This window comes from Nelumbo lutea, chromosome 1 (assembly GCF_056320005.1).
Source record: "Nelumbo lutea isolate HS-2025 chromosome 1, American lotus-T2T, whole genome shotgun sequence".
NCBI classification, from domain to species: Eukaryota; Viridiplantae; Streptophyta; class Magnoliopsida; order Proteales; family Nelumbonaceae; genus Nelumbo; species Nelumbo lutea.
Window position 1 is genome coordinate 112,745,853 of NC_142684.1, and position 72,089 is coordinate 112,817,941.

Sequence of the window (72,089 nt, forward strand, 5' to 3'; positions counted from 1 at the left end):
CTCTTTACTAGGTTGGGCCAAATCACCCTTCATCAATTGCCCCCCACTCCCCGAGCCAGGGGTCCCAACCCGGTGTAGGGAGTTCATGACGAGACAAGTGGATTTGGCCCAAGGTCTGAGCGGCTTGTCGGACGAATCACTGGTCGGACCTATTCGGCTATTCGGCTCAACCAGGAATAACCCAGGTTGCGTCTGGTTTACACGCGGACGTCACGCGATCTACAAACTCCGCGAACGTCAAAAAATGCGCTAAACCAATTTCAACATCGGGGGTCACATAACCGATTTTCCTATGAGCCATTGGATTGCTTCGATCTCGACCGTTGATTTTCGGACATACCGGTTATAAATAGGGGGCCTGAGACTCATTTGCTTCGCGACAAATTCGCAAATCTTCGTTTTGAGGTCACGTTCAAGCTCCTTAGCTCGGTTTCTCCAGTCCGGTGTCTTCTTTCAGTTTGGTCTTTCTTTGGTGAGTCTTCCCTAGCTCTCCTTTTCTGATTTGTCTTTTCTTCGCTATGTCTAGTTTTAGTTTTGATAGTCTTTTAGATGAGAGCGGTAAATCCGTTGGGCCCGAGGTGGGTACCTCGGCTTAGGTCGTAGGTCGCCTTACCGAAGAAGCTACTTCGGATCAAGAAGCGGTCTGCGGTCCTCCTGAGGTGGAATCACCTCGGGAGGCGCGAGAGGCCTCCGGTGGTCTGGCATCCACCTCGCACCGAGGTCAGCAGCCATATAACTTTGGTCCATCGACGATGACAGTGGACAGGCTCCAGGCCTTAGTAGCTCGGTATAGGCTTCCGAATGATCTTGTCTATAGTCTTCCGATAGGTAGCTTTCCCTAGGAGCACGGTCACGACGAGATTGTGATTTTCGAGGAGCAACTCGCATCTGGTCTTCGTCTTCCACTTCACCCCTTAATCGTCGAAATCATTAAACTTTTCAACATTACCATAGATCAGTTGCACCCGAACTCCATCCGTGCATAATAGGAATCATCTCGCTCTTCCACGACTATAACTTGCCCCTTGATCTTGACATTTTTTCTTCAATCCTTTCAATAAAGAAGAATTCCTCCTGTGTTCTACCTGAGCACAAGAAAACTTACTACTTGTCCCTACATCCAGGCAACAAGCTATTACACGAACTCCCAAACAGGGTCTCGGCCTGGAAAAGGGGCTACTTTTTGGTCCGTAACACTGAGAGGTGGCCTTTCCCGACCCACTAGAGGGTGGCCATCCAAGATCTCAGTGTCAGGCTGAACTTGAAGACAAGGAAAGTGCTCCAGTCCTGGGCGGAGCTCGGTCTCAAGTTCGCAGACTATGTGACCGAAGACAAGCTCGTGTAGGTCGGTCTGAGTCCTGGTAGGTCATTACTTTTGTGCTACCTTTGTTTTATTTTGATATTGTTTCTGACGTTTTGCTTTTGTTACAACAACCATGAAGCTTCCTATGAATGAGCTCCTTGGAAGGATGAAGGGGAAGAAGAAGCGAGCTGTCAAAAGACCTCGTGTTGAGTCTCTGCAGGCTGCCATCCCTGAGCTCGAGCAGCCCTCCACTACGCAACCTCCAATGATCGATCTGGTTGAGGAGGAACCAAGAAAGGTCTCCCCACCCCAGAGGCAACATCTTCGGAGCCTGCCCTTGCAGCTGCCACTTCTTCGAGTAGCGAGGGGGTAGTTCAGAGCATCCGAACTCTGAAGTACAGCATTCTCAAGAGCAAGAGTGTGGTATACGCCGAGGAGGTTGCCAACTGGGTCGAGCTATCAGTCGCTCAGCTCGGAGCTCAAATGACTACTCATTGTATGGTGGTAAGTTGTATTTACTTATTAAATTCTGTACTTGAGAACTTTTCTTGTACTAACTATTGTTCTTCTCTTGGCAGATGAACTCCGCTGTGCACGCTCTGATGTACCAGTCCGAACTGCACTTGAAGCAACCTATTGCAGCTGAGTCCTCATCTCGCGAGGCTCACGCCGAGTTAAACCTGGCCCGCAGCGAGAATAACCAACTGAAGAAGGATGCACAGGCTCAGGAAGAGCTGATCACATTGTTGATGCCTGAGAAGGAGGAGCTCAGGAGGCAGAAGGCTGTGTTACAGCAGGAGGTAGAGAACCTCAAAGCCCTCGTGAAGGAGCGGGCTGTGATACTCCTTCAGGCAGTTGAGGAGACCAAGACTAAGGTTGTCAATGAGTATAAGACCTTGAAGGAGTTCCACAGAGAGCTAATCTAGGTGGGAACGGAAGGATGCAGCTCGATCTAAGCGCCATCACCACCTCAAGAGTCATAGATGAAATGACTGTCGAAGCTGCCAAGGACCCGGACTCCGAGGTGGAGAGTGACGACGAGATGCTCGATGACATCGAAGAGGTCGGTGCTGACGAAAGGGTTGACCCTCCTACTGAAGCCTCGGGCAAGGGCGAAGAGCACCCATATGAGTAGATCTTCCATATTGTATACCCTGGGCCTGTGAACTCGGTTTATAGTAGAAAATCTTTTTTTTTTTTTGTAGCGAACTCCTCATATTAATGAAATACACTTGTCTTTTTGTCAAAAATGTTCCAAGTGCAAATAAATCCCTAACTGGCGAACTAACCAAATAGGAGTAGATATAGGTTACCCCGAACTGTCGAGCTACTGAGCTGGACAACAAGTAAGGGTAACCGAATATAGAATCTTCTCAAGTGGTTACCCCGAACAGTCGAGCTACCGAGCTGGACTACTAATAGGGGTAACTTCATATAATGTACACCGAGGTGAGCAGACATTGTAGGGTATATACCCAACCTGTTTGTGCACGGGCTACTCAGATGTCGATTGTCCCTTAGAGCTAGTGGGTTCAACCTGTTATTATATGCCGAACAAGGCTAGACGTTGTAGGGTTTATACCCGAACTGTCTATGCCTTAGGCGTGGGGGATGATTTGCCTATGCTGAAGAGGCGACTAGGACTTGTCTATCCATGTCGAGGAGGCGACTGGGACTTATATGCCCATGCCGAGGAGGAAACTGGGACTTATTGTAGTGGCGGTGTCTTTTATCAGCTCAGCACTTTAGTCCTTGGACTTTTGGGAGTGACTCGTAGTCCTCTCTAGTTCAGTGATCACAGGTAGTATCATCTTAGGTTGCTGATGTTCCACGCTCGAGGTACTTGTTTCCCTTCCAAAGTCTCAAGCTCGTACGTACCTTCCCCAAGTACCCGTCTTACTCGGTACAAACCTTCCCAGTTCGGTCCGAGCTTACCGACAACAGGCTCAGGTACCATAACTTTCCTGAGAAACAGGTCACCGACACGGAAGTGTCATTTCTTGACTCGAGTGTTATAGTAACGAGCCACCCTTTACTGGTAGGCTGCAGTCTGAATGTATGCTAGGTCTCGTACTTCTTCCACCAGGTCGAGGTTGGTATGGAGCTCGTCGTCATTCGTTTCCTCGTTGTAAGCCTCTAGGCGTAGTGTTGGCACCTCGATCTATGCTGCGATCACCGCTTCTGTGTCGTAGGTAAGGCTGAAGGGGGTCTCACCCATGGCAGTCTTAACGGTAGTTCGATAGGCCCATAACACAATAGGCAGCTCGTCTACCCACATTCCTTTATCTCAGGCTAGGTGAGCCTTCAATCCATGGAGTATGGCTCTGTTCGTGATATTTGCTTGCCCGTTTGCCTGAGGGTGTGCCACCGAGGTGAAGTTCTGTATTATCCCCATCTTGGCACACCAATTCTAAAACTTGATGTCCTCGAACTGCTTTCCGTTGTCGGAGATAAGTAACCGAGGTAGCCCGAAGCGACATACTATATTCCTCCAAAAGAATTTTTGTATGTTGCAGGATGTGATCATTGTTAGGGGTTCCACCTCCACCCACTTCGTAAAGTAATCCACTGCTACCACCAGGAATCTCCTCAGTCCTATCGCTGGCAGGAATGGGCCAAGAATGTCGATTCCCCACTATGCAAAGGGCCACGAGCTAGTGAGATATTTGAGGTCGGTAGTAGGTCGGTGGTGGATGTTGGCATGCCTTTGACACTTATCGCACTTCCTGATGAGCTCGAGTGCGTATGCTTTCATTGTAGGCTAATAGTACCCCTGTTGCAGTGCTTTCTGGGTGAGAGCCCTTCCCCACAAGTGTCCACCACACAAACCTTCATGAGTGTCGCGGAGGACGAGCTCGACCTCTGAGGGTCGCAAGTAGCGCAAGTAGGAGAGCGTGAAAGATCTCTGGTACAACTGTCTGTCTATAATGACATACTTTGCTGACTAGCGTGAAAGACCTCTGGTACAGTTGTCTCTCCTGCCCCCCCCCCCGAGAATGATAGGCTGAGGCAGGTCCTCTATGTACACGGTCCTCATTATGTTACTGCTTGTGCTGGCTAACCGAGACAAGGTGTTGGCCTTAGCATTCTCGGATCTCGGGATCTGCCTGATGAAGTAAGATAAGAAATCGCATAGGACTTCTCTGACCTTGGCTAAATAAGTAGTCACGGTGGGGTCGCGAGCTTCATACTCGTCGTTGATCTGGTTGATCATGAGCTGGGAGTCGCTGCAGATGATGAGATGTTTGGCCTTTACTTCTTTCATTAAGGTAAGCCCAGCTATTAACGCATCGTACTTTGCTTCGTTGTTGGAGCTACAAATCTGAATCAGAGTGCGTATTCCAATTTCACCCCACTTGGTCCATACAAAATTATGCCCGCTCCACTTCCTTGTTGATTAGATGAGCCGTCGACGTGGAGGATCCAGGGCTCCTCGTCCTAGGTCAGACTTGCTCGAAGCAGGATTGGTGCCACGCTGGTTGAAGCTTCCTCCATGTGCCCGATCTCAGCTAGTTCAGGGGTTGTAGTGCCGAATGTGCATTCTGCCATGAAATCGGCTAAGGCTTGGGCCTTAATCGCCGTCCGAGGTTCATAACGGGTGTCATACTCATTGAGTTCGATGGTCCATTTCGTTAGTCTACCGAACACCTCGGGCTTGAGTAGTATTTGCCTCAAAGGTTTATTGGTGAGGACGACGACGGTGTGGGCTTGGAAGTAGGGACGAAGCTTCCGAGCTACTATGACTAGCGCGTACGCCAACTTCTCGATCTCTGGATACCTTGTTTCAATGTCCTACAAAACCTTGCTGATATAGTAGATGGGTCGTGGACCCGATCTACCTCTTTTATTAGTACTGAGCTGACTACCTCGTCGCTCACGAAGAGGTACAGCTTTAAAACATCTCCCTCCTAGGGCCGGGTCAGAACCATGATGCTAACTAGGTATTTTTTCAGCTCGTCGAAAGCGAGCTAACATTCTGCAGTCCATTTGAAGTCCATGCTTTTTCTTTATGGCCTTAAAGAAAGGCAGGCAATGATCTGCCGACTTGGACATGAAGCGGCTATCCTGCCATTCAGTCTCTAAGCCTCCTTTAGTTTGCGAGGTGGTCTCATATCTAAGATGGCCCTTATTTTCTCGAGGTTGGCTTCGACGCCTCGTCGGTTGACTATGTAGTCCAGGAATTTACCCAAGGTGACACCAAAGATGCACTTGTTGGAATTCAGTTTCATATTATATTTACACAAAATTTCAAAAACACTTTGCAAATCATTCAATTCAGTTTCATATTTGAAAGGTCACCCCGACGTTTTTTAGTCCAAAGGGAAAAACCTTATAACAATACAAGGCGAGCTCAATTATGAAGGTCATTTTTTCTTCATTGACAGGATCCATCTTAATCTAGTTGTATCCCGAGTATGCGCCCAGAAAGCTCAGCAACTTATGCCCTGAGGTCGCGTCCACTAGGCGGTCGATCTTAGGCAGTGGGAAACAATACTTTGGGCAGCCTCGATTCAGGTCGGTATAATCGATGCACATGCTCCATTCACTGTTGGCCTTTTTTACCAGAACTGGGTTAACTACCCAGCTCGGGTAATAGACCTCCCTGATGAGATCGGCCGCTAAGAGTTTCCTAACCTCCTCGTCGACTATCCTCTAGTGCTCCGGAGCGTGGTTGTGTTTTTTCTATCTAATGGGCCTGACTAAACAATCAATATTTAACTTGTGAGTTAGGATTTTGGAATCTATGCCGGGCATTTCTGTCATGGGCCATGCAAATACCTCTAAATTTTTAAATAAAAAAACTTACCAGCGGAGATTGGAGTGGTTCCTTGATCAAAGCGCCGATATGGAAAGTCTTAGTTGGATCTTCTGTTGAGACCGGGATGTGAATCATCTCTTCTGTTGCTGTAGCTCGCTCCTCGGGATACTTCACAGGTCGCTCAAGCTCGATAATAGCCGCTAGCTTGGCTTTCCCCTTGAGGGCGGCAACGTAGCATTTGCAAGACTCGAGTTGGTTGCCTCACGATACCCCTACTCCGCAGTCCGTAGGGAACTTCTGCCAAGTAGTAAGTGGATACTAATGCACGTAGGGCATCATAATGGGCCGACCTACTATGGCGTTGTACGGGGATGGAATCGCGACCACTAGGAAAGTGTGCTCGAACCTTACAATGTTAGGCCATGTGCCGACCTCTACAAGTACTGAGACTCGCCCTAAAGGTCTGACCTCTTCGCTGCTGAAGCCTACCAAGGGTGTATCTGTCGGCTAAAGATTGCTTTCTTGGAGCAGGAGCTTGTTGTAGGCATTCTTGAACAGAATATCGACCGAACTGCCCAAATCCACTAGGGCGCGCTTGACTTCAAAGTCGTTTATCCTCAACTTTATTACCAGTGCATCGTCGTAGGGGTATTGGATCTCGCGCTCATCTTCTATGAAGTAAATGGGATCTTTGAGCCTGTGTCGCTTTGGTGGGTTCCGCTCTTCACGTTCCAGTTCATGAACTGAGGCTTTACCCACTACTGAGGTGCAGCCTGCGATGATGGACCCGCCAGTAATCATGTTGATTACTCCGTGGATCGGTCTTTCTTCTGGTAACTGCCTTTGCGGTTGCTCACCCTACTTGTTGCTAGATTCAGGAGCATTTCTCCTTTGCTCCCTCTACCGGTCTGTTTGGCGGTTAGCCTGATCTCTGTCTTCTTTCTATATGAAATTTTTTAGATAACCGCAATGGATTGCCTCTTCAATCTCATCGCAGAGATTTCTACAATTTTCGGTGCTATGATCGTGGTCTTTATGAAAATGACAACTGAGGTGGCCACTTCACATAGGAGTCTTTGATCGCCATAAGGATCTCTCCTCACTTCGCGTTGAGGGGCGTGTATCTCGTCCTTTCAACCGACAGCGTTCTGGAACGCCGGCCTGACTTATGAGATCGTGAAGGAGATCAGCTCTTGGATTTGTTTCCTCCCCTAGTCGGGGACTTGCTCTTTCTTCGTTTGCTGCCACTATTACTCGCGTTGTCACCTTCTCTTTTCCACTTTTTCGCTAGATTTTCATTCTTCTAGTTCATCTCTTCTTCAGTCCCGATGAACTGATCGGCGAGCTTGAGGAATTCGGTGATGTCCTTGGGCTTTTTGGCCACTACATGCCACTTGAATTCCCTGTGGGTAATATCTTTCTTCGCTGCTGTGAGCCTCACATCTGGATCTAGATTGGGGATCTGTAAGCAGGTGTCGTTGAAGCATTTAATATAGCTTCTGATAGGCTCCCATTTTTTTGGACTACGTTGAAGAGGATTTCTTGGAACCTCGGACACTTCTTGCTAGTGACGAAGTGTGAGGTAAACATCTCTATGAACTGCACCCAGCTTTTGACTATCCCTGGCATGTGATTCTTGTAACATGTGCGAGCTACTCCTTTGAACATTGTGGAGAAGGCCGCACACATGCAGAACTCATCAGCCCCAGCAAGGTGCATCTGGGACTGGAAGGAGTCCACATGATTGTTTGGATCAAAAGATCCATCGTACTTGTCCACCGGAGGCATTTTAAAGTCCTTCGACATCGAGGTCACCAGGAGCTCAGAGGACAGAGGGGATGACCCGGAGAGGAGAGGAGCGATCTTTGTGGCTACTGAGCATGCCTTCTCTTTACCTTTTACCTGCTCTGGCTAGCTGGGCCCGCGAGCTGGCTATGAGTTGTAGTTCGGTGTGCCTTGTGATGCCTTCGTTGCTGCTTCTTAATTGGCTCCACATTGGTGTTGCTGACCTCTGTTTGGTTGGGTACCGTTCTGGCGTGGAGTGGCTCTAGATGCTGAAGCTGACTGCCATGAACGAAAGGGCCTTGCCTCCAGTCTGCAGCCAGAACCCCGAACTGGTTCCCTGCAAGCAAACCTTCATGATGCGAGGGACAGGGTAAAATGACTCTGGCGGGCTGAGTATCTCCTTACCTGTTCGCAATGTTGCCTTGTGAAGCGGGTGGGGTGACTTGTTTGTCCCTCCTGCCACGGGATGAGACCCAATTCCCAAGAGGAAGTGGAACTTGGGAGGTCTCGCCTCAGCGGGGAGAGCAAGTGTTCTGCCGGCAAGATTGATTTTGTACCTCGGGTGCCGGTATGGAACCGGTGGCTGATTTTGCTGTAGAGGAGGGAATTGCTACTGACATTGTTGCTGGTAGAAGTGATGGAGGACTTGTTGTTGATAGTGTTGGTGTTGTTCGACCTGTTGCATTTGGACCCGAATGGCCCAAACGCAGTGTACCAGGTCGTCAACCTAGGATTGCTCGACTCCAAGGGGAACCATAGATGGTTCAACGAAGGTTGCGCTAACTACTGGAGGGAGCGACACATTTACCTGAGTCGTCGCTTGAGGCATGGATTTGATTCTGTGATTGATGGTGGAAAAAATCTTTTTTGTAGCGTTTCCTATAGAAGGCACCAAATGATGTAGCACGATCTAGCTGCTCCCTGCTAGAAGTGATTTGGCTTCTAGGCGGACGACGGACTAAGTTGATCTGCAAGAAAAGGATCAGAGAACCCGGGGTTGCTAGCCCAGTGAAGTCGCTCTGATGCTTAAGTTAGTATACTGTTGCGGGTAGAAAGCTTTAGAATGCAGAGAGCTAGAGAGCAGAATAATCATGTGTACCTTGAACCTCCAGGGGTGGAGCCTTTATATAGTCGAGTCCTCGCGGGTTTTGCGGATCAGTTCCGGGATCTTCGTCACAATAGGATCCAATTCCGCGTTAGTTGGAAGTTAATGTTGCCAATCAATAAGGCTCATCAATTATGCCCGAATCGATTGGGGAGATAATGCTAGTTATTATGCGGCGTGATCCCGTGAGGCCCAGGATCCGTTGGAGGGGTTTTCGGGATCACCACGTAGTGGCATGTCAGTATCCCCGAGCTGATGTCTTTAAGTCCCGAACTGGGTTGAGTGCCGAAGTGCCTTGGCATCAAGGTGTTCTTGTTGCGATCTGGTATCGAGGCGATCTTGTCCCGAGGTCACTTTAGCCCGAGGTGGTTGGGTATCCGAGATCGATATGTTGCGGACTGGTCATGATAAGCTGAGTTGTCATCTCTTGGTCAGGTCGTGTCCACGTGTCCCCTCTTTACTAGGTCGGGCCAAATCACCCTTCATCAGTATATATTATCATGGTTTTCAATATCGGGTCAGATTGGATGGTCAAAGGATCAGAAAAACTGGGAATTGTTCCTTTTTACCCTAAAACCATTTTTTAGCCAATAGTTGTTGATTTGGTCAGTGAACCATTGATTTGGGTGGTCGAACCATAGATTCAAATAAGGTTTTTGACCTTTTTTATATTTTTATTTTTCTATCGGAGCAGACTATTAGTTCAGCCCGGATGGTCGGACCATTTGACCCGGGAACCGGACCCAGAATGGATCCCTATCTGGTCCGGTTTTAAAAACCTGTTCATTATCTGTTGAGCAAGTATATATGAATCCAGTTATTTATGGAAAAATAACAAAAAAAAACTTTTCTCATGAATTTCTTTAATAAAGTTTGGGGACTAAAATTTGTGAAATTCAGACTTCTGAGCCAAAATCTTCAATTCCAACCATTTAATTCTTACGGTCTAAGGGTTGCCCATCTACAACTAAAGAATTAAATGGCATGAGTGATGAGTCTCTTATGTGATTGAAGAATTGGGATGCATGTCCATGGTCCATAGAATTGGGACCATGCATAGTACACGGTCCATGGAATATTGCATGAGTCTCACGTTGGTGTGTGCGGGAGTGCTCTTCCATTCAAGTTTTCACACGTCTCACTTCACATGTCACCCCGCATCACATGTGCGGGACTTATTATACGGTCATAAGTTTTTTTCTGTTATTTATATTATTTTTTAACTTAATAATTAAAAGAAAAAATGGAAAAGAAATGTCATATTGAGTGTCCAATATGAGAAAAAAGCAGGATAGACAAAACCAAACCCTATGCTGCCGCTGCCATTTTTACAGGCCAAAGATGATTGTCTGAAGGGTCTCATTGTTTCTTTTTCTTAGAGAGTTATTTTGATTCTAACGTGTAGCCACATATTAAAGACAAGGAAAATAACACAAGTATTGATTGGTTTTTAGTAATATAGACGTTTTCCGTCGGAACTTTTAGTCTTCATGAGATTAAAGGACCCCCAAACTTTGTCAAAGAAGATCGGGAGATGATCCTAATACATGGCGGGGATGCGCTGTGGGGCGTTGAGGGGCGGCCCCTTGTGGGGAGGAGATGTGATCTCGCACATGTGAGCCAAGATGCATGAGAAGTGAGACATGTCTAAATATGACTTGTAGTGCACTCCAACACACACCAAGATGAGTGCTCCAAATAAGCGGCCTTCAAATTCTTACGTAGAAGGGTAGAACCAAATATAATTATTCAAGACGAGAATGGGTGGAGTCGTCACCACAAAGAAATTCTATATCTGGTAAGAAGTAGGAAGACTAAGAGGGAGGTCATCACCAAACTATGCAAGATTTCTTCTTCAACAATTTTCAAACCATTTCTCGGCAATACTGAGAGAGAATCTGATATAACGTATGTACCAATGAAGCCAGAAATGATTCTGTGTACGTGCTTTCCTTCTCTCTTGTTATTTCAGACCTAATTGGTATGTTCTCACATATAAGTTCTGTTTGAGCTTCATCTTAGCATTTACTTCCTTAATTCCTCTTCATTAATTTAATTACGTACCGGCCACCAACCAAACAAGCAAGACTAAAATTAAAGTGATTCCTACCAATTGTCAACAGTGTCGATCAATAGTTCCAAACTCCAAACTCTGACATCTACATTATTGGTTCCTAACTAATTAAAAGTACGCGAAAAAAAGAAAAAAAAAATCCTAGCGTCGTAAACAAAGTCAAGGTGCAACCACCGAATTGAACCAACCATTTTAGCATTAGAAAATCTGTATTTATCAATTCCCTTCTATCTCTCTATGTTCTTCACCACTTTAATTTGTATGGAGTAAGCGACCCCTTAATCATATAAATATTACTTTGATGCATCTATTAATTAATTATCTAATTATTCTTTTTCTCTTTAATTATTTGAATGCTAAAAATGCATATCATTCATTAATTAACAATCCATTTCCTGATCGATATTCAAATTGAATTCATCAACCGGAATCTCACTAAATCGCATGGCCGGCCGGCTGTTTTTCGTGTTGAACTACGCGCACGCGGTATTGGGTTTTTGCACCAACGTTAACGTTACCCTCAACCCCTTTACTCTTATCAGTCTATTTATACCGACACTCGCACCTCCAATTCTTCCATCAAACTCTCTTGTGATTGTGATTGTGATTGTGATTGGCACCTACTGCACCACTTTTGCCTCTTCACTTCTCTCCTTCGTCCTCAGTATTCCTCAGAGTCAGAGGTCGTATATATGTCTGCAACCATGCATGCATATATTCGTCTCTCAGTAACACTTATTGACTCTGTTAATTAATGCACATTTCCGCCAACTAGCATTTTATTGATTCATCGTTTACCAATCAATTTTAATGCGTAGTGACCATTCATTTTGCTGTAGCCTGCAGACACATCTGGTAATTAGGAGTATATATCTGACTGACGATGGCTAGACTGTTACTAGCTCCCATATTGCTACTCATTGCGATATGCGGCCGAGCTGTCTCACGACCTCCGCCTCCGACAACCGATGCTGCCCTAACTCAAGTGGCCGCTTCTCTGCAAATGTTCGTCGACCAACTCCCTGTGATGCCCAGGCTGTATGGCTATTCTAACGAAGGCAACAACAAGCCTAAGCCTGGCAATCTCGTCGTTGGCATGTTTGAAAAGAAATGGGTATGCCGCGTTAGCTTCGTTCGTTCTATGGCTCTAACCTTTCACCATGTTTGCAGGTGTTTACTGTTTTATATGATATTTGTCTCTGCAGAAATTTCACCGTGATTTGCCAGAAACAACGGTCTTCGCGTTCGGCACAAGCCCAGAAGAAGCAACCGTGCCCGGTCCAACAATTGAGGCCATCCAAGGCGTACCCATGTCGGTGACGTGGCAAAATCACCTCCCTGAAAGCCACATTCTCCCGTGGGACCCCACCGTCCCCACCGCCATTCCCAAGAACGGTGGTGTCCCAACTGTCGTCCATCTCCATGGTGGGACCCACGAACCACAAAACGATGGCCACCCTGATGCCTGGTTCACTTCCAACTTCAGGGAGACCGGGCCCACCTGGACCAAATCCACCTACACCTACCCTAACGTCCACCACTCAGGAAGCTTTTGGTACCATGATCATGCAAAAGGACTGACACGTGAAAACTTGTTAGCTGGACTGATTGGCGCCTACGTCATCCGCAATCCCGCCCTGGACGCTGCCCTTAACCTTCCCTCTGGACCCGAGTTCGACCGGCACCTGATGATCTTCGACCGGAGCTTCAGTCGGGACGGCTCCTTCTACATGAACTACACCGGCAATGTCCCTTCCATTCATCCCCAGTGGCAACCGGAGTACTTCGGCCATGCCATCGTCGTTAACGGCAAGGCTTGGCCTTACCTGAAGGTTCAGAGACGGAAATACCGGTTCAGGATCATCAACGCTTCCAATGCTCGATATTTGTCGCTGTCGTTAAGCAACGGCCTGCCGTTTGTCCAAGTCGCCTCCGACGGTTCCTATCTTCCGGCACCGGTACAGACGCAGAGCGTTGTCCTAGCACCCGCCGAGATAGCTGATGTGATCATTGACTTCTCAACTTCGGGCACCACCGAGGCTGTACTGAACAATGATGCACCCTATCCGTACCCGGGCGGTAGTTCTGTGGATCAGCTCAACTCCAAGGTAATGAAGTTCATAATTGCACCGGAGAAGCCGAAAGTTCCCGACACCTCGAAGATCCCGAGCAGTCTAGTGAGTTACCGGGCGACGGCGACGGTAGACGGTAAGGCGAAGACAAGGTACATCGTGTTCTATGAATACAGGACCTCGTCCGGGGATACCACGCACTTCTTGATAAACGGTAAAAAGTTCTCCGACCCGGTGACTGAGACACCAAAGTCCGGTAGCACAGAGGTGTGGGAAGTGATCAACTTGACCAACGACGATCACCCGTTACACATGCACTTGGCAACATTTCAGGCAATCAAAGTGCAGGCTCTGGTGAATGAAGCCCAGTTCAACAGTTGCATGATTGCCAAGAACGACGCGATCGCATGCAATGTGGGATCCTATGTAACAGGGAAGGTAACCGATATACCCCCTACTGAAAGGACATGGAAGAACATAGTGAAGATAACCCCGGGAAACCAAACAACCGTCGTCGTCAAATTCAATCTGGTCGACACCAATTCCCCTTATCCGTTCGATGCTACGGCAGAACCGGGATACGTCTACCATTGTCATGTAAGCACTCAATCCTCCATGATACCAGAGAGAGAGAGGAGAGAGATTGAAATTCTGTCTGTTTCGGGTTTTTTTTTTTTTTTTTGGTTCTGGATTATATTAAAATCCTGTTTCTGTGTTTAATTTGCAGATTCTGGACCACGAGGACAACGTGATGATACGACCATTGAAGCTGGTTTCAGGAAGTTGGTCTGAATCTGATGATAAAGGAAAAGGGGAGACAGAGACAGAAAGAAACGGCTGAAGCTAGTTTCAGCAGGGTGCATAGATGAGATCTCCTTTGCTGCTTCTGTTACAAGACATCAGAGTTTAATTTGCTTTCAGTTGTAGCTAGAAATTGAATTGAGTCAGCCCATTTGAATGCTCAGGAAGCTGCGTAGCAGAGCTATCAGAATAGCTATTGCTGTTCCATGGCTTTCCTTTTGTTCATGCTCATGCTCATTCTGTTCTTGTATCCAGGAAGTTTGTCCATCTGTGTTTGATATCAATAGAATTCCTGGATCTTCTTGTCAAAGAAGAAAATTATAAGATGGCAGGATGGTGGCAGTGGAACAATTAATGGTTAATTAATTGATGATATATATAATTGGGTGCTTTAGAAAAGTACCCTCTTGGATTAAATATATCATTAAAATGTGGAAAATTAATCAAATCACAGTAATCTAGTGGAATTTAACTCAATTGATATTATTGAGAATAATGAGGGAAATTATAAAAACAAGCTCAGCAAAAAAAATGTTCATAGTAAAAAAAACAAAAAACAAAAAATTGAATGAATGAGCACATCACACTATTGGGCTTAAGCAAGCCATATACGCATACGGCCTGAAACCATTTTTAGTTAAATGGGCTGCCAGTGTTTTGGCCTATGAGCTGTGGCTGGTGGCACTGGGTTTACCTAAGCCCAGCATATCCCCTCCCTCACTCCCTACCTTTTACCGTCTTGCTTGTGCGGCCCAACCCAATGAGCAACAATGATAATGCTGGACATTGACATGTTCCTAACTTCCTTTGTTGTTAATTAATGTTCATTGGGTTAGGCTGTGTTTACAAAACTATGGCAGTACAAATGATTTGACTGTAAATTCTGACTTATTTTTATTTCAAATTTTATCTTATTTTGTTTGATTGCAATAGAATAAAGTAAATTAAGACATGAAACAGAATAAAATAAAATCCAATACAAAATTAAACAATAATCTGCATGTATTTTTTACATTTGCACTTTCGTGCATTTGTACTAATGCAAATAAATTTGCAGCCTTAATTACCCACATGGAGCACTCGGATCTGCTTTGACCCGTATACCCTGTCATTATTTTAAATTTTTAATACCTCTTTTCTTCCACAAAGAAGTTAAGGTTGGCATCTCTACTCCATCCATTGTGTTTTCTAATTTAAGAATAAAAAATATTATTAATTTAGAACCAGGACTCACCATTGGATGGTCCCCAACCAAAACCAGCATAAATAAAGCTTTAATCATAGTATCCAGTGTTTTTAACCCGATCAAACCAGCTGATCGGACCGATGACCCGTCACCCAAACTGATTTTTGGGTTCGTTTCACCTCCGAGCAGAAAAATCGTTGAGTTAGCTTAGCCAACAACCCAGTGGCCCGTCTGAGTGAAACCACTTGACCCAGCCAATCGGGTTAAAAATTTTTTCTGTTGCCATTTATTTCTATCATTAATAATAATAATTTTTATTTACAAATTATGAGAAATGTCAAAATTTTCAACAGTTTTTTGTTATTTTTTTACTGATTCTTTATTTACTATATGACATCACATGTTGATGCATTTATGATTGACCACTGACCCGCCACCCGTATTTCATTTCCAGCCGTCCAGGTATGGGCTTAGGGAGACCCCCTCCACCTGCAGCGTAGTCCCGTGAAAAAAATGTAAAGAAAAAGGAGTAAGAATTTAGCACCATGTGACAATGGACGTTCTGTATTTGGGTGGGAGTTGGGACCTTAATAGTTGTGAGTTTTTGCTTTGTTAGTAGATAATTTATTATCACTTGTCCAAAAAATAAAAAAGGCAATGGGCCCAGACTTGAAGACGGAAAATCAAGAAGTTAGGGCCAAATACCCATTAACCATGCATGGGTCTTGTTTTCCAGACCAAGATTATTTAGCCCACCTGGATATAAAATTCTCTTACAACACTAAACAAAAATACACACCTCTGGTATGCAATACCAATATGCAAAATAAGCTACCTACTCTGCAGATGTTTCAAAGAACGGTAGAGCCTGTTCACATACATAGTTTGTGACAGTACATCCCCGCCGTGTATTGAGAACATCTCTCAATGATAATATCAGAAATAATGGGACATCATCGGGAGATGTTTCCAATACACGGTGGGGATGTGTTGTAAGACATTGTGGGAAACTATCTTGTGGAGGGCTGATTTCAACTCGTAACCTCTTAGCCTGAGTCTAACAAGGACTTCAATGTGGACGAACTAAGGACCACCACATGCCCAAACCAAGCAGTGACACATGGTTAAAGCGACGAAGAATCTGCACCTGTTGAGAGTTTATGACGTGTCACCTTTGGAGCTCGTGTGTGAGATCAACAAGTCATCACTGAGGAAATGACACCTGTCCCTGTGGTGAAATGTCGGACTAACAACTGAGTCCAGATCACTTGCCAACAAAATATGTTCCAACATCCTAACAATGTCATCCGACACCGCACATCTCATTCAGGGTAGGTCTCGCTTTTATGGTGGGCCCCAATTTTATAGTGAGATGGTGGTGTCGGATCAAGTTGGTAGGGTGTTGAAATGTGTGTTTTGTTGGTAGGAGATCCCAATTCCTAACAACCGAAGTTGGTGGATTGGACTCCGTCCAAACCAAAATCAATTTGGACAGACCAACAGGACAAATTGAATTGGACCAGTCCAGACTTAAATGATCCAAAGAATTTATTGGATTGGATTGGACTTGGTCCATGTGTAATGAATTTATATTGGATTGTTTTGGATTTTGACCAATATCTGGTCCATTGATAATAAGAATAAAGGTGTCAATGGACCAGGTTTGGGTTTGAATCAATTTAAAAAGAATGAATTTGAACAGATTGGACGATCCAGACATTGAATTGGACTGATCCAAAATATTCACTGAATTAGATTAAACCTGACCCACATTGGATTAGATCGGATTGAACCAAACCCAGTCCAATTGACACCCCTGATATTGTGACAGTTAAAGGCTATCTAAGACCCCATTTGGCAACATTCCGTGGGAACGTTTCTCCTGTTCCTGACGTTCCTAAAGAACGTAAATAGGTTTGGGAAGAAAAAATGTAAGAAATAGCCTGAACAGGAATAGGAACAAGGCTCCAAAATGGTGTTCTTAATTCTCAATGAGAACGCTGTTCCTGTTCGTTGGTTTTAAAATAACGAACACGTATGCAACTCTTTCACGTGTTGATGAGATGGGCATTAGAGTAATTTTGTATCAAAATAGAAATTGGGATGTTTTCAAGCACCAACCAAACTCAACAAACATCTTCCTACTCCTCCATCAGACAGACTGTTGTTCTCACCCCTTTGTCGTGCTTCATCTCAAACGACGAAGAGCTAAGTAACACCATCATTCATTCACAATTGTTCGTCAAGCTCCTTTTTCTGCCCTTCCCTATTTTTTAGCCCCAACTAAACTCGACATTGACGTCTTCCTACTCTTCAATCGACAGACTGTCATTCTCACCCCATTTGTCGTGCTTCTTCTCTGGTGACGAAGATCCAAGTAACACCATCATTCATGGTCATTCGTCAAGCTCCTTCTTCTTCCGCCCTTACGTGTGTTCAAGCCCTAACCAAATTCGGCATCAACATTTTCCTACTCCTCAATCGACAAACGACCATGCTTCTTCTCCAGCGACGAAGAGCCAAGTAACACCATCATTCATCATCGTTCATCAAGCTCCTTCCGTCCTTCTCTGTGTTTTTCTACTTAAGCAAAAAAAGAATTTGTTCCTGAGCAATAAATTGCCAAACATTTCAGTTATTCCCAAGAATTAGAAACGGAAACAAGGACGAACAATGCCAAACAGGGCCTAAAATGTCCCACGAATGGTTCTCGTGCCTGTGTGACGGCACACTGCCCAAGTTAACAACTTAACACTCTAGCAACCTAAAGCATTCTACCCGTACCCACTAACTCTTCAGCTCTACGGCTAGCTCAACTCTTCAACACAGTTCGGCTTGGAGAATCTCTCTCTCTCTCTCTCGTCTTCATCCCCAGATAATATTGACCTCAGTGCCTCAAACTATTCCTGCTTGCAGGTCCCCAAATCCAACTCAACTTGTCCGGTTCACTATAGCCTCCTCAACATGTCCAGCCCAATTCGGACAGCATCATATATAATATGTGAGTTTGCTTATTAAATGCATTGAAGAATATGCCACTGTAAGAAAAAATTCTATAAATCTGCTCAATCACTTGGCGATACTTCCCCACTTTCAACAAGATTTATTTCATACGTGCACAATGAGTTATGAGAAGAATAAGAGCTGCTCTAAATCAAGAAAATCCACCCTTTAAAAGATAAATAAACATGTATTCTCAATACTATTTGCCAAAAATACATTTATAGGCACATTTCATTACTTAAAAAATAAAAATTTAAGGCTCTGTTTGTTTGCGTGCAAATCTGAACCAGATTGTTTGTATCTGGTTTAGTTTTGCAGTCATTTGTTTGTAACGAAGATTTGCAGTTCTACCTGATACAAAATTTGTGTTTTTGGTCCTCACTTATTGGCAATACAATTATTGAATTAAAAAAAAAAAAATAGATGCAAAATTAGTACCACCTCCTTCCTACCTCATTTTTTTTGGTTGAGCTCTACCTCAATTCCCTCTCATATAAAATGGGGACTATATCATCTTGCTTCCTACTTCACTCTCAAACAAATAACCTTCTTCTTATCTCCATTCTCTAGGGAATACTAGAACAAGCTACAGCCCTGGTGTGGCCTGAATTAGCTAACCAATCAACTACAAAATTGGCTTCCCTAAGAACATGCATATAAGACATATCAGACAGTCAAACTAAATCCTTGACAAAGTGATCTCCGTTTTAGACAGTCAAATCTAAAACAAAAGTAAACCAGAATCATACTCAGCCGACTTGCACTTCCATGCATTTACACTAGTGTAAATGAAACTGTACTGCAAACAAACTAAGCCTAAGGAATTCGACACTAAGGGTAATCATGGGCCAGGCCAGGCTTAGCACCTGTGGTAAGGGCTACAACCTGAGACTGGGCCCAGCCCATCCCCAATTCCAGGCCTGAAATATAAACCCAGGCCCCGGCTATTCCAGGCCTTTGTCTTTTGTGTAAATTTTTAAATATGTATAGTATTTTGTATTATATGTCATAATATGTATATAAAATTTAATTTATATATATTATCAATTATAGGAGTTATATTATAATATTTATATATGAAATATATAATACACCATACAATAACACATAAATATGCACAAATAATAACAACAATAACGTATGGGATGGACCTAAAATATTGGGCCCAGGCCCAGGCGCAGTCTGAAAATTGGTGGGCCTGATGCAGCCTTAACACAAAACATAGGCCCAAGCCCGGAACTTCCGGGCCGGGATGAAAATGACCACCCTGCTTGAGTCAATTGTAAGGCTTCATTTATAATCACTTGTTTACAGTACTGGCTACCAAATACAAAACAGAAAACAGTTACAGTTACATTTTTCCTTATTGATATATGCTTAAGATATTTAACAAGCTGAAAACCACATTGGGAAAGGAGACCTGGTATAAAGGAGCACCAGACAAAGTATCTATTGATCTTTATGTGTATAAATACAACCAAACTGATGATCAGATTACACAAAAGACGGTTCATCTTAGAATCATGCTTTTCAAGTAATAGGTTAAGAATGAAAATCCGGGATTCACAAAAGACCAAGTGTCTTCAACTGCTGAACATGCTCAGGTGGGAGGGGTGGAGGGGACCAGTTGGAATCTGTCATCTCACCATCAACATCTTCCACAACGTACTCCTAATTACAACAGCGAAAAGGCAACGCAACCATTGTAAGAATGCAGCAAGAGGTTAAATTATTAGCACTCCTACAGTTGTGCAAATAAAACAAAAAATCATGTATATGACTGAGAGCAAATATTCTGGCTGTTGAGTTGCACACAGGAAAACAAAACAGAAGCCATGAATAGTAGTAATATAATAGATACACACACTCATAAGTTGCTCGAATGTTTCAGTAAGATTTTTTTTTTTTTTTTTTGTAAGATAAACATTGATCAAAAGGTAGGAGAAAACAACACAACAATGGGAACATCCTGTATGGCCAAAAGATACACTGTTCTGACTAAATGCTTAGAATCACAATCCTATAAAAATCCTTTTATCCAGCACCTAACTCACTGAACTCCACACCACCAATGCAGATACATTGACCTTTGCCCCGGTGCATGGTGAGGATCAAGCACCAATGAATAAACATAAACAAATATGTGAGGTTGGCATGCTCAATCCTCACCATGTATCACAGGTAAAGACTGAATTGTCTTTCATCATTGGGGTAATTTCAGATGGGATCTTAGAGAGTTCACAGAATCCGGACTCTGCAGAGTTGCCACAGGCATCCATTACCTTATATAAAAAAGGAGTTCCCCTCCTCCTTTAATTGATTATCTCTCCCTTCCTCTCCTGTGTGAAGTATCAGTATCAGAAACATTTTAGATACTGACATTCTTTGTATTATTGAGGGGCACTTCTAAGTAACATTTTCCTTTTTCTCCTAATCTAGTTGACATAAATGAGCTGCCAACGTACAAAATGAATGTCATTTTTCCTACAAGACATTCAACAACTAAAACAACATTCTTTTACCATTTTATAGATATATAATGTTAAATCCAAAATAGAAAACATGAAATGTTTTAGTATTATAAACTTTTTTCTATAAACATGTTCATGCGTCCATTTGTTTTTTTTTTTCATATTTTCTAGTCAGAATCTTGGTCATGCATCAGATTCCGACTCCCATGTCCATGTTCATGCAATAATTTATGCAAATGCATTATAAACTTTTTTCTATAAACATGTTCATGCGTCCATTTGTGTTTTTTTTTTCATATTTTCTAGTCAGAATCTTGGTCATGCATCAGATTCTGACTCCCATGTCCATGTTCATGCAATAATTTATGCAAATGCACATACCATGCAGCTAATACAAGAAGAAGAGCATAACAAACTCTTGGTAGAGTAGAAAAGAAAATGTGGATAGAACAAATCATGACTCACTTTTGTTAGCATCCTTTTTGCGAGTATGTGATAATGACGCTGCCAAATCCGTTGCCCTACCATTGTAGCCACTAGAACACTGTAGAATATGCCAATTACAGTAAATAGTCCCAGCACAATCAAACCCACAATAAATAATAATGGCAACCCTGCTTCGCCAGCACCTCCTAAGCAACCACCACATTCACCTGCTGCACTTCCACAACTTTCAAGACATGTTGTACAGTCAGTCCACATGCAAAGAGTGCCAGGTAAATGGCAGTCTGCACACATTCTGCAAAGTAAAAAAGAAACATTGAATCAACTTGATTAAGAATAGCACAAGCATCAAAAACTTGAGCAACTGCAGAAACATAGAAAAATACACTCTATACACCTTCCCAATAACTTCAATATTTTCCTTCATTCAATTCTACATGTCATGAAAATATTCATGCAATTCAGATGTCAAACCATTCCTCCAGTGTTTACTGGTACCTAGCTTTTCTTACTGAGTTCTCAATTTCATATTGACTGTGTAAAAACACCTAAATATGTCCTGATGTCATGCATTACTAAAGAAGGGATTATTGTAATTCTTCAATGTTTTAAACACACAAGTATATAGACTTGGCGAGCCAACCACTAAGGTCAACTCATACTCTATTCCTTTCAATCATATCTTTCTTTCTCATCTCCATTTTTCCCTCTTCTCTCTTCTCTCTTATTTTCTCATCTGATTTTTTTTTTTTGATAAATGAAGAATTTATTAATGGAATAAACCAAGAGGCACTATTACAGAATACACTTGGAGAGGCACAAGTTGCAACCTCTCCAACCCATCAAGAACTAAAAAAGATTACAACTAAGCCCAATACAGATGTTCCCTATTTGTCCCTTGCTTGGCAAAACAATCAGCCATAGCATTGGCAGATCTCCCTATCCATTGAATTCTAATAACCAAATTCCTCGTCAAGCATTTGAATCTTTTAAGTTCATTTTTTAAGCACCAAACTGTAGTCTCTGGTTTTTGTAGCCACCCCACAACCACCTGAGAATCACCTTCTATTAGTAGCTGCCCCACTCCTAGCTGCACAGCAAACTGTACCCCTTGTAGTGCAGCTAATAATTCCACCCTCATGGAGTCCCCCTCGCCTAAAGGACCTGAAGATAGAAAAGCTACATAACCACTTACATTCCTTATAACCCCTCCCATCCCAGAAAGACGTGGATTGCCCAGACTACTATCATTAAAATTTAACTTCATGAAACCTTCAGGTGAGGGTACCCAGCTCATGTGCATCTTTGTCTTCAGAGAGGAACTGCTTGCCACTTCTGCCCAATGTCTCCACAGGTCATTAAAAGAGAACTGCCGAAATAAATCCCGAGACTTTTCTTTTTACTTATCAAAAAAACAAAAGAATGGCAAACGCTTAACTGTTTTTTAAAGGGTAATGTATTGACAAGCATATTTAGTAAACTGATTAATGAAACCTTACCCGGGATGACAACAACAAAGACACAATTCTCGACAAGGCTGAGCCAAATCATTACGAACTCTTCGATCATAGCAAGTAATGAAGCAGCCTGACAATCCTAGTAAGGCAAAAAATAGTAATGCTCCTGTATTCAAAAGCCACACTAACAACTATATTAGCATCACAAAATGCAACAATATAATGGAAGACAATCATGGGCTTTAACCTGGAGATTTCACAACCACAAGTACATAATTTTTATGAAGTTTCAAATAAACTTAACAACTGAAATGCACAGAATTTGAGGCCCAGAAATCTTTCAGACAATAATAATTCATAATACCTTCTAAGGACATTAAAGCATTTTAATAAAGCAAACCAGGGAAGACCAAAATTAGGCCAAGTCAAATAATAAGAGTAATGTCAGGTAAAGATAGGAAGTTATATAAGATAAAGATACCGAGTACAATCAGCCATGCATAAGGTGTAAACTAGCTGCTTATGCAAAAAAAATAAATAAATAAAATAAAATCTAATCCTAAAGATATCCTCCCAGCAGTTATGTCATACCAGGTACTATACTGATGATAAAATTGAGGAATTAAGTCCTGCAGGAAGTTCTTGCAGGACATTGACAGACCATGAGAAACAAGGTATTAAAACTATAAAAATTAAGCACAAGGGACAAAAAACTAGGATGAACTGGCAATTAATAATTTACCACATATATAGTAGAAACTAAGTTCATTTTCAAACCCCCAAGCCAAGCGAAGCCAAAATTGTTGGCAGCTATCAATTAGATACACCAAATATGACAATGAAGCAATTACCTGCACATAAAGAAAATTAATGAAAACATTTATTCTTAAGCCTACAGCATAAAAATGCAAAATGTAAAATTCAACAAAAAAAATGCAAATAGAGGAATCCTACAAGTTGAACAGCCACAAAGATAAATAATATATCTCTAGTCACAAAGAAGCGAAACTTCAAGGTTCGCCATTTTCTATCTGCAACAACATGCACTCTCAGGTGGTAAGGGGCCTTGCAGGTCGTGCAATGAGCAAATGCAAAACCTTCCTGCAGAAATTAAGAGAATATTATCACAGAGAGATATTAAACGGGGTGGAAAACAGAATTATTTCATATCAACTAGACATGAACCCAAAGACATTTGTTGTATCAATTTCTGATATTATATGACTAAAGTATCCAGAGCTAAAAAATTGCAAAAAGACTAGCAAAGGACAACATATGTGAGCACTTAGTCATGTGCGCATAACAATATATATCACTTCAAATTCACAAGGAAACTTTTTCATCTAATATAATTCTAAGCATTATCTATATCATGTGGTTACTACTTAAAAATATGATTTTGCATTAAAAGAAAATCTATTTTTTGCCTAATTTTGTTTATGCACAATAGGTTTTCAGTAATGACTTCATCCTGCAACAATTCTATAGATGTACATGATATGTGTTTGCACTTTAATGTTTATATGTGAGCGTGTCTAGCAGCTGTGGTTAAAAACCATTACTGATCTTGAAAAGGAGGTCTTGAAAAAGAAAAAGGGTTCCAAATAGGTATATAAAACTAATTAAGGATACATATGAGGGTGCAACAACTGAACAGCCAATGTAAGAACAACACCTGTGGCAGAGAGAACAAATTCTACAGTTATGATGGGTCTTCACCAAGGTTCAGCATTTAACCCTTATATATTCAAGAGGAGGTCCCATGGTGCATGTTTTTTGTTGATGACATTGTTTTAATTGAGGAAACTAATGAAGAATTAAGCTTATAGACAAATACCTTAGAAACAAGAAGTTTTAAAATTAGTATGACTGAAACAGAATATATGATATGTAAATTTAATAATAAAATGAGTGCAAATCAGGGTACTCTCCTGGTTCAAAGTATCAATACAATACAACCTATATTAAACATATCGTATCATATCTTGAGCTCCCCAGAAAGCTAAATACAGTGGGTTAGAAAATCTGGCCATTTTTAAAGGGCAATACACTTTACTGTAGATGTCTTGACAGTGTGTCGGCCATCCAAAACATGCAACATGCAATCTTTACATAACACAACATGCAATCTTTACATAACATACGTATCAATACTTTGAACTTCGGGTATACTTAGGATTGGAGACAAGAGATAACTTAATGTGACATTTTCCAGTACCTTGGTTCAATAACTCATAACAAGGGAGAGATTGAGGAGGATGTCACCCATAGAGGGGCACATCCAGAGTTTTATGTGATAGGCAAATACCATTTAAATTAAAAGGAAAATTTTATAAAACAGTTGTAACACCAGCTATGTTGTATAGAGCAGAGTGTTGGGAAGTCAAGAAATATGTCCAAAAAATTGAGTGTGACGGAAATGTGTATGCTGATATGAATAAGTGGGAAAAAACTATAAAGGGATAGGATCATAAATTAAGTAATTTGAAGGAACCTAAGAGTAGCTCCTATAGGTGATAAAATGACAGAAAGTAGACTAAGATGGTTTGGTCACATGCATAGAAGACCATCAACAGCACCTGTGAGAAGAAGTGATCTATTGCAAGTTGAAGTGACTAAAAGGGCTAGGGTAGATCAAAGACAGCATGGCTCTAAGTAGTAAAAAATGATTTAAGTGCCCATTATTTAACAATGGATATGGCATTAAATACAATGGAATGGTGAAACAGGATTCTTGTAGGTGACCCCATAAAATTAGGATAAGGCTTGGATGATGATGATGATGACCAATACCGAAATTGTAAATATTAAGTCCCCATCAAGAGGCATAGTGCATGGTTAGCAATGCTAATCACTTAGACGAACAAAGGGTTACTAAAAGAAATCATGTCAATTTCTGTCGTAAATGCATGTTTAGCCTGTGGCTTAAAATAACATAAAACTATAAAAGCATGGGTTTTACATGTAAGCACGAGGATGAGTGAAACATTAAAAAGACAAATTTGCATATGCACAGAGACAAAATGACAAGTGATATAGGGAAAATTCATAGAAACACTAAGATCTCAGCCCAAATTTGGGTGACAACACTTGCACATTTAACTTGAATTTGGTGTCACCAGAAAAAGTATTCAATCATATTCATCAAGTGCAAGATTATTATAATTAATGAGATTAAAGAAATTTCATTTCGTAAGAAAGATGAACAAGGGTATATAATAGCCCAGTTGCAAGAAGCCTCTCGACAGAAAAGAACAACCAGAAATAAACACATCAAAATACATCCACATATTGCATTACCTGGGATCATGGCTCCCCAGCACAGATCCTCTTTCCACTCCTCTAGATAAGCTGTCCACTAGAAGTTTGGGATAACCATAAGCAAGATGTTTAGAATGGACATTAGAGCTTTGGCCTCTCTAAATTAATTTCATATCACCAATGTGATAAGTTCAACCCCTTGTCTTTGGGTGGTAAAGGGGATTACAAAAGAAAAAAAGGGCTAAAACAAAGTCACCAAATTGTACCCCATCCCCAAATATCCATGAACCATCTATAGCAGTTTGACATGCTGTTCAGTTTAAAGACATTGACATGGGAGCCTATGTTTTACCTTCTATTTCACTGGGTGAAGCACAGTCAATAGTCAAATCAGAATCACCCACAATGTTAATACTTATTAACTCCTCTCTTTTAGGAGTGAGGCAGAAAAAGTAGTTTTTCTATGGCCATGGATATAATAAACATATCAGTTATTTGGTTTTGAACGCATTCGCATGGGAGCCCATGTATTACCTTCTACAACATTGTGGTGAAGCACAATTAAATCAGAATTTCCCAATAAAGTGTTTTGTTAGCCTAAGAAATAGATGGTACACACATCTGGAATTTCTTGATCCAAAAAGTTTGCTTTTAATTGATAGCTATTTGTTCCTTGCAGAAATATCTGAAAATGCAAGAAAATCAAACTATAAAGTGCATAATGGGTGGATGGCCCCTACTGACTACGACTTTCAAATTAAAAGGAAAAAAAAAAGAAAAAAAAAAAAACTTCTTGTCAATCAAACACCTTTATTTCTTTACTTTTTTAATTTCTTTTAGGTTTTTTTCGCTTTATTATACTCTCTTGGCAATGGAAGTGAGCCATAAAGATTCCCTGGCTGTCAGAGATTATGAGCTACAATAAAGTGGCAAATAGCGAGTCCACATGCACTATGGCAGCACTGGATATTGCAAAGCATGGTATAGTCTACTTTACTAGATTAAAATGAGACGTTAGAAGGCCGTTACCCTCACGGCTCGCCAATGATCCAAACATTCACGATGAACGTACTTTGAAGTTCCTTTGCACTTGCAAGGAGCAATAAAATCCCTGCCTGCTAGAGAGTTAAAGAAATACAAAATAGCTGGTTAGTTTAGATATTCAACTCAGATTTAAATAGATTTATAAAATTTTGATAAAATAACAAGTACATAAGCTGGCAGAAACAATACTGAGATTGCAAGAATGGTACCAGAGATTCATAAAATCAGCATTTAAGACAGTTTTCAAGAAAATTAATGGGAAAATAAAAATGATCTGGTCAGCAATTAGTCACGGGTCAGCGAAAACCTAGGCGTAACTTAACGAAATAAAGGAATTGAATTGGGAGTCAAATACCGTCTGTTTCAAGACAGATTCTGCATTGAATTTGTTCTCCTGGTCCTGCTTCAAGATCGATCTCGCCTGGTTCGGTGATCGGAGAAGGAGCAATGAGAGGAGAGGACTCCTTATGATCAGCCATGGACTTTAGGTTGGAGTCAAATTTACAGAGACGAGAGTGATAATAAGGAATTCATGACTAGATTCCCTAATTGATCCCTCTTCTCTCTCTCTCTCTCTCTCTCTCTCTCTTTTCCTAGTCCCTTGTATAGTCTCTTCCTCCTTTCTCGATGGCTTCGAGTTGCCCAGTCCTATGAGGCCTGGAGTCTGAGCTCTGACGACGAAGGGAAGTCTCTGAATAACAAAATTTCACGGGAAACCCTGTATTTTGATTATTTCGAGTTGACGGCAAGTATATTCAACCAAAAAGAAAACAAAAAATTAAAAATAAGATGCATGTGTCTGAGCCTGGGTTCGAACAGGGGACCTGTGTAAGACTAACGTGATAACCAACTGCACCACCCAGACAAGGTTGTCTTTTAATCCTCTTTAAATCCTAATGTATACTCTCCCAGTAATAAGAAAGCAGATGTCCAAACCACGCATATACAAGTTTTACAGTGTCACTATGCGCATCTTTTCACCAACCAAGCTAACTCCTATCTCACAAACTAGGTTTGATATACGGTATCCCAGAGTGAGAGGCAAAGCCTCAACACTCAAAAAAACAAAAGTTTTATAATACTTTACTGATTCTATTTTGATTGGCTTGAATGCTTGAAAAATATTGTAAATTGTACAATATAGAGGATCAAAGGGGTGGATAGAGCAAATGCTTGTGAAGTTTAGTTGTGTGGGTTTTGATCCTATGTCTTTGATGAGGGGTGATTTGGCCCGACCTACTAGATAGCGGATGCGTGGATGTGATCTAATGATTGGACATTGACTCAGCATTTCTTGTCACCTCAGTAGGATAGGTTATCTTGGCCAGGACTGAGGTCCGAGCAACTTGTAGTGCCCCAAACTACCGAAGTGACATGCAGGCAACACTTAAAAGATAGTCAGCTGTCTCCGAACTTTACGGGATCACGTCGCGCGCCTTTAGGTCTTACCCTCCTCCCACCCGGATCGGATGGACTTGATAAGCCTTATCGGTTAGCACGAAATCCATCTCCCAGTGCGCAACAGATTACTAATAGCGCGGGTCGAGGATTTCAGAGGTGTTTCATGAGACCCCATGACAGATCACTTATATAAGGGCGTCTACCCCAATAGTATAAGGTACACACGATTTACTGCTTACTAGTTATTACTCTCAAAAGCTTACAACTCACATACATTAGCTACTAATTTAAGCATCGGAGCGACCACGCCAAGTAAACCACCCCGAATCCTTTGCTCCTTGTTTTCTTGCTGTTTGACGAACCAATCAGGTGTCCGATGTCAGAGCTGCCCTCTTGGCTACTGATTACTAAAAGGATTTTGACCAATCAAAACCCTTCCATGAATTTTGATGAATGTCAACTTATTGGCTATCACTTCTATTATATCAATTCATTGATTATAAGTTTTGCCGGCATCATAGTCGAACCCTATTGGCCAATTCAAAGTTATTGGACTTAGAGTATGTACATAGGTGGAACCCTTTATTATTGACTTAGATTTGCTGAATGTAATGGCTGTTTAGCAAGCTATGGAATCAATGATACTTAGGTTGTAATCGGATCAAAATCATCAAAAATTGGATCCGATTGATTTATTAAAAACTTGCATTCAAATCTGATCTGAAATTCAATCAAATTTGAAGAATGGTTCAAATTCAAATCCTAACAGACTCTGATTAGATTCGGATTTAATCCAATTAGACTTTATTTTTTAATTACAAAATAAAATTAAAAAATTAATTATTTTTCAATTTTTATATATAATAAATCAAATCAGATATTGGATCGTACTGTAGATTTTAGATATCATCGACAGGCCTAATAATAATGCCCCATGCTAATCATAAAATGCATAAGGGCCACAATGAGAGGTTGAATAGTCGTGACCCCATTATTTTATTTGGGGTGCAAAGCATCATCATTGTTCACTTAATCCTATCTCCTCTATTAAATTTAGAACAATGCAGAGAAAATTGGCATGACAACTATTGGGAACATTGGAGATCAGCGTTTAGAAGATCAGCTGAGCCACAAATCTGCTTGCGTAGGACCCAAACCAGGGCCCAAGAAGAAGATAGTGAATGATTCAACACTACCTATAGAGCCCAGGTAGTCCAGGAGTACCAGCGAGAGCATCTATCTATGGCCCGCTTCAGCCTTTAGTTGAAGCTAACCACTGCATTCACATATTTGGATATCAAATTCATTGCTTTGTTTTGTTATTCTCGTGGGTGTTTGGCACTGGTGTGTTTTACAAGTAAGCCCCGATCTGAAAAACACACACAAAAAAAAAAAAAAATGGGATGCAAGTTGATTGGGCATTTAAAGTGATTTAACTTAATATCATAATATATTTATAATGACAATTGTGTGACATATCAGAAAAGTAGTCAATTTTTTCAAATTTCAATATGCCATGTCATTAGAATGGTTCAGGATCACCAAGGCGAATCAAGAAAGGTCAATTTGACATTTCAAGAAGCCCTTCCTTTTTCGAATTCCAAAGCTAATCATTCCAAAAACATTTTTTTAGAAATAGATTGCCAAATATAATATTCTTGCCAATTCCGTTTATTTGCTGACATGGCATGCATGACACAACAGAAGAAACGAAACACTTGTAAAACGCACCGGTGCCAATCACCTATTAACTATTTAACTTGTAAATGGCAAGTAGAGAAAATAGATCACCAGAGTAATGCTATCGTAAAGTAAATACAGTTCCCCTGTTCTATTTCTTGTGTTGATCTGCAAAAAGAGGAAACTGGTCCGCCAAACAGCCCAATGCAAAGAAAAGAAAATAGCTCACAATCCATTTCCCCACTAAGATGATATAAAGGCTCAGTTTGGAAAGAGTACAAATATAAATATATTCGATACAAATACATACAAAATGCAAGGCTTTGCCCTCTACATGTTTGTATTTGTATTCCTTCCACATTGACTCACAGCCAAAATAACATCGTTTATTAGAACAGTGAGCTTGATCCGTGCTAGAGAGGGAGTTCGAGGTAGGGCTCACAAACATATTAGGTGGTGATCCGATACATTCATAATGGGATCAAATGTGGATCCACCACTATCTAACCTGATATAATTTGATTTGGGATTAACAAAACGCATTGAAAAGTACTTGTATGAACTTGGACCCATGATAGGTTGGTAAAAACACAACTTTGAGCAGCATTAAAGTCATTTATATTATTCAATGTTCGGTTTCAATTCAATATATGATTTAATTTAAGTCTAAATATAAATGAAACAAAGTTGGGTCTATTACTTATATACATGAATATTCGGGCTTGGGCTTCAGATCAGATCAGCTAAGCCCAAACCCAGCCCATGAACAGGTATACCCGGTGGGTCTATTTACACTTCTAAGCTCTAGTTCAAGGTTTCTATTTGGGCTCAACTCAGGTCAGGTTCGTTATACATAGCCCAAAAGTGTGTGCGCCCTCACATGTCACATCCAAGTGGAGTTCATGTATAAGGGTTTCAGTGTCAATTGTTAATATAGTAAATATGATTTCCAATTAGCTTACTGCCTACTGGTACTGGATCCTGCTGAATGCAATAAAAATGAAACGAAAGAGGCTTTAACATAAGTTCTAAAACTTGTATTGACATTTTTAAAAGGATCCGAATTGAAGCGGCCAGAGCAAAATGTCACGTGTGCTCTCAATCAGCTCAAAGTTGAAAAGTTTCTCTCTAAACACATGATGACAGGAATTAAAGAAAAAAAAAAAAAAGATGACAATTACCTAAACAAAGTAAACCTTCGACCTAAAACAACGCCTTCTGGATTAAAAGCTAAACAACATGGTAAAGGTTAGATAGCCAGACAGAAACTAACAAGGGCGCGGCTACATTGATGGCACTGAAACCCTAGTTTCTTTGTTTCACTTCTTCCTCTTCTTTGGGGGTTGGAGGGCCTCTTCTTCCTCGTCTTCCTCTTCCTCCTCGTTCTCTGGTTCCTCCTCCTCCACGACTTCGTCTTCATCTCCTTCCCCACCATCATCATCTTCGTCGTCGTCATCATCATCTTCATCGTCATGGTCCTCCCCATCTTCTTCCTCTTCCTCATCTTCTTCCTCTCCATTCTCTTCAGCTCCACCTGCACCTCCTTCAGACCCCTTCTTGGAGTTGCTGCTATTGCCATTGGGGTTTTCATCATAACCTCCTCCATCTTCTGAAGAGAGTTCCTCTTCACCTTCTCCAAAGCCATCATCGCCATCATCGCCATCGTCGTCGTCGTCATCATCATCTTCATCTCCTTCTGCATCCATTGGCTCGGACTGGCTTTGCTTGAGACTGTCTCCTTTGCTTTGAGGTTTGTTGGTTACTAAAAACCCACAGAGAACCTGAAACTATTTGATAAAGTTGAATACTTTAATCAAAAGGAGATGCCAAGCAAACTGAAAATATGGGCAAGACAGTTGATAATCCATGGTGAGAGGTGTTGAAAATTCATGGAGGTAATGCATCAAGGTTAGAAGCAAGTGATAAGTGATAACACACATAGATCCAGGTGATGTGCCATATGCTGATAAGTGATAACCCATGGTGAGAGTGTCATTAACAGACAGTTTACAATAATTCCAAAATAAATTTAGCATTTAATATCGACAACATACAAACAACTATGAATTTTTTTCTGGAAATGTGGATAAAAGGGAAATGAGACTGTCTGGTCACTAGCCTAAAAAAAGACCATCCACCAAGAGCAACCAAACACTGCTGAGGTAATAAAGAAGGAAATCTTATAGTAATATAATGTAGTTCATACACCCATTGTCAGTTCCATGTTGACCTGAGTTTAAGCTTCCAATAATATTAAGCTTGAATATTAACTACTTTTTGGTAAGATATTAAACATATCTTTCACCTCCTATATATAGTGGCAGAAAGCAATGTATATCTAATATTTGTGGCTGGAAAGGCAAGTTATCTTAGCTTGATACACAGCGAAAACAGCCCAACACCTGGTCATGTATAACCAGTTCATTTCTGAGCCAAACTAACCTCACAGCAGGGATAAATATGTGCACATGTAAAACTCATTTACTGATTGCATTGTGCACATGGTCATAATTCCTTGTTGTAAATCCTTTACAATAATGCTTTAGTCCAGTCCTTAGTACAGTAATGAACTCCCATTACACCACCAGGTGATTCAGATTTCTCAATGGCGGGATACTAATTTTACATGTGTGTAGCCTAACAGCAGTGAAACAGACCCTAAAATCAAGACACCTACCCTGATTAGAAAGAGGTTAGAGAAAGCAGTGCCTGATGTCAGAGCGTTCTAATTTCTTTCTAACCATGCAATTTAATAGACCCAAGAATTAGCTAATGTTGCAGAAATTCAGAAACCCCAAAACCATAAACAAAACTGCATTTACACTGTTCTTCCTCAGGAGACCCCTACATGTGGCATAAAAGTAAAATAGACCTGTTCATGGGGTGGACTTTGGGCTCGTGTTTCGGGCTGGCCCATTCAAATTCTGGCAAAAGCTAACCAATTAGCCAAATCAGAGATCAACAACTATCCTCTTTCATTTCTTTAATCTCACCCCCCAGCCCCCAATACCTTCCATCCTCTTCTCCTCTTCTTCATCTACTTTGCCCGGACCCAGACCCGCATCAGCATCACAATCTCAAGCCTCAACGGGTCGGGTTAGATTAGTTTTGGAGGTCTGTCGCCATTCACACGTCCCACCTCACCAAAAATGGTCCCACACCGCCAAGCAGTGGAGGACAGCACAGCAGTCGGCAGATCGTCGTTATGGCCTACCAACCATCCATTCATGGATCACAATTCACATCCATTAACTTTTCCTTTATATGAAAGAAAAAGAAACACACGAATATTCGCATAACTTCTAAATTCTTTTTCCTTTTCTCATCTGAAACACTTTGACCTTTCCAATTCCGAGAAAAAGAAGAGAAAATAGAACATTTCCAGAGATCTTCCCATCAGACCAGACCAGACCAGACATGCTACCAAAAGAAAAGAGCCAGATCACATTCGCCACGGGCCCCGCCGCTCAACCAACCAACCGGAACTCAAACAACTTACCCACAACCACTGCATAATTCCTTTTCAGTTCCGGAGAAACGGTAACGGACCCAGCGGCGCATGTTAGCAAAGGCCTTTACCAAAAACCAGCAAATCAGTTGCTCCAAGTCCAGACAAGGAAGAAAACCGTGTTTATCTTGTTCAGACTTGCAATTAAAGCTTGTAAACTAGGATTTAGCAAATAATAATAGCCCTTCATGGATCAAAGTTCAAACTTACTTGAACGGAGAGGTGGGCTTTGATCAAGGTTGAGGTTAGCAAAGCAGCAAGTGTTTCGCTGGCGCACGTTAGCAAACACAGGTTGGCCATCATCTGAACTGGACCCTGGTTAGTCTCCATGTTGTACGGCCGAGATCTTTCGCGTGGGAGGACCCCTGAGACAGCAAAATCAAGAGAAGGGGACCTTCAGATCGGTTCCGAGGCCGGCTGAGCCGTTGGATCTCCAAAGAAATCCGTTAGGCAACAAACTAAAATTAAATAACAACCTTTTTTCTCTCCTGGTGTTCAAAAAGGTTTGGAAAATCAGGGGAAAAGATCGGACGGGAAAAAAAAAACATCCTTTTATCGGATCCTTGGAGAAGAAGACAAGAGACTTCCCTGGAGAGACGAAGCGCGCTGAAAAATGACAGATTTTGCCGGGATTTCGCCGAAAAACAACGAAAACATTGTTTTTTATTTGAAAACACTGTCACTAGAAGAAAATACTGGAAAACCTCCATTGGAAAGACGGATTTGGTCATGAATTCCGCCGGAAAATAACGAACACTAGGACTTTTAAAAGAAAATTACAAAACTCCAACGAGGAATGCCGGGAAAAGAATAAATCACCGGAAAACGATGGGTTCCGCCGGGAAGTCGCAGTAAAATAACGAAAGCAACGATTTTTACGGGGTAAGGCAAAAGTTTTGGGGAGAAAAGCCAAAATCTATCAGGAAACAGCTGTTTCGTAAGAAGCTTCACCGAGGAACAACGAAAGGCTGATTTTTTAAAGGACAAACCGAAAATTTTGACCGAAAATACAAGAAAAAGAGATGGAAAACGAGAAGAAGCAAGAAATTCGCAGGGAAACTGAAAATTACGACAAAAAAACGGTAAGATTAACGGAAGCCACTCACTTGATCCCGAAATTGGCAGTCAAGAGAAGAAAAAAACGAAGCAGAAGCTCAACTTTCAGTGAGAAGCTTGAAACATAACATACCAACCCGAAAGCCACAATTAACTGGCAGAATCACGAAAGAAAAACAAGAAATCGAGAAGAAACCATACCTGGTATGAAGATCTAGACACAGACGCTAGCAGATCTGACGAATTACAGCTCTAAAACCTCAAGAAACCAGCATCAAAAGCCCCTTTCATCCTGGACCGTCCGATCTCGATCGCGAATACACAGAGATACAAAGAGAAATATATACTAGAGCGACGGAGAGGGAAGCAGCTGAACTCAAGTGCGGTTATTACTGAAGAGCTGCCCGTAATTTGTCAGCCAGGTCTCGAAGCCACAACGGGCAGTTTGGGCATTCTCTACCTTGCGTAATACCGTGCTTCAAGCTGCCCGAAGAAATTGTAGAGATGGACAAGTGGGTTCGAATTAACTTTAATTGATGTCTATTTATTAACTCTAATTAAAGTTATATTTATTTATTTATTTTCCATAAAGTCACTATTCACGAGCCCAACGACTTCAAAATCTACTACTCTGACATACTCTCTCTCTCTCTCTAACCCCAACTGGATAGAGAATTGGATTCTAGGGTTTCGCAATTCAATTCGATCTAACCATGGTTGGTTGGTGAACCCAATTTGGGTTAGAATTGGGTGAAGATCTGTTACCAGAGTTTATTAGTCATCACTCTCCCAGCTCTTTCTAGAACCACGCTTCACGAAAACCGTGAAATTCTCCTCTCGCCAATTTCTCGAGTTTTTGTCGCGTAGTGAGAAACCGTTTACTGGGAGGAATTATGATGGGAAGCTGAGATACGTTAGGATGTTTGTGGCTAATCGGACACCGTCAATCTGTCTTGTAATTGTAATGTCCACATACAATCTTAGATCATAAATATCTTATGTTTCGAACAAACAAAAAGATCTTCGTCACCCGTGTGGTGCACTGTTGCACACGTGTTAATTATCATGTCTCTTTTTCATGGATGATAAATTCGTGACGTGGCACACTGTTGACTCAGAGTCAATACTCAACACAAAAAAATCTAGGGAGTAAAAAGAAGTCCACGATTCAGCTCTATCCTTATAAGACGATTCTGATCCAACGGTGTAGTGTTATCCTACATTGATTGGAGGATGTAGTGTAGGGTGGTGCAGCGCATGATCGATGGGACCCATTAAGCATATGAGGTCCACACCATTGTTTCAGCTGGGACCTACTGGGTGGTGGTCCCGATTCTGAAACCATGCCATCTGATATCAATATTATCTCAGTAAGCTTTTTCCTCCCACGTCAGACATCATTATTATTATTTAGTAGAAACAGAGAGCTGCAGATGCTCTCAGGATTTAAGGCTTGAAGCTGAGCTGACTTTCATCTCAGCTAATCACCATGTTGGGATCCGTTTAATCATGGATCCTGAACTCCTGCTAGTCCAAGGCCAAATGTCAAGTAATAAGGCTATACCCAAGTCTTGTGGTTCCATCTGAAAACTTTTGCCTTTCTTCTCTTTTATTTTATTTTATTTTTTGAATCAGTTGGAATTTACGGGTGATCATGGACCGGGCCGGACTTAGTTAAGGGTTATATATTGCGGGGGCCCGGGTCATGCTTTGGCCTAAAATAATTATACTAAAATTTGTGGAAAAATACACCGCACCCTACTATAAAGCATATATATAACAATTGAAAATGTCAAACACCCTCACCTTAAATATTAATACTCGCCTATTGACATCAATTCTAAACTGGCACCTACCCAACTATACGATGGGGTTAAGAATTCTAACTAGCATTTGACAAAATATACTTATTGCTATGTTCAATCAATCCAATTCTTATGCACCATTGATGAATGTTTTTGAACCGTCGTTGACCTGGATGATCAGATCGTTTGGACCAAAAATCGTCTAGGCGACTGGTTCTGTTTTAAGAAACCATTGAATTAGTCAACAAACCATTAACCCAAACGATTTGACAGTTAAACCGTTCGATCCAGAGAACGATTTGCTATAAAATTTTAAAACTGAGAAATCTCAAATCTGAGACTAAGAAATCTCATATCCATAGATCAATCTTTTTCACGCGAGAAAGTGAGAAAAATCTAAGATGTTTTGAGACAGATTTATGCGAAACAGTGAGAGAGAGTGAGATCTAAGACTGAGAAATCTCAGATTTTCCACCATCGTCGCTGCTGTTGTTGTTGTATTTTTCCATCACCGTCACTGTTGCCAATATAAGTCATCATTGTCGTCATCGCTGCAAGCCTGCAGATCCTTCTCCTCCTCTTCTTCTTCTTATTCTTCTTTTAAACTCTTTCGGTTCAGCCAACAGTTTTCTCAAATCTCTCTCGTTCAAAGTTTCAACCCTTATTTTCTCTTACCAGACCTAATGATATCATCATTGAGAAATATTCCCAATACACGGTGGGAATGCGTTGTGAGACGTTGTGAGGCGCAGATCTGAACTCCGCTTGCAGTGCTCGTTGGAGAAACCACAATACAAACGATAATGGCAAAGGTCGATGTTCCCTTCTATCATCGAGAGGAAAGAACTCGAATTAGGGAACGCCACCTCCCTCATTCACCGAACAAAGCCCCCCTTGCACCTAGTCCGCATTTCCTACAATTCAGATCTTCAATGGAACATCTCCCCATGATATGCGGCTGTAGTGTACTGTTGGGTAGGTGTGAGCAGGGCTGTTGTGGATCCAAATGCCCCTACACCAGCCAAAAAAGAAAGCGAATCATTAGAGAAACAAATAAAAACATGCCCAAATTATTATTAATCAGTCTCCCATCGCATTTAAGAACTACCTCAAAATTAGTCTCATTTACTCTAGGGAACAACCATATATTATTAGACTCAGCACATGAAAAACTATGCTTGTTAACCAAAATATCACAGTCCTTAAAACTAAGGTTTTAAAAGCCTATCTTGAATTGGATCCGTTCTGACCATTAGTTTTTTGGTCAATGATTCATTGCCCAATTCAAACGGATGACCTGTTTTAACAAAAAATAAAAAATATCAAAACCATTAAACAGATTGACTGCCCAGATCAATGAATTATTGACCAATTCAAAGTAAAACAAAATCGATTATCTAAACGGTTTCTGGGCCAAATGGTCTGACCATCCAAATCAACAACGGTTCAAAATCAGTGCTTTAAACTAAGCGTTAGAGATAAGGCCAATAAGCTTAGCAGACTTAATCTCTTTCTATTAAAAACCAGCTCATTCCGAGCCATCTAAATATGGTAACGGATAATATTACACCAAACCAGAGAGAGATTCATCAACCTCAGAGGATAAGCTTGAAAGAGCTTTTCAAATAAAATCGACTAGAGAGAGAATAAAAAAACAATATAGTTCCCATCTTTCGAACGAATCTGAAACTTCATTCAGAAGATAAGGAAATGTGTAAACATGAGCTGGACATAACCAAATTTGATTGGTTCATTGGAACTAAAATAAGTTCTTTTGTGCTTGGTAAGATAGAAAAGATGAAAAGAAGTAAAACATTTATCCTTGATTGATTACATGAAAAATCAAAGAGAGAACTGGAATAGGGAAGTAATTAAATACAGTGAAAGCACAAGTATATATGCTCAATATAGAAAATGGGTGGTGTTGAATTAGATTCTTGTTTTCATAAGAAGCTGATATTGCTACTCTTCTTTTTGGTCGGGTCACGACATTATCCTTGTTGCTTTATTAGACATGTTCAAAAGGATGTGGCCCCAGCAAAAAAGGGAGAGTGGCAGTAGAACCTTTTTCTGCAGTGAACCAATGAAGCATTTTCATTTACCATATGAACCACTTAGGAAGCTGTGGAGTCAATTTGCAGCTGGGCCAGATCGCATTCCTCCCACTGAGCAGGTATCGGGTGGGATGTCGGATGATAGACCCTCCTACCCTTGCCCCACCAACCCGCTAACTACAGGATTGGAATGGACCCTATGAAATCCAAATGTGGATCCCAACCATTTCTTTCTACTCGAATGTGGATTTCGATATTTCTCGGTTAGCTCCAAAAATTGATACATTTTATGTCCCAATTATAGGTTTGAGAAACAATTGGATTATATAGTGTAAACAAAGAAGGATTGAGACTGATAAGAACCTAATTTAATTCCTTCAGTTTCTTTGCCTTTTAATTGAAGAAATTAAAGCGATAACATATAGAGCATGGTTTTTAAAACCGACCGGAGACTGAATTGGTCAGGGGTCCGGTTATTGACCCAAATGGTCGGTCCGTTCTGACAATGAATAAAAAAATTAAAAAAGGTCAAAATCGTTCGAACGGTTATAATGGTTAACTGTTCAGTTCAGCAGTTTGCTGACCAAAATCAACGTTTTTTTTTTAAGAAAATCCAGTCCGATCTGGTTTTGAAAACAATGATATAGAGTTCTATTTTTTTTCTTTCTTTTATTTGGGTACTACTAATCGAATCAAATTCAGCAAAATCCAAATCTGATTCTCGTTATTGAAAACCTCGGATTTAGCAAACTCAATCAGATCTGAAAACATCGGATTCGAATTCTAATCCTAATGGACTTGGATAGGATTTGGATTTTATCTGGCTCTGCTTTAATTTTTTAAATACAAAAATTAAAAATTAACTATTTTTCAACTTATATATAATAAATTAATGTAAATATAACATACTAAATTATTATATATAAATTTGTATTTAATATGATATATAAAAATAGTAATTCTTATAGATTTAAATATAATTATATAAAATTATATAAAATTATATAAAATCTATATATTAAAATCAATAAATATTATAATATAATTGGATTCAGATTTTAATTAAATCAAATGGAGTCAAATCCAAATTTGATCAAATTATATAAACACATCATTCAAATATGAAATGATAAGATTGGATGTTGAATAAGCCACGAATTTTCAAATATCATTAAAAGACCTAATATTACGTAAGACACATTAGAGGGAATTCGAGCATAGGGATAAAGTAGGTTGCATGTGAGACCCATTGACCATACTACAAACAGCCTGTAGTTCAATAGGTTTGATCCCATGCCTCCTATTTTAGGGGATGACGAGCGATCATCTCAACCACTAAATATGTGTTTGGTTCCGTTTACTTTTATTGAATAAATTATGCCATATAGACACCCCATCAGCAAAGGCCTCATTGTAAAAGTAAACATCGATTTCTATGTGCCTCTTCCGTTTCAAGAAGTTTCATTTTGGAGTTTCCCCAACGGTTAAGTGTTTATTGGCATCTTTGCTGATGTAGTGCCTAATGACACCTATGTGTCATAAACACCATCATTAATTGTTTTTCTCGGTTTTACCATTACACAATTACAAAACATTTATTCAATAAACATAAACGAAACCAAACGCATACTAAATCATCATTAGCGAGAGTCCATTATTTTTTTTTTTCATTCTTTTCCTTTAGCCTTGTTTATTTATGCAGAAAGATGGGTTTTCCATTAACTTTCATTCCTTTTCCCTAATTTTTCTCTTTAACCCTGAAAAGAAGCTTCTCTTGAAAAGTCAGACATGAATAGTGCTGTATGTGCCCCACTCTTTGTTATTCTCAAGAGATGAGAGATAAATTCAATTCCATTCTTTTCCTCCACTAACAACCGAATATTCCTCCATTTTAAACAAAGAAAATCCCAGTACAGACCACAACTTTGGCCAGCTCCCGGCATCTAACGATTAGGTCCTGTTTGGTGTCTTGTGGATTTTGGGGAGACAATGCTGAGCCAGCTGAGGTGTGTCAATGAATGGTTTTCAAAGCAGGGACTAGCCCAAAGCGTTTGCTTTCTAACCATTAGTCCAATCACTCTTTTGGTTTTGGATAATAAACTAGTCAAATGCAATAAGAAACTGAAATAAAAAAAAAATTCCATTATTCTCGCATCCAAACACGCTGTAGTTTCATCTAATTATCTGCTTTCTGCTTAACCATTGCAATTGTCATGCTTGATATGAATATAACTCAGTAGATAGATATCGCACATATGGAAACACAATTGTTTGCTCGGTTCCTTTTGGGATTACATCTTTCTACTCTCCTCGACACTTTGGACTTTTCTGCTGAAAATATTAGGAAATTACAGCATCACTGTTGCCTTTAGAATTGAATAAATGTCCATCTGAAAATGCCCTTGCCTTGAAAGCTTTCAAAAGACAATTAATCCATCAATCAAACAGAAAAAAAGTTTGGAGAAGTAAACTTCAGTCGGCTGCAGAATTCTGAAATTACAGCCGCTCATAATCTATTAGTAGAATTTTGTGATAGATTGAACAGTTATTCTCCCAAAAAAGGCTTTTCTTTTTTTTTACTGTAACAATATTTTACTTTGCAAGTTTGCATGGTAGTTCCTTCCTCAGCTTACATAAAATTTAAAAGTATTTTGATAGATTGACTAAAAGTTAAATGGATGGTTTTTTTTCTAGTTAAAACATTTGAGCTGAACTTTTTTCCCTTCAAATTTACATCAAAACAAATCAAAAGGGGTGTAAAACAAAGTTTTTACTGTAAAAGGAATACATCTAAGAAAATATTCTCCACTATCTTTAATTCTTTATGTTTGCCTCCTTTTCCCCTGTGAAGGATGAGCCATCTAAGAGAATCCAAACCCAATGCTTTACCAATCAGCTGAAATGACATGATTTAATTGTAGATATCCACTTGCATTTGAGGCTAGAATCTATCATGTTTAAACAGGGTCATTTTGGGGATCTCAAATAAATAAACATATTTTTTTTATTCCTTATTAATAAATATAGTACTGGACCAGCTGCAATTATAACTAAGATGAAATGATTTCATGGTAAATTACATACATGGCTTTTAAAACCCACCTGGTGACTGAACCGGTCAGGGGTCCGGTTATTAGGTCGAATGGTCTGATCGTTCGAATCGAATGCTCGACCTATTCTGACAAAAAATAAAAAATGGTCAAAACGGTTTGATCGGTTAACCACCTGATTCAGCAGTTCGTTAACCAAAATCAACTGTTTTAGGAGGAAATCCGGTTTTTGACGAAAATGGAACCGATCACCTAACTGGTTCCCGGTTTCTCCAGTCCAACCATCTGGCCTGGTTCGATTTTAAAAACCATAATTACTTATATATCCTTTATTTATAATTCTTGAAGTTTTTTTTAAGTATATATTTTACCCTTTTTGGCACTTTCTTGTATGTCATAGAGGCAAAAATACCCTTATTTATAATTCTTGAAGGGACCAAACGTTTCCCTCAATGACTCGAGGAATGAATAAAAATTGAGAATATTAATTAATGGGTTCAGAAGTAAAATAAAATAAAAGGTAAAATTTTGAAATCAAAGCTGCATTTAATCTCGAGGGTACTTTTAATATTTTTTTTTTTGTTTCTATATTAATTCTGTCTCTTCCCTCCACAGTCCCCTTTGGTTTTGTGGTTAAAGTCGGTACAAGTTATTAGGTGCTGAACTGAACTTGAGGCTGTGTTTTGTTGCAATGCAAATAAATTTGCACTAATGCAAAACCTAATGCATTACCACCTTCCTTCTACATAAAATCTCTTTCGTGCAGTTGCAGTAAATAAAAAAATAAAATAAAATAAAAAATAGGGGCCACACCACCTTACTTCTTACCTAAAACTGGGACAGGGTGGACCAGTCCTGAACCAATTATTAATCAGGATAATGGTCTGACCCGGTTGTACGTGATATCTATAATAACCTATGTTAATTAACAATTTAGAGCTTCATGTTTAGTATTTTCTTTAACCAAAATCATATACTATCTATGAAGTTACCCTTTTACACATAAAATATTACAAAAATTACAAGAAAAACCAGGAAACCTATGTATATAATTAACGACATAATCAGTTTGGAATAGCAAGAAATGGTCCCAAAACAATTATTAATCAACACACAAACCACGGAACAAAAACTGGCATATTCAATTTGGTTCTATCTGATAGATTAAACCAATTGACATCTCCTTTGTTGCCTTACACCCAAACAAATAACTATCCTTGTAGCCCTGGCGTCAAAAATAAAAAACCATCCTTGTACCCCTGTTCACATAAACAAATAAAACAAAGTCAAAAATAAAGCAAAATTAACCCAAATTTTATACTCCCATGCATCTATATCAATGCAAATGAAATTAAATCCAAATGAAGGTTCAAAATTTTGGTATGATATGTTATGACCTCTTCAATATCCCAAATAAAAGGTATTTTGGATTTTGAACACTTTCAGGGGGTAGGCATGCCTAAAACCGACCCCTGAAGCAATTTTGGAAAAAGAAACATAAAAAAGTTATTAAGTATTGAAACACTTGATAGTTGATATGCCTGTTCGTGCATATTAAATGTATTGATAATATGAACCTTAGCTTTGCATACATATATATCATCCAATCATACATTGGAAATATCACCTATACAAGTATATATATATTTTTTTTGTGAATGTATTTTTTTAAGGCTCCTATACATGAGGTGATATTCCCAATATGTGTTGGATGCTCTCAGAGAGTCAAAGTGTATGCAGAGTTTTTGTTTAGGCTATGATCGGTTTGAAGTAAAAGGTAAGGAAAGTAAGGGAAAGACATGAAAACTTATACAAGATTTATAAAGGTTTATTTATCTCTTACTTTTCCTTTAAACCAAATATAACCTTAGGCTCTATTTGTTATTATAGTATTTATGTACCTCAGTTCACATTTGCAAGCATTTGTTTAAAATGTAAAAAAAAAAATAATGATTATCAAAGTAAAACTATATTTTCTGAGACTTTTGCATTCTAAGAAAGAAGCATTACTATACCTATTTTTTGGATACAATTTTATGTTCTTTTGATAATTAACTTTTTGATCAAAGCTAATGCATTAGAGCATAAGATAGTTAGAGCATTTAATAATGAAACCATACTTTTGCACGGATTTCAAACAAACAATATGAATACAAAAACAGTTTAAAATATAAATGGATAAATATATAACTTATATATTTGCATTTGCATTGTAACCAAACACAATCTTAATGAAATTCGTACTAAGCAAAAGTCTTATTTCCATAATTTATCTGGTGAATATGGGACAAGTGGACAATTTCTAAAATGAATGCAATTAATGTGTCGTTGGTGGAATTAATATTTAATATCTAGGGGGTGGCCACAATTTTTCTCATTATAAAACCAAAAGGCCCACATTGTACAGTAAAATAATAATATAATATTCAGGGTTAAGTAATGAGCAATTCGTCAGTGACCCGTAAATGATAATGTTTGAGTAACGCAACAGACAGAAGAAGGCCCATGCCCAGCTGAGTTGTCAGTGTCAGAGAACTCTGGCCAAATTTGCACGTGCATCCCTTGCTTCTTACTGATTTGCACTCAGCTACTGGAATTGGGGGAACCGGATTCAGTAAGAACAGAGTCCATTCGAAGAGCCATCATAGCCTTTCATTGGGAATATTTTCCCATGAAATAAAGCACAAAGTATGGAGATATTCCGATGAAAGGTTTTAAAGGCTGTTCGAACAAACGGGCCTTGCTGTGACTAAAGCCGATCTCGAAATTGGGCCTTGGAGAGGAACCGGATTTCCAGAAAATTTTCCTGCAGAACCAATCATAATGTGTCAGGTCAGCCTCACAATATTAAACTCTTACACGTGCGAACTGATGGAGAATTTCCGTTTCTTTGCTTTTTATTTTCTAAATATTAAAAACATAAAAAAAAAAACCGTTTCTCCTTAAAAGGTTATGAGGACGATTCTCTCAGCTCTCTACAGAGGGAGAAATAAAGTAAAATCATTTTCTAAACTTCAATAAAAGGGCAAACAACAAAATTTATTGTTTATTTCATGGTTTTTAAAAATGATTTAGAGATCGAACCGGTCAAGGGTCCAGGTATAGGGTCGAACGGTCCAACCATTTAAATCGAATGATGGGCCTATTATGATAAATAATAAATAAAAATAGATAAAAACGATAAAAACGGTTCAAACGGTTAACCGCCTGGGTCAGTGGTTTGCTAACCAAAACCAACAATTTTAGACAAATTTTCAATTTTGGGAAAAACCGAAACCGGTCACCTGACCGGTTCCCAGGTTTTCTGGTCTGATTTTGAAAACCATGGTTTATTTACATTATTGCATGTTTCCTTTCTCCATTTCCCTCTCCAAGGAGAAAAAATGAGATCATCGATATCTTTCTATGCAAAATACCTTGAAAAAGGGGTCTGGAAACAAAATCTAACCTGAACTTTCTTAGCAACCACAACAAAGAGAGCCTCCCATCATGTGCTTTAACTTTCTACTGGGTTTGGGTCTGGGCTTTGTATATGGCCAAGGCAATCTCTCAAAGTGCTTGCATTGCTCTAGAATGATGGAGAAGATAAGCTTCCCAAACTTGTCTAAATCATCATTGCTAAGTCTTGAGTAGGCTGTAGGCATCTCCTTCTTCCCATTCCATTTTTAACACTTTTAGCCAACCCTCTTCGCAAAAGCTTTTTCACATTAAAAACAAAAAACATGGGCTAGAAATTTTTATATAGTGATGGTGCACGATCTAGTGCTCCCTACTGGCAAATAGCTCGGACGTTGGACTGAGTGGGTCGCTAGGTTGAGTTGCAAGAAAGATGGCTGAGTGTTCGGGCTACTTTACCTGGGGTGGGCACTCCAATGCTTAAGTCAACAAAGAATTTTGAGAGAGCTAAAAAAGTGAGAGAACTAAAGAGCTAGTGAACTGTGAGAGCTAAATCATTGCCTGAGGACTGATCGGGTGTCACTCGATCGGTCAATCACTTTCACATTTGGAATACAAGGAATAAAAGGGGGGGGGGGGGGGGCGCTGGAGAGATAAGGGCCCTACCTCCCTTGCCTCTTGGGCGAGATGGGGATTAGAGGGGCTCTGCTCCGTGAGCATCGGGTCCCCCTCCTCCTCCAGGTCGACAACAGGAGGGATCCTAGAAGAAGAGGCTCCCCCCTTGATAGCATGCGCTAAGCTCGGCGCTTCTTGCGGGAAGATCTCAGCTTCGCATGGATAGACATCATGGAAGCCAAGCTCGCCATACTTGCAAAAAGCAAAAATATCAGTTGCCAAGCTAATCAAAAGACAAGTGACCTTAACTGAATGTGCAATAAGTGGCCAAACATCTGACCCACCTATCCGGCTCAAGCCCACCCACGCGAGCATCGACTTGGCCAAAAAGTCCTCAGTCCTAACACATTCTCTAACGAGCCACTGAATAGTGTCCCACAACTTGTCATCCTTGCATTCAACAACTTTTTGGGGACTGCTATACCAGGTAGTATTGTAATCCCAACCACTAGTCTTCTCAAGAAAAAAGAATCGCTGCCTCCATTTCCTAACCTCGTTTGGGAAGTAAAAAAATTTCCTCCCACTATGAAAAGGAAGGTAGAAACAAAAGGGGCCTGAAACTCGTTTAATGTGCACAAAAGCCAAGAGGACCTCAATACTTAAAGGGAAGCGATGATGATGGAACAAGATGATCAGCCCAACTAGTGTCCTAACCCCGTAAGGGGCGAGCTGACCCAGAGACACCCGGTAACACCTCAGAATTGCGACAATAAAAGGATGGAGGGGGAAGTGGAGACCAGCTACCAAGGACTCCTCGTAGACACACAGCCCCTTGCGGCCATGTTCCCAAGGATACTGACCAGGACCGGGCGTGATCCAATGGTACTCGTCAAGGATCCCATACCTATGACACAACTTGACTAATTCTTCCCTTGATAGCTGGGTCCGCTCAAACCAACCCATTGCAACCTCAACTTCATCCCATTTGCCTACTAAGTCCCCATCGAAAAAGGTTTCAAAAGAATCCTTGCCGGAGGAGCTAGATTTCTCCTCTGACCCACTGCCATGAACTCTATTTTCGACAAAACTTTGAGACATGCTGAGGGGTTGGAAAAAGTACTCACCAAAAAACGCTAGAGGGAACCTGAAACAACAGCAACAGAACTCGGCAAAGGAAGAAACCTACAGCTCGCCTGTGGAAAACAGAGTTCACCTTAGAAAATCAGCGACAAAACCCTACTCACAAACCACTCACCTTTCTCCAGAAAAGTCCAAGAACAGTGACAGAGTGGGGACCCCAAGGGACCCCGTATTTAAAGCTCGTAGGAGAAGGAATCAACAGCTGAGATGTAAAACAAGAACACGCCTCCTCGGATCTGGCGGCGTCTGCGCATGACAAACTAGCGACAACCGAAACCCTATGCATGCGCTGAACCCGATAGCGTGCCTATTTTAAAAATTCAAAATAAGGGCGCATGCCTTTTGAAATTTGGAAAGCCTGCCATCCCATGCAAGTAAAACCGTGCTAACCGCACCAAAACATTCTGGAAAAGAGCAAGGCTGAACTAGACAAGCTGAACCAATGACGAAAACAAACTGAGCCGGTCACGAGAGCGAGCTGAACCTGCGATCAATGCAAGCCAACCCAAAATGCCCACAGAAACTTCTACTCTCTTTGCCTACTTAGGTAGTGGCTCGAGAGTGGGGGCAATTGATGAGGGGCATTTTGGTCACCCCACACAATTACAGACACGTGGACACTATCAGCAACAAAGCATCCAACTCAGTGAAATAGCTCGACAGATCGACACGTGGCAATCTACAATAGGTACATAGCTGAGCTGAGGCGAGCTCAACCCGCCAACGTCATGACAGCTTGCCTCGAAACCGCTCTGCACGATACGCCCCCACGAACATCGTTACCGTAACTATAGGAACAACTCACCGAACCATACGCCACAAGACCCACGGGTGACTTGTAACCGCTGCGCGAATCTAGCAACTTACAGCCCAGTACGCCCCCAAACTATAGAAATAGCTCCATAGTAGCCTTAGAGACGTTGCCTAATGCCACCTGAACCCCAGATAGCTATAAAAGGACCCCAGGATCACTCTAAAAGGTATGCATACATATGCTTCCATACTCTTTCACATACTCTCACTAAAGACCTACTTACTTGTTAGATAGTTTTGTATGCCCTTAGCTTCAATCAAGATGATATACTTTATGAGTTTATTGTAAATGAATAAAAGTGCATATTTGATTCATGTTCCCTTGGTATGCTTTTGTGTAATACCCTTAAACTGGACACTTAATGAGACTCGTGTTAGTTTAGAATGTTCACAGCCAGTAGGTCGGTCTGGGGAGACCTATCCTGACAAGGTTGACACTGTGGTGCCACCAAGTCGGTTGGGGTGGCCTATCTCAACTGCCAGGGTGAGACCCTAGGCACATACAGTGTAGGATTAATTGAATCTTTGAACTGGACCAGATTTCCAGTATTGCCTTGGACCTTGGAGATTGATGGGCAAAACTGGAAAGTTACACCCGACCCCTAGACTCGATTGTGATACTACACTAGGTGTCGGATTGGGCTGTCTTTGATGTACCAATCAGTGAGATCCTTAGCGGGGGTCAAAACCTGGGTATGTTGGGACAGTTTGAGAAATCATCTGAGTGGGTGATCATAGTGACAGGATCAGCCCCTTTGTCGGACAAAGGCAATGATCGGGGATGCACTCTCACTGATGGAAACCAAGACTGCCAACAGTCGGTTTCAATCGTTGAGATTTGTTTTTGCAAAATATAATTTATATGAGATATGAAAATATATATATTATGGTTTCGAAATGATTTGCAAAAGGTTTTAATTCCCATGATCCATATAAGCAGAGAGTGCAACACTATTCCTTGTAGCCGAGGGAGAGGTCCTCTCTTGTCGGGCAGTGTATGATCATTATGGGCTGAGAGGTTAAGTGTAAGACCATTGAGGATAATACTTGATGGGCTAATCTTGCATCTGCCCACAGTCCCTGGGCGTTACAAGGTGGCTTAGCCCAGGGACTACTTAGGGTAAGTGTTGGGCCCATAGAGACCATGAGATGGTTTTCAGGGGGTGCACTGTCCATAACAGTGTATTCGGCCAGGCCTTGTAACAAAGGCTGGGCCGAACCCATGTGGCTGATATGTAGATCAATGTTTGGGTCCCACGACATAACCTTAAATGGGCCTTAAGCCCATTTCGATCTGGACTAATTTGATTAGTCACTTAAAGGGGCAAATTTTGAGATGGATCAGCTAATAGGATTGGGCCCAGACCCTATCCACTTAGAGAGTCCAAGATCTAAATAAAGATTTAGATCTTGAAGCCTCCTAATTAAATTAGGAGATGGCTGATCTAATCTACAGATAAGATAAGGGTTATCCCTTATCACTTAAAAGGACGGGTTAGCAACTCCTAATGGGATTAGGAGCTGATCCTTTTGAGATTATAAAAGGAGGAAGGGGCGGCAGCCTTTAAACATGCAAGCAATACACATTCTTGTCTTCAGAGCTAAAATCACAAGAAGAGAGAATCTGCACCCTGCAAATACTCTCTTGCCGCCTCATTCCTGCAGCCGCTGCCTCCAGTAGTTCGATCTCCAGTTCTTGGGAGAAATCAAGATTTAATCTTGATACCAATCTTTTGGAGAAAAGATTGGTTGGAGTTGTATTCACAAGCCATCCAGTTGATCCTTGTGAATGGTCAAGTTCTTTTGAAAAAACACTGTTGATTCTGCTCCACCCTGCACTGCGCCATTTTCAGTGGGAGCAGATTTTGGATCATTCCTTGGGCGTGAACACCTCCATTGGGAGATACTGCTTCTTCGTATCAGGTATAATCCCTCCCTACTCCTTTTGGTTCAGATCTGGTTCAGTTTATGGTTCAAGAATGATCTTTGAAAATATGATTTTCTAAATAGGGAATTTGATGAAGGGAGAGAAAAATTTTTGAAATTCGCCCCCTTGTTCCGTAATCTTTGGGCGTCCATGTGATGGATATCCTATCCCTTCATTACTGACTTAAGCATTGGAGTGTCTTCTTGGGTAAAACCGACCCAGGCACTCTAACTCTTCTTCCCTTATAGCTCTTCTTAGCTCGGACTTGCAGTTTATAGCTTAGCAATACAGCTTGGCGTTGCCAGGTTTGAACCCAGTTCGAGCCACATCATCAAACACGAGGGAGTGAGCAGTTTATATATATATATATATATATATATATATAGTAAAACAAAGTGGGGAAAATTTTTTCTCCTTTTTCTCCTTTTTTATTTTTTTTCCGTGTCATTTCTTAAACTGCCCAATAAAAAGAGAATATTTTAATTCAATTTCCCACTCTTGCCTATCCGATGTAGAATGTGTTTAATCTTTAGCTTTTTCTGCTATTTAGTCTCCTCTCTTGAATTGCTTTCTCTCTTATCAGCAATAGGAGTCTTGGCAGAGGTCATTTGAATGAAAAAAACATCATCTTTGAAAAGTAGGGGACCAACATCGGTGACGAAGTAGGGAGCGCACTGCTAAAACATTCACAGGTATGCTCTGTCATCTTCTTTCTCTGTTCTTTTTTATGTGCTAGAATATACAAAAAGGTTAATATTGCTAAAACGACCCATGTAGTTCAATTAGGAAGCCATATCTATCTTCGTTGACGAGTTTTTGGTCAATTTTCCATTCAAATAACCAGTTCTGGAAAAAATACCCTAGATACAGTTTCAACTTAAACAACCCCAAAATACAGAGAGAGATGGAGTGCAAGAGAAACAAAAAATAAAAAAAAAAAACAATGCACGTACTAATCGTTCTTCAGAGAGTGGCTTCTTATGATAAGTCATCTCTCTTGAATGCTTTCTCTCTTATCAGCAATAGGAGTTGATGCTGCGCAATTCGGGCAGTCCTACTTGGCGGCTGACTGGCGACGGACGGTACCTGAGAAGAAGACGGTGAAGGATTCCTGGGGGACTTCCCCGATGGGAATACTCCGATGCTTAAGTTAGAACGCTGGAGAAAGCAATAAAGAGTGCAAAGAAGGCTAAGAGTGTAGGTCGCGCTAGATCACTGAGTTAGCTCGAGAGAAAGTTCGAGTAAGTTCAAGATATTCGGGATAAGATCAGATATTCGAGATAGTCCTCCCCTTCAACTAGGGGGCTCTTAAATATGAGTGTTATTGTCAAATCGGGCGTAACCGCCATTGGACCTTTGTTGCAGTCATTATTTGCCAGGGCTGCACAGGTAACTATTGCAAAGTACTACCCAATCAGATGAATGACATGTCCCGGAAGGACAGACACGCCACCATCTATCGGGAGACATGGGTGCAGTCTGTCGGGCTAGCAGGGACTACGCCGCCAGTTAGGAGACGTGGCGTAGACTGACGGGTACGGTCTTGTCAGATAGAAGCTTCCTGAGAATGTCACGTCGCTTAGTAGCGAGCTGCCTTGTAGCGAGCTATCCTGCTGCGAGCCATCTTGTAGCGAGCTACTTTGTAGCGAGCTCCCAGGGGTACTTCGAGGTGATTCCTCTTGAGGTTGCCCTTGAGACAGTTTTCTGTCTAAGTATTGGAGCGAGCTGGTTATCCTATCTCGTGAGCTGGGGTAGACTTATCTTGGAGTATTTCCTTTGTACATCGGGGGTCCTTGAACTCACGCTGTAGCGAGTTCACCCTATAGTGAGCTATGATGTAGCGAGCTGTCCTGCGGGCTCGTTACTTAATCGTGGTTAGGCTGCGATGCTGAGCTATTACTTGTACTGAGTCATATCCATGTGTCGCCGTCCTAAGGGATCGGGTCAAATCACCCTCATTCAGGAGTCTTGGTAGAAGTCATTTGAACGAAAAAACTTCATGTTCGAAAAGTAGGGACCAACATCGGTGACGAAGCAGGGGAGCGCACTGCTAAAACTTCCGTAGGTATTCTCTGTCATCTTCTTTCTCTGTTATTTTTTATGCGCTAGAATATACAAAAAGGTTAATACTGCTAAAACAACCCAAGTAGTTCAATTAGGAAGCCATACCTCTCTTCGTTGACGAGTTTCTAGTCAATTTTCCGTTCAAATAACCAGTTATGGAAAAAATACCCTAGATATAGTTTAAGCTTAAACAGCCCCAAAATACAGAGAGAGATGAAGTGTAGATGCAAGAGAAACAAAAAAAAAAAAAAAAATGCACGTACTGATCGTTCTTGGCCGTTTGATAAGTCGTCGTTTCAAGAGACTTGCGGGTTTCAGTCTACTGTGTCCGCTCAATTGAGCGAACACAGTAGACGTTATTTGGGTGAAGATTGTGATGTTAACATTCGGGAATGGGTCATGTGCGACCCGGCCCACATGTTAACATTGCTGTTATTTTTAATTAACATTATTTATTAAAATATTGTATTTTAATAAAAACAGTATTTTGAATAATTACAGCGTTATTCACTAATTAATAGTACTTTAATAATATTAATTAATAAATATTGTAATTAATTATTTAAACAATAATTAATAGTAATTATAATTTAAGCTATAAACTTCAGAAAATTATATTTAATTACCAAAAATTGTCATAAATTAGTTTCAGCAAAGAAAATAACCAAAAATAGAGTACCAATATTTCTGAAAATATCAGAAAATTACATTTAAATAATTACAGTATTTTTAATAATTAACATGTTTTTAATAAATATAGTATTTACTAATTAACAGTATTTCAAATAGATACAGTATTTAGTTAATTATAGTATTTATTAATTAATATTATTGATTTAATTACAATACTTTCGATAAATACAGTATTTTCAAAAAAAATAGTATTTAATTAATTACTGTATTTATTAATTAACATTATTTTTAACAATTACAGTATTTTAATAAATACTGTATTTATTAATTAACAGTATTTTCAATAAATACAATATTTATTAATTTATAGTGTTTATTTCATTATTTATTAATTAATAATATTTTAACAATTACAATATTTTTAATAAATACATTATTTTTAATAATTAATGAGCATGTATAAATGAAAGTAAATAAAATCTAAAAAAAATTAGTATGTAAACAAATTTATAAAAAAAATAATTGAAATTAATAAAAATAACATCCATTTAAATTCAAATTGGAATTATAAAAATTAATAACAATTTAAAAAATAATAAACACTAATAGAAACATTATTAAAAATTAGCACAAGTATAACTAACAATAAATTATTGCAAATTACTAAATAAAATAATTGTTTGTTTATTTTACTTTATTAATGATTAAATGTTATAATATTTTTGTAAGTGTTACTTAAATATTTAAAATATTTAAATATTAGTAAATATATAATGCTAGGTTGTAGTCATAATTAAATTAATTTAATCCTGAGTTTGAGCCTTCGGTTAATCCTCAACTCAACCCAATCCACCCAAGTTGCACACCTAAGAGAAATGTGGCATTCGTAATTGGATTGAACCAAAATGAAGAGAACTCATTCATACATTACTTTTGGGGTTTTAAACTAATTTTAGATAAAAATTATTAATATTGAATCCAAAGGAACTATGCAGATCGTGTCATGCCGACCAAGCACGTCCCAATTTATACCTCTCTACTTAAACCCACCCAATACTGGGGACGGGGCAGGAAAATTCGAGGATTCCCCATCCTTGATGAGGAGTGGTGTGCCTTGCCCCTGAACTCGCTCAACATTGAGGAATTGTTGTCTTTCCCTAAACCAGTGTGGCACTGGGGATAAGGCGAGGATGAGGTAGAGTGCCTTGACTATGGGGTAGGGACAGAGATGGGGTGCCCCACCCTAAACCTACCCCGTTATTATTCCTATATAATTGTTAACTATTAGTGAAATTAATAAAATGTTAGATTTTATAATTATTTTTATTTATTTAAAGTTAATCAAAACTTTAAAAATAATAACAATTATTAAAAAAGCTATTTATTCATATCAAATAAGTTTATTTTTTTATTATTAATTTAATATTAATTAATAATAAATAAAACTATTAAATCTTTTAAAATTTTCTATACATCACACGGGTCCCTTTACTTTTAATATTTAAAAGTAAGAAAACAATACAAATGGACGCTCTCTCAGTGTTAACTAGTTATGGGAATTTAATTGTGTGATGATCATGAGGCACTTTATCATAGGATGTACAGGAAAGTATACAGATTGGGATGTACAGATCCCTTCTGGAAAGCAATTCATTTGTTTTGTTCCGGGTGGGTAAAGTGGAAAACCCACAATGGCAAAGCAAATGAAAGTGACCATGTGTTTGCAAGAAGCTTATAAGATCTCGAGTATCTAATCCTTATTTTAATCAATTCCACGTTCAGTTAAGATTTTTTCCCCTTTCTCTGCCTTGCTGGTGGATAAGTTCAATGGGGACCTTTATCTCATAATGGATATTAACCAATCAAATCTAGTCCAGCATTGATATTGATTGCTATATGTTCGTAACTCCAACCCCCAAGTTAATATTATTTAGAGAAAATTCTTGATAGGTAGCTGTATTTTAGGCCGAGTTTCAATTTAGTATTTATATTTTAAAATGCGATAATTTAGTATTTAAATTTTTGAAATGCGAGAATTTAATGTTATATTAATGGACTGTCAGCTATGTATATCACGCATAATCCATGATCTTAGATTTGGCAAGACGCCACACAGAACTGAAAGCAGGGCAGAGCAAATCGAGCGCGAATTGTTTTCCTTCGGGAGCTCTTGATTCAGCGGAGGTCCTACAATTTGATCTGGGATTGTAACGGAAGACCGAAAGGTAACAATGGATTCATCTCGATTTCTGTTGTTGCTGCGTATCGGTGGCGGAGATAAATAATCTTTAATTTTTTTCTAAAGATTGAGATTGAAGATTGTTTTGCTGGCTGGGATCGATCCGTAAGAGTTGAGTTAGTTCTTTTGGTTCGGCTTGGGAGTTCTGGGCAGAGAGGGGTGCATGTACAATGGTAGAAGAGATTTCAAGGATGATTTGGATTTATAGGAGTGCTTTGTAATTGTATTGTCAAGTATAGATAGATTCTGAGGTTTATTGGAATCAATAAATTGGTCCGCATCGGGACTTTGGTGGAAGTTTGTTAACTTGGATCTTTATTTGGTGGTGATTCGGGAGTTGATTCTGTTCTGTGTAGAAAAGGATTGAAAATTTTGAATGAAAGAGGATTCTGGAAGAGAAGGGAAATGAAAGCTAAACCTGTGGCTTTGGAGGGACAATGACTGGAGGGTCATTGGGTCTACGTACAGGGAGTTATTAGATGATTGCAACAACCACCTCAGAACAGTGTTGTGCTCTGCCGGTTCAGACTACACCCATCCTTGTTTGCAAGCCCCCCGAAGATGCTCCTGTCTGGGTCAAGAGAGAAGGAAAAGTTTCTTCATCGGATTTGCAAATTTGCTGGCAGAAGAAGGGTCGGAATGCTGCTTCTAGTGGTCATTTCTGGTGTGGTTTTTAGGTCTGTTTTATATGTGGTCTGGCAAAGGTTTGGCTTCGACCTGTCCAACCTATTACTGGACCTCAGCAGCAGTCAAATCGACAGGTTTGGCTTTTGTTCGCCTTTTCTTTCACCGGGAGAAGCCTAAAGACCGGTCGAAGGACGTGATCATAAGCGGCGGTGAGAACCTGATCTGCGTGGGTGGAATCAGTGCTGTATTCGAATCCAGCTGTGAAGGAAGCGGCAGTGGTAGCTCAGCCGGACGAGTTCTGGGGTGAGACTCCATGCACTTTTATAAGCTTGAAACCGCAGATGCCGAGGCCGTCGGAGAAGGAGATCATAGAATATTGCCGTGGTCGGTTGCCGCACTACATGGTTCCCAAGACAGTGGTGTTTAGAGACGAACTTCCCAAGATATCGACGGGAAAAAACAGATAGGTTAATAAAGAAAATTAGATGATATTTGAAGGGTAATTTTATGTTTTCATTGTTGCATTTTAAAGTTTGGATATTAAATTGACATTCGGCAGGGTATCTATAAGAATTTTTTTTTATTATTTAATGGGATTCTTTGAATTTATTTGCATCTCTTTGAATGAAGAATCCAACTAAAAACATTTGTGGAGTCTGTGGGCTTCGTACCATTTACCAAAAGCCTTGGGCTAGCAAACAGTTTTCTGTTTTGTGTTTTCCGAACAGTTGGCTAAGGCTAAACCATCAATGGCAATCAGAATCGTTTAGATTGGAATCCATTAGAATAATTTGTTCAATGAGTGGATTTCGCAAGACTCGACTCAATTATTCGCCCGTCCCAGCTTCCAATCCATTAAGGGTGACTCGGATCTCCTGTCGGTGAGAATTCTGCTCATGCCTACCCACAATACACTACCCCCTCAATTGGAAATATTTCATTCTCATAATATTACGTAGAGGATAAGATATTCTCCATGTATGACTGTAATTAACGTGGGCAGAGTTCTTATGGATAGGAAATCCAGAATCGTTGCAGATGATCCAATAGTCAGTTGGTCCCTCCTGAGTGAATGTTGGTGGACACGGACACGTACCTAAAAAATAAACCATTAATGAGTTCAATATGATACTGAGAAACTTTGTTATTAATCAATTGATATTATATTTAAGTGATAACCAATCAGTTGGTATTTATCAAAATTTACAAGGGCTTTTGATTAATTATTGATTCAGTCCTTATAGACGTCACACTGTTCTCATAACTCTTTTTTTGAGCCGTGCATCAGGAATATTTCTGTATTTGTATATTTTTATTTATGGAAAATATTTTCAGTGCACTGCTACAAGTGAATGCAAATATGATGTGAGGACGGTTGTGTAAATACTTAATCTGAATTCGTTTTGATTACTCAAAACCCTTTTAGTATGAGTTGGGATCTCCCACCAGCTAAGATATGATCCAACACCACACATCTTAGGACAAGTCCAATGTAGATTTCTGATTTCCACTGCAGAGTTATAAACAATCAAAATGGCAACAATACATACTCTATGCACCAATGCCCTCCCATGAATTGGCATCAATTCCAAGCTGACACTTACCCCAACAATACTCGTGCCTATAAATCCTGACCTGGGCTGAACAGTCTTTCTCCCTGATTTTTATGATAGGCCCCCGTCTCATGGTGATTTGTGCGATTTCAAATCATGTTGGAAGGGTGTTGCAAATGTTTATTTTGTTGACAGGAGATCTGAACTCCTTGCGGTATCATGCCTTTCCGGCAGCATGGATTTTCACACCATTTAAGGATGATTTACAACACCAATTGACCCTCTAACAAATGGGCAAGTTGGGCAGTTGTTTCAAGAATTCCCACCTTTGAATCTTTGTCCATCTATCTATGAGGTTTCCTAACTTTGTTGTAATTTTTATTATATTTTATGCGTAAAGGGTAAATTTGATAACTATATAAACAATAATTTTGATTAAAAACACTTAATTTATTAGCATAAAAATAATTTATTATTTTACTGGGTTTTAGGTTGTTAATTATAGTTGTCATTATCAATTAGTCCTGATTATCCTGATTATTAATCAGGAAGGTTTTGGGTCTATGATTTTACCCCGTTTAATAATTGAGACAGGATTTATACATGCTATCCCAAACCAGATCCAACTCGTTGATAGCTCTATCACTGTTTCAAAAGCCACTTCTGTAGTAATTTGGGTGGGTTCAATTTGAGCCCAACCCAAGCTTTTACATGGGCCTGAGCAAGAAAGGTTAGGTTTGACCTAAACTTAGTTTTGACTTGGATTGAGCCCTGAACTCAGCCCAAGCCTAATAAATTATATTTGTGAAAAAAAATAATTATAATTTTTTTCAAACCCAACCAATCTGCTCAAACCTAACCCAAATTGTGTTGAGTTAAGCTCAGCTTCGAGTTGACCTCAAGTTGGATTATGCCCGAGCTCAAAACTTACATGTTAGGGACTTAGGATTGGGCCTGGGCTGACCCACCCGCGCAAGTTGCATCCCCTAGGCGTGTGCAACCGAACTGAGAAGGAAATCAAATAAATAATAACCTGACGGGAATAAGATTGGATGTTGAAGATTACACTTTGACAATCAATTCTCTAGCTATTGATCCAAAAATAATTGTTAAGGCTTAGTTTGGATGGGGTACAAATATGTAGAGTGCAAAAACTTACATTTTGTATTATTTTGTATGTATTTGTATTTGTATTTTTTTTCAAAATCTAAGGCTGTATTTGGTTGCAATGCAAATAAATTTGCACTGATGCAAAACCATGACAGTACAAATGATGTAAGTGTAAATTTTGACCTACTTATGTTTCAAATTTTAAGTTATTTTGTTTGATTGCAGGATAAATAAAATAAATTAAGACATGAAATAGAATAAAGTAAAACCTAAAACAAAATTAAACAAGAATTTACATTTTTTATATTTACACTCTCATGCATTTGTATTAATGCAAATAAAATTGGATTGCAACCAAACACATTGTTTTTTTCTCTTGTTGGGGGGATCTCCTATACTTTTTTCCTCATTTTTTTGTTTTCTAAGTTCTTTTTTCACTTCCATTATATCTGTGACAGACGTCCCTTACACACGTATACCCATGAATGATAAAGCATATTGCTAATATGGATTATGGACTATGGAATTAAACATGTGGTCAATCCTGTGGGTCCCTTTTTGATGGATGCTTTGGATCTGATACAAAATCTTGTGCCTGGATCTATGGTTATCTATTAATGCGATTCATTGCTTTATATCTAAATAAAATGCACCAACTTCCCTTTTTGACATGTATATTCAAACTGCCTGTGCAAGTGGTTTTGTATTTAGGGTTCATTATGCATAAAACTTGTATACAATATTTCTAAACTTTGTATTTGTATTTGTAAATCAATGAATTATACATATTTGTATTTATACTCTTCGAATTAACAAAATGGTGGCTCATCAACTAAGCCCACCATATTAAAATCAGTGGTCCATCGAGTGAGTTCACCTTTTTGGAAATAGGGGTCCCCTCCTCTGTTGTTTTCATTCCATTTTATTTGATTGTATACACTATATACTTTGTGTTGAGAGGAGTGTGGTGTTGGGTATATTAGGTGTTGGTGGGTGAAATTATGGTGGGATCATTGCATTGTATTTTTCTCTTGTTTATAGTGAAGAAGCAAACTCTGAGCTATTGCCCGTGGATATAGGCAATTTGGCTGAACTACGTTAAATCTAGTGTTCTCTCTTCTTTCTTTATTTCTATGTACATTTATTTCTTTTTATGCACATACAACAGCCTCAGTTGTCCATAGACATTAATCCATGGAATCATGTCTCAGCATTGTTCCTGTTGTATGGAGTTCATATGAACTAACGTGTCACTAGACCTATTCATGGGCCGGGCTCGGGCCTGGCTTTGACTCTTTATTAATAGAAAAATGTTAGGCCCGAGCCCGAGCCTAGCCCGACCAATGGGCCTACAACTTGGGCCCGAGCCCGGCCCTGATAAAAAGCTCGAAGCCCGAAGCCCGACCTAATAAAAGAAATTTGAATTTTTCCCTATTCAAATGGACATTTTCTATTTTAATTTAGATGTTTTTTCCCTATTTAAATGAACAATGGGCCTACAAGTGAATCAACAACCTTCTCAAATCAAAAAATTTATTCAAATGGATATCACATAGGGTTTTTACTTAGGTTTAACTATAGGTCGGGCCGGGCTCGGGCCGACTATTTTGGCAAAGCCCGACCCCGGCTCGAATTTTATGCGGGCTGGGCTTTTTGGCCCGAGGTTAAGCCCGCGGGCCAAAAAGCCTGTTCAAGCCCGTCCGGGGGGCGGGCTGGGCTGAGCTGGTCCGTCGGGCCACCCTGCCCATGAACAGGTCCACGTGTCACGTAGAAAACCCTGAGAACAACACAAGCTGTCAAATATAAATAACCGGATTTTTTCCAGGTGGATCCTAGGTCCTGCCTTGTATTGGTGGTTTTAGCTGTTCAATCTGTTAGTGCAAAAGAAAATGGCAAGTTATATTTGGTTGATTTATTTTTTCATGGATAAAGGGTGGAGAGGGACAGGGACTCCTAGGGTCGAAACTTATTTGCCACAACACAAGTAAGATATGTTGGTTTAGTCCAAGGGATGTGATGTAAGATCACTTGCCAGTGGAGAGAGATTTTGGAGTCCCACTCTACTTAGAAAGCAGAAATCCTATCCATTCTTATAAGTTTAATACGTAGTACGTGTGCATCAGCTCACATGATATTAAGTTATTTTTTGGGGGGAAGACGCACGACAGTAGAGAGTTGAGATTGGATCTGCTCCTCACACTGGGTGCCTCACACCGAACTCACACGCAAATCTTACCATGCATTGGGAACATCTCCCGTACTTATAAGTTATTATTCATGGGAGATGTTCCCAATGCACGGTGGGTGTGCCTGTGAGGCACCCCATGTGTGAGGAGCAGATCCCCTTCCTAGCAAGTCTGGATCTATTCCTCATAGAGTTCCTCACAACATCTTCTAGTCATACATCAGGAATATCTCATCTCCTATTCTTGTTTGCTATTATTCATGGGAGGAGATCGGCTTCTATAAGGGCAAATATGTGCCCACACCGCTCTAACACCCTTTTGCAATCTTGCATTGTGAATATCTCCCCATGAAATAAAGCACACAAATACGAAGATATTCTAAATACAAGGGAAAGGCTGCTCAAATGAGCTTTGCCCTGAACTAAAGCCGAACTCTCATGGGAGATGTTCCCAATACACGGTGTGATGTGGCTGTGAGGCCGGTATGAGGAGCGCTTTGTGAGGAACAGATATATGTGGCACGGTCTAAACCGTTCGACTTGGCTGGTTGAACCAGTGACTTGCGACCCTAAGGCAAAAACGGTTTGGCCTCCATGTCGGTTTTTAAAACAATGAATTTTCGGTAATTTACTAACCGTACTAATAAGAATATTTAATTTTTAGCAATTTGCTAACCGTATTTATTAACTTTTGGTAATAACACTATTTAATACTCATTGAATATGGGTTGAATTAAGTATTAGTCGTATTTAACTATTTATTAATTAATATGGATATTTTAAATAAAAAATAGCGGGTATAAATTGGGGGAGAGATTTTAGGAATTGATTGAGGGGTGGGGTAACATGATACATTCCTAATGACTTTGAGGATATATCTTAGGAGAGAGATCCTAGGGATATTTTTAGATAATTGAGTTGGGAATGGTGACATGGCTTAATGAGAGTGGTAGAAAAGGGGGGAGGAAAAAGTCAAGGATAATGCAAGGTGGGGATAATGGAGCAAGGAGAGGCATATTGGCATGGACTGATTATATGATTTCTTTCCAAAATACTACATTAAGGGAGGTTACGGCTTCCTAATAGGTTATTGGTCTTTGCCCACAAAAAATGTAAACATTCCATCACCCAAGTTTGTTTCTTTCATCTATCTTTTACTTCTCCTTAAATATGGCTCTTGATTATTAGAATCGATATTTCCTTGACTAAGTACTAATTTCTTGAGCATTTAACTCTTGTTCTTGGTTTCTATTATGGACTTGGGTTGGTTCCCTATTTATTTATTTTTTCTCCATGAAAGAATATGATTAAAGAATTATGCATATCGGGACTCAATTATTATGTTGTAATCTACAACATTATCAATAGTTTTTATTACAATGAACCAATAAGCTACACTATTTTGCACATAATCCAATGAACACAGTCATGGGTTTTCAGTCCCAATATCTTTCTTTTAAGTTTAGATATTCCAACCTTTGCTAAGCAACCCTAAACTTTTAAGTAGTTTAAATCGAGTTTCCTATTATGCCAAAGTTCAGAAGGTATATGTCCTTTCTTCTTAGGAGGAATTCTATTATACAGGTGACAAGTCGTTAGGATTGCTTCCCCCCACAAGTTCAGAAGTGCACCTGAACTAATTAACATAGCATTTATCATTTCCTTTAATTTTTTATTGAGTCTTTCTGCAACTCCATTAGATTTGAATTGGTAAGGGGTTGTAGTTTCATGTATAATTCCATTTATCATACTTTGTCCCTCTATCTGTTCTAAGTCTTTTTATTTTCTTTCTTAACTAATTTTCTACTCCAGTCCTATATGTTATAAAAGCTTGTTCAGCTTCATCTTTTGATCTAAGTAAAACAAATTTTGCATATCTAGAGAAGTCATCTATCAAGGTTATATAATATCTTTTTCTTCCTCTAGCTTCATGAAACTTAAGATCTCCTAGATCACTGTGTATAAGTTGTAGTAATTCAGTTTCTCTTTCAACACTTTTATTAGGTTTTTTAGTGAACCTTGCTTCTACACATACTTGTCATTTTCCACTTGTAAACTCAATAAGAACATTCAATATTCCTAACTTGCATAATCATTTTAGATAAGGAGCACTACGATGACCTAGTCTATCATGCCAAAGATCAAAACATTCAACAATATAAGCAGAAGAAGACCTATTCTTATTCATCATAATATTAGAAAATTTTAGTATAAACTGTCCACCAACATTATATTGTTTTCCAATGAATACACTATTTTTAGTTAACACAACTTTGACTGCTTCAAATGTGAGATTCAGTCCTACTTTGTTGAGGAGTGTCAACACCCGATTTTTGCTCAGTCTACCGCTTGAACCCCCAATTCACTTCTAATACCCGACCAGACCATTTTGATCTCTCCAAAACGCCTAAAAACTAACAAAACCCTACTTTCAACACCAAATCCCTCAAATCTACCGCTCAATCAAACACAACCCTCAAACCTAGGACCTCCCAAAATACCTACCCAACAAATCTCAACTCAAAATCCCTTTGTTTACTATCTCATCAAATGAAGATTCCATTTCAACCCATCTTGTTAGCCTAAAACACCCATAACCTAGATCCCCTTGATCCAAAAATATTTGAACCAATCAAACCATCTGATTGAAACCTAGACATACCAAAACACCTGCCCATGAAGTTTTGACCCAAGACTCTCTCATTTACCCTTCCATCAAACTAAGATTCTATTCTAAATCCTCTTGTTGACCCAAATTCTTACGATCTTGACCCCCTTAGACCAATCAAGCATTACCATCAGATCCCATATACTCTAAAATACCCACCTGTAAAATTTCAGCCCAAAATAACCTTATTTTTCCCTTGGTCATAGATTCTGTTTTGAGGCTCTAAATTGACCGAATCAAGCCCTTTCCAAATTTATCAGATCCATGCCCATTTAGACCAATCTGACACTACCATTCAACCCAAAATGCGAAAAACCCTACCCTTCCAAATTTCAACCCAAAGTACCCTTGTTTGACCATTCATCCAAAAAGATTCAATTTCGATCAATCTCATTATCTTATACACACGAAACCCTTTCCTTCGCTGAGATCCATCTCGGCCCTTCAATTTTTGACCCGAAATCTCAACCTTCCATCCAAGAACCTTGATTTGACCCCCTTGACTAGTTTTTACCTGAATCCATAAAAATACAAAATTACCCTTGAACTTCCCTAAACTTTACAATTTAACCTAATCTACTATTCACCTCCTCTTTCCTTCAAATGCAAACTAGAGCAATAGTGGCGATTCCTTCTCCCTGGTTTCTCCTGTCTCTCTCTCTCTCTCTCTCTCTCTTCTTCTTCTTCTTCTTCTTCTTCTTCTTCTTCTTCATTTTTGCTCCTTTATCACCACCGAATCCATTGTTCATTTTTTTCTTCATTCGAACGAGAGCGGTGGCGACCAAAAGAGCCTCTCTCTTCTCCCATTTTTCTTCATTTTTACTTCATCTCCTATTATTTTTCTCTTCTTTCCCTTCGTCTTTTTCCCATTCCCCCTCCCCTTGTTCCTTCTCTTTTAGATATGAGATTTCACAATCACCGCTAATTTCTAGCAACAAAGGTGATCTCTCTCTCTCTCTTCTTCTTCTTCTTCTTCTTCTTCTTCTTCTTCTTCTCCCCTTCCTCATTCTTGTTGGCACCGTTTTTAGAGGTTGCCCCTTCACCCCTATTCATCGATCAGGGAGAACACCTCAGAGTTGTGATATCCATTCGATTTTCTATGGATTTTCGATGATTTCTCATCATTTGCCAGAATCCTTCATATTCCCTCACACCCATACCAGCCTCTCTCAATGCTTCGATTCCTCAAACCTAGCCACATATCCCCTACTTTTATCCAACTTCACTAGTTAAGCTAAGTTGAGTAGCAGCTAGCACCTAGCACCCGGGGTACTCCCTCATTAGATCGGACGAAATTCATGTCCAAAGAATTGTCCCTTCTCATCGACCTCTTGGACACAATCCCAAGTCACCATTGCAACCTTAAAGGGAACTTTCTGAGGCAAGGGAATCCCTATTGCAACGTTCAAAACATCAGGCCAGAATCTCCAACTAGGTAACCATTGTCATTGTTTCTCTGTTTTCTCATGTTTGCCATGAAATAACCGAGATATGAATGGGGTTAGTAAGCGGAACCGTGATGAGGCTTCCTTGAACCAGTTCCGACAAAACCTTCAATGACAACCTTTTTTCTTCTTTCTTTCATGTTTGCTTGATCCATTTTCTTCTCAAATGATTATCATTGTTATCTTTCCATCCAACTCATTCTATTAATCTGTGTTATTTGTTCTATCAATCCTATTGTGCCTAATGTTAGATTGCTATTTCATCTATTATATTAATGCTAATTGTTGATCAATTTAGATTATGTTTTCTGTGTTTAGTTGTATTGGACTGGGTAGTTGTTTGCTTCATCTTGTTGATCTAAGTAGCTTGAGTTAAGTCATTTGATATGCCATCTAGCAGATTAGGGGGGAATGCAAATAAATGAAAGCTATTGATGGAAGGGTTATACATGATAAGAAGGAAAGGGGGAAAAGAGGGATTATTGCCGGGAGAGATAACAAACAGAGGTGATTCAATATTTTGTAACATAGGAATAAAGGGGAAAGGAGCTCAGTTAGAGAGAATAGTGTTGTTTGAAATAAAAGAAATATATATATAATAAATACATAAAAACAATAAAAGAAATAATGAAAAGAAAATTGTGGTAATAAAAAATCTGTAATGATGGTACTGATTTGTGGCTAGCTTAGCGGTTAGGAATGTTGGCAAATTAGGAAAGGTTAGAAAAGAGAGGAGGCTAGTAAGTAATTGGTGAATAAATATGTTAATAGGGTTGCATAAGAAATAACAAAAATAAATAAAAATGCAACAATAAAAAATACAAAATAAAAGAAATAGATAAAATAAAAAATCAAAAGTAAAAAAATAATAACAATAATAAAATAAAACAGGTAAATAAATATAGGTTTATCTTTTGTGTTGGTTTATTCTTGGGTTTGCTTTCTTTATTATTATCTTTCTTGACTAATCATGTATTTATGATCATGCCTGTTTGGATTCCCATGTGAGCCCCACCTATTGAACCCGGGAGAGGGGTGTTTAACCCCTTCCCTCTCCCATCCAAGTCTTACCTGGACTAGTTTAGTTGATGCCTCGAGCTTTGGAGTCAACTATTGAACCAAAATGAGTTTTGATGCGATTCTTGGAGGTCCCATCACCTCCACTTCCTAATCTGGTGGGTGATAACCTAAATCCAGCCCAAGTGAATCATTTTCCCGACATTGGCAAGGAGAGCACCCGATACCAAGTTTCTCCTGATTTTTGGCACATGCAACACATCATTCAACATCAAGATCTTTCTTGAAGTCAATTTCAGGAGCACGTTTCCTTTGCCAATGACCTTTGAGGTTTGTAAGTTTCCATGAAGTCTTGCTCTCCTTCAGTCTAAGTTGTGTACTCGTAGAAGGAGCCGTAGTCTCCACATGTTTGTTTGGTAGCACCAGTATGCAATAGCCACTCCTTCGGTTTATCTACCAAGTTTGCCTCAATAACCATTGCTGCAATGACATCTTCAGTTAATTTGATCTTTGGTTTCCCAAAGTTTTTCTTCTTTCGGTAATGGTGGTTCTTCTTGTAATGCCACTGTTTGCCACATACATAGAATTTTCCTTTTTTTGTTGCTTCTTGAATTTCTAATCATTTTTCACATTCATATTCTTTTTGAATTTTGTAGTTGTTTCCTCTACTAGATTGATTTTGGAAATTTGGTTTTCTCATCCTCATATTTCTTTTTATTATTTTCTTCTATTTTGATTCAAGCCACTACTTGGTCCAAAGTAATGTCCTTTCTCTTATGCTGCATACTTGTTTTGAAATCATTCCATGTATATGCAATTTCTCTATGAGAGAACTAGCAATAAATTCATTTGGCATTATCATGCCTTCTTTTGCTAGTTCCCCACAAGCACCTAAAACTCGTATATTTGGATAGATACATCCATGTCTTTTTTCATGGTAAAATGTAAGAAATTAGTAATCACATTTTTTTTTATTTCTAGCATTTTTCAGAGCGTATTTGCTGTCCAGAGCATTCCAAATTTCATAGGCAAAGTTGTAGGAGAAGTAGACATTGTAAAGTTCATTGGACAAGCAATTCAGAATGTGGTTCTTGCAGAAGTGGTCGGCAGTGATCTAGTGTTCTGCAACAACAAAACGAGCTAGTTCTTCCATGTTTAGTGGGTTTGGTTCAGTTAAAGCAAAGACTACCCCTAACTATTCTAAGGCAAATAGAAGGCGTAGTCTCCAACATTTGTAGTTGGTTCCATTGAAAGGTCCAATCTTTGAGAAATCGGGAACTATTGATAGTATCTGTTTCTCATAATAGGGCTAGTAGAGATAAATTCCATAAATGCGTTTTTAAGATTGTTGGAAAAATAATATAAATAAGGCAAAATGGAACTTATTGGTAAATGCTTTCCAAACCAAACTCTGACAGTGTTGTAGAACTATAAAAATGAGACTGAAGATTGTAGAGAAATTGAGGGTTGAGTCATGCCACTTGGTCACTCTCCTTAAAATTGCATTTACCCCCTATGGTGCAGTTGGGTATTTACAAATCGGTTGCCAAGATAAAACAACTCACAAGCCATTGGTAGACATGCACACACTTACTAGACCTATGTGAATCATAAAAGAAAATTGTTTTTGTGTCCTTACAGAGAGAAGTGTCTCTCCAAAACAGTGCAACAAGGCACCTGTTCGAAAAGAAACAAAATAAACAAATAGAAAAAGAAAGAAAATGCTTTAAACAGAATTTTGAAATTCAAAAATCAAAACAGTTTAAACCGGTCACAGGCAAAATATTTTGGATACCTACACTCCCATCTTGTCCCATTTCAACTTGTAAGTGCATATCAGAAAATAGGGTTGTTCATAACAAGACCCAAACCGACCAAACCGACCAACCCTGTCCAATCCAATCCGAGTTGGTCGATTTTTCTTTAGCATCGATCGGTTTTGGGTTACAAAAAAACATAAATCGAACCGACCCAAACCGACTTAGATATATATTTTATATATAATATATTCAATATTATATATATATTTGATATATTTCAGTTTTAATATATATTTCAAATATATATTTGTGGAAATATATATATATATATATATATATATATATATATTATTTCAGCTTTATTTCAGAAATATACATATTATATATAAAATTTCTGATATATAAAATATCAATTTTAATCCATCAAATCATTTTTAATTTTTAGGCATCCAGCCTTTGTTTTCTTAGACTTGAATCCTTTACCGTTCATACCGAGAGAATCATTCACAAAACCGACCCAACCCAATTCAAACCGACCAGGTCAGTTTTACTTAGTACTGGGTCGGTTTCGATTTCATTTCTAGGTAAACCGACCAGGTTGGGTCAATTAGAAAAACACCAATAAACCAACTCAACCCGATCCGTGAACAGCCCTATCAGAAAAGCACCCCAACCCCCTCATATGCATGTGGAAATACATTTTGCCCTTCTCTTATGGTCCCTACGCATAGGGAGAGTAATCCTAAAATACTTAAAATCAATTCTTTTCCAAATAATGTGTGACAAGAATCTCGTAATGCACTAGGAGGAAAAGAGAAGAAAACAAAACCAAATAAAGGAGGGAGGGAGGAGATCATTGAAATTTTGAATCTCCCTCCAATAGGTGTAGTAAATGTAAGGTGGTGTTAGCTAGCGCTCACCTCCGAACACGGAAAAAACGTTGAAGGTAGTTCGACTGCACCTCTGAATTGCTCATCTAAACACCGAAAAAATGTTCGAATTATTCAATGTCCAGACTACCTTTGATCGCATTCCGAGGTAACGGACGAAATTCCTTCTCTCTCGTTATCCCTCTTTCTTCTTTCTCCCTCACCTCTCCCATAAACGGAGGAGTTGATGAACCGGGTTCAAACTCAGGATCGCCGACTGTTTTGTGTCAACCCTGTTGGAGAAGACAAAAACAACACCGATTACATGGCAGATGATGTTGCCGGCAAAGGATCTTTCTCCCTCATCCCTCCCATGAACAAAAGAGTCGATGAATCAGGTTCAAACCCAGGATCACCGACTGTTCTGTTTTACACCGCTGTCAAAGGAGAAGGAAAAATGACACAGATTACATGGCAAACGATGTTGCCAGCGCAAGTGATGGCAACTGTTGGACAAGATCGCTGATGTCTCATCCTTGCCGAAGAAGAAGGAAAAACGACGTTGATTACATATTGCAAATGGTGTTGCCAGCAAAGGACCAGTTGTAGGTGATGGAAATTGTTGGATAGGATCACCGACATCTCATCCCTACGGGAGAAGGAGAAATGACGCTGATTACAGGTGACAGGAACTGTTAGATAGGACCGCCGACATCTCATCTCTGTTGGAGGAGAAGGAAAAACGACGCTCATATGGCACACAGTGTTGCAATGGAAAGGTTGAATCTCACGTTCACCGCCTTTGGCTCGACATTGCAATGGAAAGTGTAAGCTTGACACTTGGTGAGGTGAAGAATCTCAACGCCTTGTTCTTTTTTTTTTTACATTTTTACTATATTTATAATATTTTTAACCCTTTATCTTTTTAACTTTGTTTTTTATTTTTTTGATGATATTATTTATTAATTATTGTTGTTCATAATTTGTTTTATTATTTTTGTAATATTAACCTTTTTTATTACTCATTTAAATATATTAGTCTATTTTATTATCACTTTAATATTTTGTTATCAATTCACAATATTTTATATTTTTCTATAATATCATATTATTTTAATTATTTTCATTTACTTTTATTTAAATAATGACTCAAGGGGTAAATTTTTACAACACAAACTTTTCAAACATTCCAACATAGGTTCAAAGTATTGGCCTGTATTGGTTCTTTTTTCTCTATTTTTTATTTTTTTGAATCTGATTTAGAGGAGTTGGTTTAAAATCACAGTCTCACTCGAAACACCCCCTATATGCGTGTATTGGGAAGGCCCCAATACCATATGTATCAATCAATACAACTCAATATATATCAAAATTTTGAACCTTGATTCAAATTACAAAACAATCCCATTATATTTAGATGTCTACAAAAGCATAAAAACAATTTTTTCACATAATACTTTTAGAGATTTTTTGGAGGGTTTTTTTTTTTTATCTTTTCAGACTTCAAACTAGATTTACATAACACAACCTTAGTCTCCCAACCAAGTATGTGTTTGGTATAGTTTCTGTTAATTAAATAAATGTTTGTAGTTGAATTGTCCTTAAAATTGAGAAAAGTATTTGATAAATCATTTATGGACAATTAAGCACATCATTGAAACAATAAATAAACACTCAGCCGTTGGGAAAAGTGTTAAAAATGAAAAAAAAATGTTGATTTGGTGATGACATGACAATATTTTGATAAATGCCAATAGTGAAACACCCACTAACAAAACACACACCAACTCCCATTATTCCTCTCTCCATATACCTTCATGGTTTCTTGGTCTATTTTATCTTCAAAAAATGTGTTTTGGCACATTGCAAGGGTGGTGATTCGGGTAATGCTATGTTTTAGTAGGGGGGTGTCAATTGAATCAGTTCAGTTCAATGTTTGGAGCATCTAATTTGTTCAAAATGGTTTTAACTTAGACTGGTTCCAATCCAAACCTGGTTCATTGATATCTGTATTCTTAATGCACCATATATTAGTTCAACCCAACCCTATCCAATATAAATTTATTATGGATGGATCATGTCCAATCCAATAAATATTTTGTATCATAAGTCTGAACTGGTCCATTTCAATGTCTTATTGGTCCGTTCAATCTATCCAAATTGATTTTGATTTGAATGTGGTTTAACCCAATATCAATTGATTAACACCCTTACATTATAAACACAATTCAAAATATCAATACACCCCAAAATGCTGGAATATGCATTTTGGGGTTTTGACCAATATGTTCCCATTTGTTTTAGTTTTTTTTTTTCAAAATTTTAAATTAGCAAGGCCTACTCCCTGGTTATATTAAATTACTTATTATTTTGCATATCAGGATAGGGCTGATACAATACGATATATAGATGCGCCTAAATATGTAACAAAATCTTGATTCTTGATTGTAGCATTGAGTTCATGGTTTTTAAAAACGACCTGGAGACTGAACCAATCAGGGGTCCCATTATCGGGTTAAACGGTCTGACCGTTTAAATTGAACAGTCGGCTCGTTCTAACAAAAAAATTTTAAAATTAAAAAAATAAAAAAAACGGTCAAAACCATTCCAACAGTTAACCATCCAGGTCAGCAGTTTGCTGACCAAAATCAACGATTTTGAGCAAATTTCCAGCTTTGGGGAAAATCAAAATCGATCACCTAACCAGTTCCTAATTTTTCCGATCCGATCGTCTGGTCCGGTCCGATTTTGAAAACCATCATTGAGTTTCCAGAAGATCTGGTCAGTGAAAGAGTAAAAAAACGTGAAATGATTAAATACGACTCTAGTAGACTCATTCAAAATCATTTCTTTTTATCTATTTACATTGGGCTTAAGGCTAGAAACGGATCGGATTGAATTGGATATAGGTACATCCAATTCTGAACAAATCAAATATTACCCATCATACTTATATCGACATCAAATTGCAATCGGATATTGAATAGCAATAATAAGTTAAACTCAAAATGATCAAAATATAATATATTATTAATGAAATGAACTTATTTGAAACTGGAACGTACCACTATTTAACATAAATACAATATTCAAGCCAATTTTACTAATAAATACAACATGAAATTTAAATATACATAAACATATACATTTAAATTGAAACAAATGGAATTATATTGGATCAGATATGGGGATATATCCATATTCTATCCTAAACAGATTGAATTTGGACAATTAAGTACAATTTGTAACCCAGTGGGAGGGATTCGATAATAAGAAATCTCTGTTAATTGGATATTTTGATGATTCTAATTACCCATAAATTAGAGGTCTTGATGGCACATGGAATTTCCAAATGGTGCCCATGATTTCAGAGTGTCGAGAGGATGTCTCAACGTTATCTTATGAGCGAACAAGTTTTTTATTTTGTTTTTCAAATAATGCCATTGCAAGAGTCAGTATCATCCCATCCATATACTGCTAATATACCTACATATATTTAAGCCCACAAAAAAAAAAAAAATAAAGAAAGAAAGAAAGGCCATGCAAAATCATATAAACCAACTTTGATCCTCACTGAAATTCTCAACAAATAAGATGCTGATTTGAAAGCGTCTAAGACAATTAAATCCGTCAGTATTGATGGAAAGAATGGCCACCCACTCATAGAAACCAGTTTGTAAATTCCTTTTGTTAGTGTAGTGTTTTTTATCTATCAAAATAAATGGCCACTCACACAGTCCTTGTGCTACTGGACAACAGATGGAAGGGGAATCTTTTCATTCATCAGCTGTGATAGAATGACTAGTGCAAAAGAAAGAAATGAATAATTTGTTTTGGTTTTTATTTCTATTTTTACTTTTTGATTCTTTTGTGAAGAGTTGCAGCATCCTTTCAACATCAGCCTACTCCACAAAATTAGAATAGCTTACTCTTGTAATACTTCAATGCACAACCATTGCCTCATGGATCTGCAAGCTAACGAATTAAACCAAAAAGGGATGAAACAGAAAAGCAAAATGAATAAAATAATTAAATCAGTATAATGGACAGATTTGTCTGCTCTCTCAGAATGATGCTGAGCTAGTACGCCGAAGTTGATATTTGAGTTCTGGAGTTGTATCTAAAGGTAAAAGCATCTGTATCTCCTGTTCAAAAGTAACATTGAAAGAAGCAAGTCATTAGCCAAGGGGGAAAAGGACAAAAATCTAATCATTTACATACTCTAATTTCAATTCCTGGACATCCTAAATGACTGCTCTCAAGTTCATTACTTGAATCAGCAGCAAGAAAGAAGTTTATTACTTGAAAATTTTGGAACCATGAATTGTATGCCATAAAAGGTGTGTGAACTAATGATTAGAGATAGAGAAGCAATTTTAACAGTCAATATGGTTTAGGTATTTGAGAATTCAAATTCAAATAGTAAAGCTAAAATTGAAACTAATATCTAATAGGATCTGAGGGAAATGTGACCAAATAGGACTTGAGTGGAAGTTACAAGAAGTGATTTAAGCACCTATAATTTAACAATGGATATGGCACTGAACAGAATAGAATGGCAAAACATAGAATTGGGACAAGGCTTAGAGATGATGATGATGATGATGATGATGATGATGATGATCTGGAGGAAATGCGAAATTAAGGGGCAATCCTGCCAATAAAGTGCACAAATCCACTCCACTTCATACTGTTCAGAGTAATATGTT

General features: G+C 39.2%; 4 protein-coding genes and 1 long non-coding RNA gene across 8 annotated transcripts in view; 1 reads left to right on the forward strand and 4 right to left on the reverse strand.

The window, feature by feature from the left end:
• Positions 1-11,604: 11,604 nt before the first annotated feature.
• Positions 11,605-14,206, forward strand: LOC148876863 (multicopper oxidase LPR1 homolog 1-like). The gene is made up of 3 exons (XM_088964885.1): positions 11,605-12,140; positions 12,232-13,695; positions 13,826-14,206. The coding sequence occupies exons 1-3, from the start codon at positions 11,910-11,912 to the stop codon at positions 13,937-13,939; spliced, it is 1,809 nt and encodes a 602-aa protein (XP_088821011.1). The 5' UTR covers positions 11,605-11,909; the 3' UTR covers positions 13,940-14,206.
• A 5,153-nt stretch (positions 14,207-19,359) lies between these two features.
• On the reverse strand, positions 19,360-27,613 carry LOC148876864 (RING/FYVE/PHD zinc finger superfamily protein). Its single transcript, XM_088974773.1, has 7 exons — positions 27,121-27,613; positions 26,751-26,836; positions 23,415-23,561; positions 23,203-23,311; positions 22,503-22,626; positions 21,025-21,298; positions 19,360-19,759 (listed from the first exon to the last, which is right to left on the reverse strand). The coding sequence occupies exons 1-7, from the start codon at positions 27,242-27,244 to the stop codon at positions 19,652-19,654; spliced, it is 972 nt and encodes a 323-aa protein (XP_088830899.1). The 5' UTR covers positions 27,245-27,613; the 3' UTR covers positions 19,360-19,651.
• A 3,248-nt stretch (positions 27,614-30,861) lies between these two features.
• LOC148876865 (uncharacterized) lies at positions 30,862-35,079 on the reverse strand. 4 transcript variants are annotated; one of them, XM_088974807.1, is made up of 3 exons: positions 34,612-35,079; positions 33,565-33,719; positions 30,862-31,627 (listed from the first exon to the last, which is right to left on the reverse strand). In XM_088974807.1, the coding sequence occupies exons 2-3, from the start codon at positions 33,682-33,684 to the stop codon at positions 31,166-31,168; spliced, it is 582 nt and encodes a 193-aa protein (XP_088830933.1). In that variant the 5' UTR covers positions 33,685-33,719; positions 34,612-35,079; the 3' UTR covers positions 30,862-31,165. The 4 variants fall into 4 exon arrangements, with proteins under 4 accessions (XP_088830933.1, XP_088830921.1, XP_088830927.1 ...); XM_088974795.1 differs by having other exon boundaries at positions 30,862-31,633; XM_088974801.1 differs by having other exon boundaries at positions 30,862-31,633; positions 34,461-34,643.
• Positions 35,080-36,525: 1,446 nt separating this feature from the next.
• Positions 36,526-37,402, reverse strand: LOC148876866 (uncharacterized). Its single transcript, XR_016105072.1, has 2 exons — positions 37,324-37,402; positions 36,526-37,227 (listed from the first exon to the last, which is right to left on the reverse strand). It is a non-coding gene; the product is annotated as an uncharacterized LOC148876866 (long non-coding RNA).
• A 33,784-nt stretch (positions 37,403-71,186) lies between these two features.
• The window catches only part of LOC148876867 (ABSCISIC ACID-INSENSITIVE 5-like protein 3), a 6,153-nt gene continuing 5,250 nt past the window's right edge, over positions 71,187-72,089 (reverse strand). Inside the window, exon 3 of the mRNA XM_088985651.1 lies at positions 71,187-71,525. Within this exon, the coding sequence (XP_088841777.1) occupies positions 71,445-71,525 (81 nt within the window). The 3' untranslated portion in view covers positions 71,187-71,444. The remainder of the gene's footprint in view (positions 71,526-72,089) is intronic.

Coding starts and splice junctions, on each gene's coding strand:
- LOC148876863 (XM_088964885.1), top strand. CDS start 11,910: ATGGCTAGACTGTTACTAGCTCCCATATTGCTACTCATTGCGATATGC. Junction 12,141..12,231: donor GCATGTTTGAAAAGAAATGG/GTATGCCGCGTT, acceptor TTGTCTCTGCAG/AAATTTCACCGTGATTTGCC. Junction 13,696..13,825: donor GATACGTCTACCATTGTCAT/GTAAGCACTCAA, acceptor TTTAATTTGCAG/ATTCTGGACCACGAGGACAA.
- LOC148876864 (XM_088974773.1), bottom strand. CDS start 27,244: ATGGCTGATCATAAGGAGTCCTCTCCTCTCATTGCTCCTTCTCCGATC. Junction 23,562..26,750: donor ATCATTGGCGAGCCGTGAGG/GTAACGGCCTTC, acceptor TAATTTCTGCAG/GAAGGTTTTGCATTTGCTCA. Junction 22,627..23,202: donor TAGTTTCTACTATATATGTG/GTAAATTATTAA, acceptor TTTTGAATACAG/GAGCATTACTATTTTTTGCC.
- LOC148876865 (XM_088974795.1), bottom strand. CDS start 33,684: ATGGAGACTAACCAGGGTCCAGTTCAGATGATGGCCAACCTGTGTTTG. Junction 31,634..33,564: donor AAGCCCACCTCTCCGTTCAA/GTAAGTTTGAAC, acceptor TTTATCAAATAG/TTTCAGGTTCTCTGTGGGTT.